Consider the following 72,089-nt stretch of genomic DNA (forward strand, 5'->3'; position numbering starts at 1 on the left):
ATGATTTTTAAGGAAAATTATACAGATAAAATGGTAGAGATAAAAAAACATTTCTAAATTAATTGAAAAAGAAAGTAGAAAAATTTTATGATAAAATTAAAAGTTTTCATGAAAAATTATGCAGATGAAATTATAGAAATAAAAAACATTAATACATTAATTGATAGTGGGAATAATGAAAATTTTATGTCAAAATTCAAGATTTTCACATTAAATATTTCTGATAAAACTCAAGAAATATATAGAAATACGTGTTAAAATTGAGCATTTTTATGGAAAATTATACAGAAGAAATTGTATACATTAAAATATTACTATTTAACTGAAAGTGAAATTATAAACATTTTACAGTCTGGAACACAGAGAAGTTAATAATCAGTCATTAAAAAAAAAAAAAGGAGGAGACATCAGGAATTATCAAATTTCATTCCCACAGCAATGACCTCACCTGCTGACCAAGTCCTTCCCTGAGACTTTCCCTCATTGATATATATGGCTGCTGTTGACCCTGCCCCTTGCTACAGGGCAAGCCCACAGTGCTGGCTAAGCCCAGTTCCAGGCATTGCTGTGGGCCACTCCCCTTATCTGACAAAGCCCTGAGGCACCCATGATGTGGAGTGAGTCTGTTGTCACTGGACCATGCCCCCTGTGACCATACCCTCTAAGGGACACTGCATGGTTGGGGCCACATCCCTCCTGGCCACACCCCTCTGTCCATGGTTTACTTTTTAGGTCTTGTTCATTGTGTTCAGGAAGTAGCTGAGGCCCTGCCCACCTGCAGGAAGTTGCTCTGCCCCTGCTCCTTGCACACGACCCCTCCCTACCAAGACTGGTTCACCTTGTGAAAAATCACTGGATGACCTGGACGTAGCTGTGTGGGCCACAGGGTCAGCGTTGGGTCATGGGGGTCACAACGTCAGTACAGGGGATTCTAGGTCGGTTCACAGAGTCACATGGTCCAGCTCTGAAGACATGGAGAACCTTAGAAAAAGGCTATGGGGAGTTTGCATGTTAAGTGTCAGTGTGGGCGTAGCCTCAGGTGGTATGGCCCTGGCTAAAGGCATGCTCAGTGAATGCAGGAGTGCGGCTGTGGGCAGGTCCTTGGCCATTGGTCTGGCAACTACTGTGTGCTTGGCTGTGGGTATGCCCGTAGGCCTGGCTATGGGCGTGTCTGCACGATGGGCGTGTCCATGGGGTGAGCAAGTCAGTCACCATGGCTGTGCTCTAGCAGGAGTAGAACTCCGATGCCTTCTTTAAGAACAGGCTGGGGTGTGAGTTCACCACATCCTCGGACGTGGTCGGAGGGTGGGCAGCAATGGACACGGAGCCCCTGGCTACAAGACTGGGGCGGGGACTATATGCAGGGGGACACACTGAACAAGACCTGGTGGAGTAGGGGATGAGTGATTGAAAGGACAGGAGCAGGACCTAGGCTCGGGGACGTGACCTAGAGATGGTGCGTGGCCTAGAGATGAGGTCATGTCCTAGAAGTTTGGCAGAAATTACAGACGGGCAGCTATATAGAGACTTGGACAGAGAAGCATGGAGTTGGGCAGAGACTAGATGTGAGTAACAGGGTGGGTGGAGCCCAGAGACAAGGTGTGTGGTAGAGACTAGGGGAGGGACCCACAGGGCACAAGAAATACACAGGCTTGGAGCGACAGGTGCATCAGGCCTGGACAGGATGCGAATGACAGGGTGCTCCTACCTAGGCATAGGACAGGAGGCAGGGCCACCGCCACCAGAGAGAGCGCAGAGAAGCATGGAGAGACTGAGGCAGGGCAGGGTGAAGAAAGGATGGGACTGACAGTGTAGGGGTGATTGACAGAGTAGGGGTGATTGACTGAGAACAAGGAAGTGGGCATGGCCTGAAGAGGGCGTGGTGTCTGCGCTGGGGCGTGGCCTTGACTGACATGGTGATTAGGGAACTTGGGACGTCATTGTGACTCAACAGCCGACCTGGGGGCAGGGCCATGACATTATCACAGGAGAACCCACCCCCTACCCCTTATCTGTCTCCCAAGGCATCAATCACAACAGGCTGTCCAGTCCTGCCCTCCATTCAGTGACATCACTTGGGTCCATTCCTCTAGAAGGCGGGGTTCAGGTGAAGTTACTGCCCCAGCCCCGCTCACCACCGCATGCAAGCTCTGATGACTATGTAGATCCATGTGCTCCTCACCCGTAGCATAGAATAGCAGGCCTTGTGGTAGGCCTTGGGGCCAGGACCATGTGAGGGGGCGGGGTCGGCGGGTGAGGAACAGACAGAGGGGAGGAATGGGCAGGGCCAGCGGTGACTGGCAGGCAGGAGGGGCCGGGTTCTCTGGGCAGATAGGTGGACACAGGCTGGAGAGCTTTAAGTAATGGTCTTCACTTTTGGCCCCGCCCACACGGTCAAGGTCCCGACCTCAGGTCCCCGACACCCCTCCTACCCGGGCCACCGTGTCCACGTCGCCCAGCCCCTCCCTCGTCGCCCAGCCTGGCCCTCTCCTGCGTTAAGCATCGTGCAAGACTTCACGTTGGTGATGGTGTCATCCACATCATGGAGGCGCCCCGTGGGGGAAGTAGAAGGCGGAAACGCTGCAGGCTCGGGCGGGGCTGGTGGTGAGGTGGTTCCAGACTGATCCTGCGAGGGCGGAGTCACAGGGTCTTGGGGTCAGGGGAGAGAGGAAGGGGAGTGAGTCATGGAATTAAAGGAAAGGCAGAGGATGGCACTGTCACACCATGAGGCGGGGTAACAGGGCCATGTCACTGGATCATTTTGAGAGGTAAAGCATTAGAGGGTCAGGGGGTGAGGGGGTCAGAGGCAGACTCAGGTCACTCTTGAGTCTTACCCCAGGCCCAGCCTTCACCCTACAACACCTTAGGCCTTGCCTCAGGCTGTCGTTCTCACCCACAGCTCTGTGTCTCTGGATAAAAGACAGTGCAGGAGCAGATGCTCTTCCTTCAGCCACAGCGGCTTAAAAAGTATGATCACTTTTTAAATCTCAGTGTGCCTCTTTAGTCATAGAAGGTACAAGAGTCCTCAAAACTTATTTTGATCGTGTGAGATGTTATTTAGAAAATAAATTCTCACTCCTGATTCTCATTGTCAAATACAGAAGTGTCTCAGAGTCCCGGATGGAAGAACAGACCTTGGCTTACCTCAGCACGGCAGGGTTTATATACACCCGAAGAAAACTGAACAATCTTGTTAAATACTGAGGCCCAATATGAAAGCTATATTCACCAAATGTAGAACACCATCCCGTTATCAAAAGAGCACTTCTCACTAATAGATTGTGTCCTCCATTACACTAATCACGCGTGCTCCTGGATTTAATGTGATGCAGGAACTTCTGTCATCAAAGTCACAGATTTGTGGAATTATTCAGGTATCCTATCTCATGTCCTTGGACTTCAACTGGCTTCTTTTATGACTCAACAGGTACATGTTCTTCATACAGGGGTGTGAAGAGACAAACAGCTGGTTCATATTATACCCTTTTGTGAAGGGGTGTGGAATATAGTCCCACTCATAATAGAAGCTCATTTCACCTTAATAATAAGCATGTGTTAATAATGATGATAAGAATATTTCCTCAAAATTTAGTAGTTCATATATTACAGGAAGTTGTAATAGACTAGATACAGAGGTTGAGGATTAACTTATCCTGGTTAGTGCAAAATTCTTCAGTTGTTTCCACCAAACTACTAGCCAAAAATCAGTTTTCTAACACCCAACACAAAATGTGGCATTCATTTGTAGATTGCACACTTGACTGTTTTCTTCTTATAATAAGCGTAACACTGCCCTAAATATGTTCTTAACTACATCATGAATAGAAATTATAATACTCCTAACTCTCTGACTTTTGCGTGTTGTGATTGTTACCCCACTCACATAAGAGACTCCTTCCATGCAAGCTGTTTTTAATGACTGTCTTTTTATCAGAATCTTTGTCATTTCCACAATGAAGACAACAGGACACACCCTGGGAGACAGCCACACCCCTCATAGCTGGACACACTAGAAGGGCTGACCTTGTGAAGTCTGGAACATGCTATCACTGCTGGTCTAGCCCTCCCCTCCTGACCATGCCCCTTTGCTGACCACACCCCTCAACACAGGAAACTCCCTCAGTGGTAACAGCAAGCTGTGTGGGGCAGGCTTATCACAGGCCACATCCCTGTCCTGACTCAGCCTGAGAGACACATTCCCACAGTGTGGGCCATACCCCTCTGCTGGCACTGCCTCTGTAAACTGTTCACTTTTTTATTCAATATATTCTTTATTTACATTTCAAATGATTTCCACTTTCCTGGATTCCCCCCTTCCCAAAAGTCTCATAAGTCCTCTTCCCTTCCCTGTTCCCCAATCCATCCCTTCTCACTTCCCTGTCCTGGTATTCCCCTACACTGTTGCACTGAGCCTTTCCAGGACCAGGGGCCCCTCCTTCCTTCTTCTTGGGCATTAGTTGATATGTGAATTGTGTCTTGGGTTTTGCAAGCTTCTAGGCTAATATCTGTGAGTGCATGCCATGAGTGTTCTTTTGAGACTTTGTTACCTCACTTAGGATGTTCTCCAGTTCCATCCATTTGTCTAAGAATTTCATGAATTCATTGTATTTAATGGCTGAATAGAAAGCAAATCTTCTGCATGTTGACCTCCAGTTGAACCAGCACCATTTGTTGAAAAGGCTATCTTTTTTTCCACTGGGTGGTTGTAGCTCCTTTGTCAAAGGTCAAGTTACCATACCTGTGTAGGTTCATTCCTGGGTCTTCAGTTCTGTTCTATTGATCTACCTGCCTGTCACTGTACCAATACCATGCAGATTTTAACACTATTGCTCTGTAGTACTGCTTGAGGTTGGAGATACTGATTCCCCCAGAAGTTCTTTTACTGTTGAGGATAGTTTTAGCTATCCTGGGTTTTTTGTTGTTCCAGATGAATTTGAAAATTGGTCTTTTTAATGTTGTGAAGGGTGTCATTTTGCTAAATTCTTTCTCAGCCTCTATATCCTTTGTGTATAGGAAGGCTAATGATTTGCTTGAGTTGATTTTATATACAGCCACTTTGCTGAAGCTGTTTATCAGCTGCAGGAGTTTTCTGGTGGAGTTTTTTGGGTGTCTTAAGTATACTAAAATATCATCTGCAAATAGAGATAATTTGACTCCTACCTTTCCAATTTGTATCCCTTTGACCTCCTTATGTTGTCTAATTGTTCTAGATATATTGAATAAATATGGAGAGAGAGAGCAGCCTTGTATAGTCCCTGATTTTAGTGGGACTGCTTCACGTTTCTGTCAATTTAGATTGATGTTGGCTACAGGTTTGCTGTATATTGCTTTTATTATGTTTAGGTATGGGCCTTGAATTCCGGTTCTTTCCAAGACCTTTAACCTAAAAGCATGCTGAAATTTTTTAAAATGCTTTTTCAGCATCTAATGAAATGTCCATGTGGTTTTTTTCTTTGAGTTTCTTTATGTACTGGATTACATCAATTGATTTCCTCATATTGAACCATCCCTACATCCCTGGGATGAAGACTCCTTGATCATAGTGAATGACCATTTTGATGTGATCTTGGATTCAGTTGGCAAGAGTTTTATTGACTATTTTTGTATCGATATTCATAAGGGAAATTGGTCTAAAGTTCTCCTTTTTGTTGTATCTTTGTGTGGTTTTGGTATCAGCAAAATTGTGGTTTCATAGAACGAGTTTGGTAGTGCTCCTTCTGTTTCTATTTTGTGGGATAGTTTGAAGAACATTGGTATTAGGTCTCTTTTGAAGGTCTGATAAAATTCTGTATTAAAAAAATCTGGTCCTGTGCTTTTTTTTTTTTTTTTGGTTGGGAGTGTGTCAATGACCAGTTCTATTTATTTAGGGGATATGGGACCATTTAGATGGTCTATCTGATTCTGATTAAAGTTTGGTAGTCGGTGTCTGTTTAGTAAATTGTCCATTTCCTCCATATTTTCCAGTTGTGTTGACTATAGGCTTTTGTAGTAGGATCTGATAATGTATGAATTTCCTCAGTTTCTCTTGAAATTTCTCCTTTTTGTTTCTAATTTTTTTTTTTATTTCATACTGTCTCTGTGCCCTCTGGTTAGTCTGGCTAAAGGTTTATCTATCTTGTTGATATGCTCAAAGAACCAGTTCCTGGTTTTCTTGATTTGTTGTATAGTTCTTTTTGTTTCAACTTGGTTGATTTCAGCACTGAGTTTGATGATTTCCTGCATTCTTCTCCTCTTGGGAGTATTAGGTTCTTTCTGTTCAAAAGCTTTCAGGTGTGCTGTCAAGCTGCTAGTGTATGCTCTCCTGCTTTTTTTTTTGTTTGTTTGTTTTTGTTTTTGTTTTGTTTTTGGAGGCACTCAGAGCTATCAGTTTATCTCTTAGCATTGCTTTCATTGTGTCCCATAAATTTGGGTTGTGCCTCCATTTTCATTAAATAATAAAAAGATTTTGATTTCTTTCCTTATTTCTTCATTGACCAAGGTATCTTAGAGTAGACCATTGTTCAGCTTCCATGCATATGTGGGCATTTTGTTGTTTTTGTTGCTATTGAAGACCACTCTTATTCCATAGTGATCTGATAAGAGGCATGGAATTAGTTTGATCTTCTTATATCTCTTGAGGTCTGATTTGTGACCAATTATATGGTCAGCTTTGGAGAAGGTGCCATGAGGTGCTGAGCAGAAGGTATATTCTTTTGATTTAGGATAAATTTTTCTGTAGATATCTATTTAATTCATTTGGTCCAAAACTTCTGTTAGTTTCACTGTGTCTCTGTTTTCTATTAGTTTGTTTTTCTCTGATCTGTCCATTGAAGAGAGTGGGGTGTTTAAGTCACCCAAAATGATTGTGTGGGGTGTGATGTGCAATTTAAGCTTTAGTAAGGTTTCTTTATGAATGTGGATGCCCTTGTGTTTGGGGCATAGATGTTCAAAACTGAGCATTCTTCCTGGTAGGTTTTTCCTTTGATGAGTATAAAAAGTCCTTCTTGTGTGTTTTTTTGATGACTTTTGTTTGAAAATCTATTTTATTGGATATTAGAATGGCTACTCCAGCTTGTTTCCTGGGACCATTTGCTTAGAAAACTGTTTTCCAACCTTTTACTCTGAGGTACTGTTTGTCTTTGTCACTGAGATGTGTTTCCTGTATGCAGCAAAATGTTGGATCTTGTTTATGAATCCAGTCTGTTAGTCTATGTCTTTTTATTGGGGAATTGAATCCACTGATGTTAAATATTAAGGAATAGTGAGTGATACTTCCTGCTAATTTGGATGTAATTTTTATGTTTGTGTGGTTATCTTCTTTTGGGTTTGTTGAAAGAAAATTACTTTCTTGCTTTTCTTGTGTGTAGTTTCCCTTCTTTTGTTGGTGTTTTCCATTCATTATCTTTTGAAAGGCTAGATTTGTGGGAAGATACTGTGTAAATTTGCTTTTGTAATGAAATACCTTAGTTTCTCTATCTATGGTAATTGAGATATTTGCTGGATATAACAGTCTGGGTTGGCATTTGTATTCCCTTAGGGTCTGCATGACATCTGCCCAGGCTCTTCTTGCTTTCATAGACTCTGGTGAAAAATCCAGTGTAATTCTGATAGGTCTACCTTTATATGTTACTTGACCATTTTCCCTTACTGCTCTTAATATTCTTTCTTTGTTTAGATGTGACAGGAGGAATTTATTTTCTGGTGAAATCTATTTGGAGTTCTGTAGGCTTCTTGTATGTTCATGGGCATCTCTTTCTTTAGGTTAGGGAAGCTTTCTTATATAATATTGTTGAAGACATTTACTGGCTCTTTCAGTTGGAGATCTTTGCTGTCTTCTATACCAATAATCCTTAGGTTTGGTCTTCTCATTTTGTCCTGGATTTCCTGGATATTTTTGGTCAGGAGCTTTTTGCATTTTGCATTTTCTTTGACTGTTGTATCAATGCTTTTTATTGTATCTTCTGCATCTGAGAGTCTCTCTTCTATCTCTTGTATTCTGTTGTTGATGCTTGGATCCATGATTCCTGACTTCTTTCCTAGGTTTTCATGTTCCAAGTAGTCTCCCTTTGTGATTTCATTATTGTTTCTACCTCTTTCTTTAGATCCTGGATGGCTTTGTTTAATTCCTTCTCCTGTTTTGTTGTATTTTCTCTTCGTTCTTCAAGGACTTCTACCTGTTTACTTATGTTCTCCGGTATTTCTTTAAGTGAGTTATTTATATCTTTCTTGAAGTACTCCATGAAGCCCTCCATTAGCATCATGACCTGTGATTTTAAATCCAAATCTTGCTTTCCTGGAGTGTTGGGGTATCCAGAACTTGCTGTTGTGGGAGAATTGGGTTTGGATGGTGCATATTGTCTTGATTTCTGTTAGCAACGTTCCTATGTTTGCCTTTTGCCATCTTGTTATCTGGTGTTAATTGGTCTTGCTGTCACTGGCTGGTGCTTGCCCTTTCTGTATGCCTGCAGGCCTATCTCAGCAACCCTGGGTGACCTGCTTTCCTCTAGCACAAATTACTATGGTGCTTCCGAGTTCCTTTGTGTAGGTGGAGTCCTGGTGGGATGTGTCCCAAGTGATCCTCTATTCTGATGATCCCTGCCTACCAATCCATTACATAGTTACATAGTTACAAGAGCAAAGATGTTAGCCAAGACCCACTCTTCTGTAGTTGTGATTGGTTATGTAGTTCTGTGGCCCAGATCATCTCTGGATGCAGGCTGTGCTGGCTGTCTCCTCTGTGCTGGCTGCTGGGTATATAGCTGGCTTCCTGCGCCACTTGGAGATGGTGTGCTGTGGCTGGGAATGTTCCAATCGAAGGCAAAAATCAGAAGGTTCTTGCCAGAGGCCTCTAGACAGGATCCTCCAATCTGTATGGGCTGGTCTTACCTGTGTAGGCTGCCTCCTCTGCACTGGCTGCTTCTGAACTATTTATGTGATTGACCTCTTTCACTGTGTGCAGGAAGCTCCTGGAGGCCCTGCCCCCATCAGCAAGAACCCCTCAAAAGCCCTGCCCCACCAGCAGGAAGTCTCCAAGACCACACTCTATGCTTTCAAGAAGTCCCTGTGGCCCCGCCCACCTGCAGGAGATTGGTCCCCTGCAGCTCCTCCCAGGTGATCCTGACAGACTAGTTCAAGGAGTAATTGACTCTCTGGATTACCTGGGGTGTTGCAGAGTCACAGGGTCAGGGCAGGGGTTTAAGTTGGGTTGAGGGAGATGTCATGAGTGAAGTGTGAGTGGTGTGGTCAGCATGCTGGGGCATGACCAGAACAGTGCTCTACCTGCCCACTGTGTAGAACTGGGGTGTCTTCCAGTACAGCAAGCTTAAGCAGGCCTTGGGGAGTTGCAGGGTGGAAAGCCACACCCCATTTGTCACTCTAACCCCAGAGCCCCTCCCCGCAGCAGTGGATGCTCTGCAAACTCATGTCATTCTTACCCCCTATCTTTGATCCCTCCTTTCATTCACACTCTGCCACACAGCACCTGTGGTCACGCCCCCTTTGTCACTGTAACTCCCCCCCAGCCCCACCCTGCAGCATCTGTGACCCCGCCCCCTCCCAGCACTCTCACCACCTAGACCCACCTCCTTCTGTAACTCTCTCCAACTCTACCATTCAGCAGCTGTGGCCAAGCACTCTTCCTCACTATAACCCTTTTAACCCTGCCCCACAGGCTGTAGGTTGTATCATATGTACTGTGAGCTCTGGGGTTAGTGTGCACTTATTAGTGAGTACATACCATGTGTGTTCTTTCGTGTCTGGATTACCTCACTCAGGATGTATGTTCTTCCATCCACTTGCCTGCAAATTTCATGATTCATTATTTTTAATAGCTGAATAGTGTAAATGTACTGAATGTACAACATTTTCAGTATTCATTCCTCAGTGGAGGGACATCTGGATTCTTCCCAGCTTCTGGCTATTGTAAATAAGGCTTCTATGTGTCCTAGTTATATGTTGGGATATCTTTTTGGTATATCCCCCAAGAGTGGTATAACTGGGTCCTTAGTACTATGTCCAATATTTTGAGGAAATGCCAACCTGATTTCAAGAGTGGTTGCACCAGCTTCTAATTCTACCATCAGTAAAAGAATGTTCCTCTTTCTTCACATCTTTGTCAATATTTGCTGTCACATGCAGTTTATTTTAGCCATTCTGACTGGTGTGAGGTAGAATCTCATGGTCATTTTGATTTGAATTTTCAAGATGACTAAGGATGTTGATAATTTCCTTAAGTGTTTTTCAGCCATTCAAGATTCCTCACTTGAGAATTCACACATTGGCTCTTTCCTCCAATTTAAATAGGGTTATTGGGTTCTCTGTAGTCTGCCTTCTTGAATTCTTTGGATATTTTGGACAATAACCATCTATTGGATGAAAGTTTGATAAAAATCTTTTCCCATCTATTGGCTACCATTTTGTACTACTGGAAGTGTCCCTTGCTTTACAGAAGCTTTTCAATTTTATGAGGTCCCATTTGTCATTTATTGCTCTTAAAGCATTAGCCAGTGGTGTTCTGTTAAGGAAGATTTCCCTGTGCCCAAGTATTCGAGGCTCTTCCTAATTTTCTCCTCTATTAGATTCACTGTATCTGGTTTTATGTGGAGGTTTTTGATCCACTTGGTCTTGAGCTTTGTACTGGGAGATAAGAATGGATCAATTTGCATTTTTCTACATGCTGACTGCTAGTTGAACCAATACCATTTGTTTAAAATGCTGTTTTTTCCCATGGATTGTTTTAGCTCTTTTCTCACAGATCAAGTGACCATGGTGTGTGGGTTCATTTATGGGTCTTCAACTCCATTGATCTGCCTGCAGGTCTTTGTACCTGTAACATTCAGTTTTATCACCATTATTCTGTAGTACAGATGGAAATGACCACTAAATATCAGAATAAACAATGTATCATCTTATATTCCTTTGCTTCTGCTGCTTGAGGCATCTGGGGATATTAATAAGGGTTACTTGTATCAATCAAGGAAATCAGAAGAAAAAAATAAATCTTCAATTAATCATGGTATTTTACAATAACCCCTTAGGAAAAAAGAACCCAGTTAATGAAAAAAATGTCAGTGGAAAAGTGAAGAAAAATAAGTTGCATTAGTACAGGATATCTAGATAAACATATCTCAAATCATAGAGAGAATGAATCTATGTATATAGGAAGGGAATGTAGTAGAATGTCTCACAGACAATGAGCCCAATAAAGGATATTGACCAAGGGAAAAATCAAGGACTGGTTGATTTCACATTGCAGTTTGTTACAGCTGATCTTCAGTATATTCCAGAATTTTGAAGAGATAAGTACATACCTATGCCAGTTTTAAAAAAACAAACAAATCATCTTTGTTTTTTTTTTTTAAAAAAAAAAAGTATGGCAAGTACAAAAAATCAAAAGGTCTGTCCAGTTCAATGTCCTTTATATATGTAGAATGGCAAAAGTTTCTATAGCTTAAGTTAAAGGTGGATCTAAACATCTCAAAAGATCATGATTAAGAAAGGGTTTCTTATTTTAAAAGGTATAATTAAGAAATATTCCCAACAGTAAGCAGGATTAGAATTAGGGTTGGGCAATTACAGGGTAATAGTTAGGATTAGAATAAGGGTTATTAGGGCTAGGGTGAATGGGACATTAAGGGGTTAACATAAGTTTAGAGCTTTAGCTTAGGTCCCAGGGTTATGGTCTGGGTTCAGCTTAAATTAGCCACAATTATTTTTCATGGCCCCACTGAATTAACAGTATCCCTATTACACAAAGAGGAAATATCAGGATTAGGGTAAGGCTCAGGATTAGTGCAAAGGATTTGTTGTGCTATGCTAACTCAGGTTCTATCACTTCTCTCATCTGCCTTCCTTTTCCTCCTGTTAATAATACCAACATCTATTTTCCTGCCCCAAGGAAAGTGGAAATTAGGTTATTCAAGAATATGGGATTTTGTAATGGGAAATGTCTTTACTATCATGTGTCCCAGGTCACAAAGAACAGTAAACCACTATTGCTTTGATTATTCTAAATTTCACTCGGGGATCCTGATGAGATGGAAGCAACCATGGGACTTAGTGCACTTATTTGACAATGATATCATTAATGTAGCATGGACCATGTGTCTTCACAAAGATTTATTTAATATAACCACATGGTACAAGACAAAATGATGGCTAACATGATTCTCGATGGTGCAACTGAGTCAACAGTATTCCTGTTACACAAAGAAGTATCAGGCCTACAACCTATTCATTTAATAACTGAATGTTTTGTTTTATTTGTTTTGTTCTTTTTCTTATAGATTTTACCTTGCATATTTAATAGCTTCTCAAAAGAATCTAAAGTTTTTCCAGCCATATAATTCTAAAACTAGCATTCTAGAAACAAAACAACGATTTTGATATTCACAGAACCCAACAGACAATCAAAGGATAACTTGCCAAGAGCCAGACAGACTGCTACCAGCAAAGAACATTTATGCTGCCTATGCTGGGCCTCACAGTCATTATTGCAGCTAATTTTCCTTTGAGATAAAATGCCTGTCAGTACTCTTCTGCTCTAGACATCTCTAGTTTTCATTCTGCCTATATTAAAAATATGTGTACTGAAGATCTCTATGAGAAATTTGCATTTGACAACAAAAATTATGTACATAGATCCCAACAAGGGATAAACAAAAATTCATGGCTCATTAAAATTCACCTTTTTATTACTTACGTATAAACTCTGTACACATGGAATCATGGTTTGATATTCAGGTCATGTACTTAACAGCAAATGGATTACAAGTAAATTAAATGTGTTCATTGGCTCTAGTTCATTTTGTTCTTTATTAAATTAAACTTAAAAAATGATATGAAAAGACAAAAATATATTTATTCAATATATTCACACAGGTGAAATAAATATAGCATGATAATATGGGTCAGATTCTTTCTTTGGAATAGGTAACGTGAGGATATATATTTAAGTATTAAGGTCTATTTTTAAAGACATGATTAATGTAATCATTCAATTATGATCAAAATGATATCTTATTGAACCATATCCCAATACTAGTCCTCAATATGGTCTCTATTCATTAAGGTTGTGAATTACTTTTAAAAAGTTTACTACTCCTAGACCAGGAGATGTTATTTATAATGGAAATGTTCCTCACTCATAAAAGAACAACATATCTGCATTTTTGATTATGATACACACACACACACACACACACAAACAAACAAACACATTTGAACTTTTATACAGATGTAAGCATATTTGTAATTTAAAACTATTTATGATGAGTAAAACCTTTATAAACAAATAAATATACAAAGATTGAAAGATCTAGCTCAGGTCTTCTCTCTTCTAAATTAAATGACAAACATTTTCATACCTTCAACTCTGTTAGATTAAAATAATCACAGTAGGGCTTTCTTTTTTTTAAATTTTCTATATTCTTTGTTTAAATTCAAAATGCTTTCCCATTTCCAGCTTCTCCCCTACCCATAATTCCCATAAGCCCTCTTCCCTCCGCCCATTCCCCAATCACCCTTTCCGTGTCTCTGTCCTGGTACTCGCCTACAATGCTGGATCAAGCCTTTCCAGGACCAGGGACCTTTCCTTCCTTCCTTCTTGGGAATCATTTCATATGTTAATTGTGTCTTAGGTATTCAGAGCTTCTGGCTAATTAATATCCACTTATCAGTGACTGCATTCCATGTGTATTTTTTGGTGATTGTGTTACCTCACTTAGGATGATATTTTCCAGTTCCAACCACTTGCCTAAATATTTCATGAATTCATTGTTTTTAATTGCTGAGTAGTAAGGCTTTTTAAATGTTACTAAAACTCTACAAAAAAAAGAGAACATGGCTGGCCAGTATATGTACAGTTTGAAAGGGGTATAACTATTTAGGTAATGTGAATTTGTCTCCAGACAGAATGTGTAAAGTCGTTTTAATGTGCTGATTGTAGGATATCTACAGTATCATATGGAACATGTGACAATTTTCTGTAAGAAAAGACCAATAATTTATTGTTATCCTAGTGTAAACTATTATAATTTTGAAATGAGGTGCCATGGAGAACTTAGAGAGAGGTGTGATACATTGCTTATTCCCCACCTCTGAGTAAATATTTTCATAATATCTCATGGTATTAACAAATACAAAATGTTAGAATGATCTAAAATTGGAAAGAGTTTTTAAAGATTTATTTATTTACTATATATAAGTATGCTGTAGCTGTCTTCAGATACTCCAGAAAAGGTTATTATGATAGCTGTGAGCCACCATGTAGTTGAGGGACTTGAACTCAAGACCTCTGTAAGAGCACTCAGTGCTCTTAACTGCTGAGAAATCTCTTCAGACTCTGGAAATGATTTTAATAAAGAAGGTTTTACATTGCTTTTGGCTTTCTTTTTTAATAATTATGGAATACCCAGCATCAAAGCATCACCTGGACACAAGCTTAAGGCAATGTGGGCATTTGGATATGTAACTGAGCTGAGATGGTTGTAAGCTTCAAACTGCTCTAAAAGCATTCTGTACTTGTCTAGTATATCAGCCATAGTACAACAGAATAACAAACTAATAGAATGAATTTCTCTGTATATCAAGGGTATTGTTTAGAATGACTTAGAGGCTGTAGTTGTACAGATAATTCAACATAAGTAGCTCTGAAGGCAAAATCCACAGATCCAGCGGTTGCTCAGTCCACAATGCAGGTTGTCTCAGCTTATCTCTAGAACAAGCTGGAATTCTAAAGAGACTGTCTCTAATTCCAGTGAAGGAATGGGCTTGCTATCAAGGTGATAGCAAGCAGCTAAAGGGAAAAATACAGAAAAAGTGATGAAATATTGATTCAAAAGAGAAAACCTAAAAGCTAAAGTAAACTTTAATTCCCACAAAAAAATTTATTTTAATATATTATTATTGATTCTACTTGTTTTCCTAATACTTTATATACATATAAAAACATTAAGCATTTCTTGGCATCCACAATAGTGGTTTGGTGACTGTATTTGGTATAGATCCATGTATGGGGCAGTCTCTGGATGTACTTTCCTTCAGTCTCTGCCCCACACTTTGTCTCTGTATCTCCTCCCATGGGTATTTTGTTCTTCATTTTAAGAAGGACAAAATTATCCACACTTTGGTCTTCTTTCTTCTTGAGCTTCATGTGGTCTGTGAATTTTATCTTGGGCATTCCATGCTTCTGGGCTAATATCCACTTATCATTGAGTGCATACTATATGTTTTTTTTACTAGGTTACCTCACTGAGGATGGTATTTTCTAGTTCCATCCATTTTCCTAAGAATTTGATGAATTCATTGTTTTAATAGCTGAGTAGTACTCTATTGTGTAATTGTACCATATTTTCTGTATCCATTCCACTGTTGGGGAACATCTGGGTTCTTTCCAGCTTCCAGCTATTATAAATAAGGCTGCTATGAACATAGTGGAGCATGTGTCCTTATCTAATAAGGACACATATTGGAGAATCTTCTGGGTATATGCCCATGAGTAGTATAGCTGGGTCCTCAGGTAGTAGGATAGTTTATCACAGAACCAGCCATCATAAATATGGAAAACATTTAGGTTCAATTGTGCAAATTAAATTAAATTAAATTAAATTACAGTGCAAAACACTAAACTTGGTCTTGTCGTTAAAACTCATAATAGGGCATATCATCGACCAAACCAATTTGTTGCCTACATATGCTGTTTCTTTCAGTACAAATCCACTGAAAGAGGTTCATTAGTATACATTCTTCAGTGAACTCTCCGATACAGTCAGTGTTTCTTCTAGAAGGCAACCAAGAATAGATGGGAAGAAAGATTTTATAAGAAATGTTTACACATTAGAGCACAGTGTTGCTTCACAGTCACTATTTGCTTCTAAGATACTAAGATGTTTCTAAACAAAACTTGTTAATGGTCACTACTCCAAAGTGTAAAATGAGCAAAAGCAATGTAGTAAAAGAAAGATAATATAGAATGGATGTATAAGTACAAGTTATTAAATTGAAAAAAAACCTGAGGATCAGGAACATCTTGATTTGAAATTCAAAGAATGATTGCTTACTCATTAGTATTGATTGTTTTTAAGGTAGAGTCCCAAGAACTAAACCACCAACCAATGAGTACACAAGACAGGACCCATGCCTCCAGCTGGATATGTTGCAGAGGACTGTCTTATCTTGGAATGGAAGAAGGGCTCCTTGGTCCTGTGGAGGATAGATGGCCCAGGGTAGGGGAATGAAAGGGTGCTGAGCAGGAGTTGGTGAGTGGCTAGGGGAGCACCATCATAGAGGCAAGGGAGGAAGAAGTGCTGGGGAGGTTGTGGAGGAGAAACTTGGCAAGCAGATAAAATTTAAAATGTAAATAAATAAAAAGAACCAATAAAGAGAAAGAAAAGAAAGAAAGCACACAGCATGGCATTTTCTCTGGATATTGTTGAACCTATAGAATTCAATATTTCATAGTGTAAATTAACAGTGGATCCTTGAAGAAGTGTATAATTGTGGATAGAACATGATTAAATATATTTCTGATTTGGTCTGTTTATTGATTCTAAAGACAATAGAAGTGCAGGCCTTGTTTAGATAATCTGTTTAAGTCACTACTGTGACGTTGTCCATACTGTACTTGGTCTGCGGATCTCAGTGACCATAAGCATGAGACTGGCTCTTCCAGACTTGGACTTTGTAATACAATATCCCATGTGTCCCCAGTAGCTCTGATTGTACTATTACTGAATCTCTCACTGTGAATCATCTGATACATTCCACTGACACCATTTCTATATGTGTTCACATAAGTCACATTATTGAAACTTTCCAAGAATCATATTTGAACAAAAGGCTTCCTTCCAGGCATTCACGAAAATGAGTGATATCATTGAACCTGAGACTGAATTATCCTTTTTACCTACTTATGTTTATTATATAGGCTATGGACATCAGTTGCAGAGCCCCAGGGAAGAGAGTATTTAAGAAGTCTCCATGGCTCAGGAGCAATCTGGATAAAAAATGAATCATGAATATGCAACAAACTTCTCTTTTGCCAAGAGAAATAAAAGCAGGTAGAAATTTGATGTGTTAATATGCATGGAACTTAACAATACATACTGTGCAGGTTTAGGGCAGTACAAATATGTTCATCTTGATGGTAGTCTTTTTCTTCTTTAACATTCCACTTCTCATGGCAAATTACATTGATCCCAGGTGCTTTTGCATAATAAATCTGAATGAAGTCAAGGATAAATATTTGGGTTTAACTTGTTCCTTCATCCTTGGGGTGGTCCAGACACCTATGGAGAAAGTTTATTTCACCCAGCCTCTGGATGTCCTATAAGGGCATTTGTATTTTCCATGTAAATTACATTTAGAATATTTCTTGTATGGTATAAGGATGAGGATTAGGCAAATTTTTGAGTTTTGTGTCCTACTGCTAAGACAGAACACCAAGAAACACCATTAATTCTTTTACAGATTCAATCATATTTTCACCTTTTACTTAATCCAGGGAAGGTTTGTTTTTCTTTTAATCTGACAGCCTTTGACTTAAAGGCTAGAAGGTTAGGAATAAAAGAATATCTACATGCATACTTTACATAAAGCCCTCCTAACAGTTTATGTTGCACTCAAGACAATGATGACTTATTGAAATTGTACCATAATATTTCATTGTGTTTTACCTGAAGTGCTCGTAAAATAAAGGGTCATAAACCTTGCTGAAACTCTTTCCATCATGTGTTGCTCCCAGAGCATATGCTGGTTTCTGTAATATTCATGGCACACATAGTTTTCAATATACAAACTCACTCTCTCAAATAAATTGCCTTTAAAAGCTTAATCAAGTTTAGAACACACAGAAATTCATACTTCATCTGAATGCCTACATGGTTATCTTTGTATGTATATGAGCAAGGAATATTTAGGTCATTAGTGGGCAAGTGTTTAAAAAGATTAAATCCGAAAGCACTGTAGCTTTGTGCTTCATACTGGTCATGTAATATCACTGGCTTCCATGTTTTATAAACTTCAGTTTAGCATTCACTGTTAAGAGTAAAATATATTTGGAACATAAAGATCCAATGATATATTTACATTCTTTGAAAAGTAAGACTATCAATAACAGTGGTGATTGATTATGTCCCTTGTCCCTGCTATGGTGACAGTCGTCTTGTGGGAAAGTTGGAACATTTAAGAACAGTGATACAGGAATTGTGTATTAGATTTTTGTCATTATTTAAGAAATATATCTTCTGTTTTCATGCCTAAGATGGTTGGTATCTGATCCTTTTTTTCTATTTATCTGTTGTGGGACTTTTTTCAGTAATTTTGTTGAATATAGGTACACATGTTACCAATGTGATATCAATACACATTTTCTGGATTGCTGAGAGCTGTTTTAAAACACAGTCATTTAGACTATTAGGTTACACAGACAACTTAAATAACTGGTGCTTCATAAAGTTTAGTTGTAGGACCAGGTTTGAGCATTGCACAAGGTCAGTTTTCAAAGCTATGTATTGGCAAATTTTGTGATTGAGATATATTTGTTTGTGGTAATAAATAATATTCTAAAATTGCATACTTTATACAGAATGAATACACAGAGGTACAATTTTTGGTGAAATCAGATTGTATTTACTTCAAATTTAATCAATAAATATATTGTTGCCAGTTTAGTTTTCATTGATCAGATTATATGAAATGACAAGAATAAGGCAGGAAATATTATTCTTTACATAGTCATAAATACATTATGATATTATTCCATTCCCACTGTCTTGCAGCCCACCTGTATTACAAAAAATTAGCATATTCTATTCAAATTAATGAATATCTCTTCTGTTTTATAGACATACTATTGGCACATACAAATATCACTCTAGCTTTCTTATTTTCCTAATTTTCAGTATGATGCTGTTGTTGTTTCAATGTTATCAAACATTGAAACAATGAAAGGTTATCAGAGATGATTCCTCGAAATTAAGTTATTATGATGAGACTTGCCCAGAGTGAATATATCACATTCATTTGTAATTAGACTGTAGTTGAATGATATTTGGGTTGTCTGGAAAGCCCTTAGCCTATACACTAAATACCTGACATTAGCAGTTCATATTAGTGTGTATGAAGTGAAGACAGACTACAGCAAAGTATCTTATAAAACAATTGGATGTATTGCCCTCTCAATACTTAAATAATCTGTGCTAAAATACATACAAAGACATGCATAGACATGTATCATTTACCAAATGCATGTTTGATATCTGAATTTATTTAAAAATAAATCTTTAGAAAATATTTTTTAGCAAAAGATTTAAAGAATAAATTAAAAAGATGAGGATAACTCTATAGCCCATTTTTAATAGGGTTATTTGGTTTTCTGAGGTCTAACTTCTTGAGTTCTTTGTATATATTGGATATTAGCAATCTATCTGATATAGCATTGGTGACAATCTTTTCCCAATTTGTTGGTTGTTGATTTGTCCTTTTGATGGTGTCCTTTGCTTTACAGAAACTTTGTAATTTTATGAGGTCCCATTTGTCAATTCTTGATCTTAGAGCATACGCTATTGGTCTTCTCTTCAGGAACTTTCCTCCTGTACCGATGTCCTCAAGGGTCTTCCCCAGTTTCTTTTCTATTAGCTTCAGACACCTGAAGAACTTCGGATGGTGGAGAAACATCTTAAAAAATGCTCAACTTCATTAGTCATCAGGGAAATGCAAATCAAAACAACGCTGAGATTTCACCTTACACCAGTCAGAATGGCTAAGATAAAAACTCAGAAGACAGCAGGTGTTGGCGAGGATGTGGAGAAAAAGGAACACTCCTCCACTGCTGGTGGGGTTGCAAATTGGTACAACCACTCTGGAAATCAGTCTGGCGGTTCCTCAGAAAACTGGGCACGTCACTTCTGAAAGATCCTGCTATACCACTCCTGGGCATATACCCAGAGGATTCCCCAGAATGTAATAAGGATACATGTTCCACTATGTTCATAACAGCCCTATTTATAATAGCCAGAAGCTGGAAAGAACCCAGGTATCCCTCAACAGAAAAAATGGATGCAAAAAATGTGGTATATATACACAATGGAGTGCTATTCAGCCATTAGAAACAATAAATTTGTGAAATTCTTAGGCAAATGGATGTAACTGGAGAACATCAAACTAAGTGAGGTAACCAGTCTCAAAAGAGCAATCATGGTATGCACTCACTAATAAATGGATATTATCCTGGAAAACTGGAATATCCAAAACATAATCCACACATCAAATGAGGTACAAGAAGAACAGAGGAGTGACCCCTGGTTCTGGAAAGACTCAGTGTAGCAGTATACAGCAAATCCAGAACATGGAAGTGGGAAGGGGTGGGTGGGAGAATAGGGGGAGGGAAGGGGGCGTATGTGACTTTCAGGGAGTGGGGAGCCAGAAAAGGGGGAATCATTTGAAATGTAAATAAAAAATAGATCGAATAAAAAAAGATGAGGATAATATGAGGGGACATAATAAGAACACTGGCCACTAATTATAACTGATTGTAAGTACAGGAACAAAATGTTGCTGCAGAAAGACTATTCTGCACTGATAAATCATGTTTTCACATCCTTAACCAATTTAGTTGATTTCCCAAGAAAATATCATAAACTCAATGGCTCTCATGACACATGTATTTTTATCTTGATAAGTAATATCAAAATAAAGACATGATCAGAATTATTGTTTGGTCAAAATCTGTGGTTTTCTCTTTACCTTCTGATCAAGCACTCAAAAAAGGAGATGGAGATGTTCTCTATGGATGACATCAATACTATATCTTATTTATGGGAGCCACACTGTCACGAACTTTTAAAGTATCTGCTATTTCCAGGTTCTGTCATTCCATTCTCACAACAAAAGCTATTTGTTTTCATCTTTAGAAGTCAGATGCAGAAACTTCTCATACAGAGGCTATGGAGAATTTAATCTGGCATGGTGGAAGAAAGAATCTTGCCGACTTGACTAACTGGCAGACAGAGTATTTATTTACACAAATCTCAGTAATCTCAGATATTTATGTTGTTCCAAAATATAGAACATATTATTTCTGTGTCCAGATATGTATTATTACCATCTTGGTCATAAGTATAGATTATCATTATTAAACTGTGAAATAACATTATTTACAATCATGGTGGTGTTACAGCTTTAGTTATCAGTGATAAACTCTGATGGAACAGAAATGTATTTTACAAACATTTACTCTATAATCCAACTTTTAAGTATCTGGAGTATTTTCTGCAAAGGCATGTCAGACCACTCTTATCCTGGCTGCTCGTGATATTTCAGTGGCACTAGGCAGAATAAAAACCTCCAATCAAGTCCATGGAATTAGCCATTTTACTACCAGTTAGTGTGTGACCAATCAGTAAGGGTCAGAGTGCTAATTAGGTTAGACCCTCTGGCAAAAATTTCAAAAAATACTGCTTTAATAAATATAAGTAATTTTCTTTACTTATATAATGGCTATGTCATATCTTTGTAGAACTTATTGCTAGGTCTTGTCTTGTTTCCTTTTTGTTTTCTTGTCATATGTTACAAGAGTATAACTTCTTTCTTTTTTCTATTTTTCCTTTCTTTTTTTTTCATTTTCTATATTCTTTGTTTATATTTCAAATGATTTTCCATTTCCTGGTTCCTCCCTCCCCATAAGTCCCATAAGCCCTCTACCCTCTGCCCATTCCACAACCAACCCCGCTCTCACTCCTCTGTCCTGGTAATCCCCTACAATGCTGCATCAAGCCTTTCCATGGCCCTCTCCTTCCATCTTCTTGGGAATGATTTAATATGTGAGTTGTGTCTTGGGTATTCAGAGCTTCTGGGCTAATATCCACTTATCAATAACTGCATTCCATGTGTGTTCTTTTGTGAATGAGTTACCTCACTTAGGATGTTATTTTCCAGTTCCAACTACTGGCTTAAGAATTTCATGAATTCATTGTTTTTAATTGCTGAGTAATATTCCATTATGTAAATATGCCACATTTTCTGTATCCATTCTTCATTGAGGGGCATCTGGGTTCTTTCCAGCTTCTGGCTATTATAAATAAGGCTGCTATGAACATAGTGGAGCATGTGTCCTAATTGCATAAATCCTCTGGGTTTATGCCCAAGAGTGATATAGGAGGGTCCTCTGGAAGTGTCATGCCCAGTTTTCTGAGGAACCACAAGATTAATTTCCAGAGTGGTTGTACCAGCTTGCAATCTCACCAGCAGTGAAGGAGTGTTCCTCTTTCTCTGCATCCTTGTCAACACCTGCTGTCTCCTGAATTTTTAGTCTTAGCCATTTTGACTGGTGTGAGGTGAAATAACAGGGTTGTTTTGATTTGCATTGCCCTAATGACTAATGATGTTGAACATTTCTTAAGGTGCTTCTCAGCCATTCGAAGTTCTTCATGTGAAAATTCTTTGTTTAGCTCTGTACCACATTATTTAATAGGGTTATTTGGCTCTCTGGAGTATAACTTCTTAAGTTCTTTGTTTATATTGGATATTAGCCCTCTGTTGGATGTAAGGTTGGTGAAGATTTTTTCCGAATTTGTTGGTTGCCGTTTTGTCCTTTTAACAGAGTCCTTTTCCTTATAGAAACTTTGTAATTTTATGAGGTCCCATTTGTCAATTCTTGTTCTTAGAGCATAAGCTATTGGTGTTTGTTCAGAAAACTTTCCCCTGTGCACATGTGCTCAATGCCCTTCCATAGTTTCTTTTCTATTCATCTCAGTGTGTCTGGTTTTATGTGGAGGTCTCTGATCCATTTGGAGTTGAGCTTAATATAAGGATATAAGAATGGATTGATTTTCACTCTTCTGCATGTGGACCTCCAGTTGAACCAGCACCATTTATAGAAAAGGTTATCTTTTTTCCACTGGATGGTTTTAGCAAATTTGTCGAAGATTAAGTAACCATAGGTGTGCGGGTTCATTCCTCGGTCTTTAATTCTATTCCAAAGATCTACTTGCCCGTCCCTGTGCCAATACCATGCAGTTTTTATCACTATTGTTCTGTAGTACTGCTTGGGGTCCAGGGCACTGATTCCCCCCAGAAATTATTTTACTGTTGAGACTAGTTTTAGCTATGCTTGGTGAATTTGACAATTTCTCTTTCTAACTCTATAAAGAATTGAGTTGGGATTTTGATAGGGATGGCATTGAATCTGTATATTGCTTTTGGCAAGATGACAATTTTTTGTATAATAATCCTGCCAATACATGAGCATGGAATTTTTTTTTCCATTTTCTGAGGTCTTCTTTGATTTCCTTCTTCAGAGATCTGAAGTTGTCATATAGGTCTTTCACTTGTTTGGTTAGAGTCACCCCAAGATACTTTATGCTGCTTGTGGCTATTGTGAAGGGTGTCATTTCCCTAATTTCTTCCTCAGTCTGCTTATCCTTTGAGTATAGGAAGGCTACTGATTTGCTTGAGTTGATTTTATAACCAGCCACTTTGCTGAAGTTTATCAGCTGTAGGAGTTCTCTGGTAGAGTGTTTTTGGGTTACTTAAGGATACTATCATATCATCTGCAAATAGTGATAGTTTGACTTCTTCCTTTCCAATTTGTATCCCTTGACCTCCTTATGTTGTCTGGTTGCTCTAGCTAGAATTTCAAGTACTATATTGAAAAGATATGGAGAGAGGGGGCAGCCTTGTCTAGTCCCGTGTTTTAGTGGGATTGCTTTAAGTTTCTATCCATTTAATTTGATGTTGGCTACCGATTTGCTCTATATAGCTTTTACTATGTTTAGGTATGGGCCTTGAATTCCTGTTCTTTCCAAGACTTTTAGCATAAAAGGATGCTGAATTTTGTCAAATGCTTTGTGTTTTTTTTCTTTGAGTTTGTTTATGTACTGGATTGCATTGATGGATTTCCATATATTGAACCATCACTGCTTCACTGAGATCATAGTGAATGATCGTTTTGATGTGTTCTTGGATTCGGTTGGCAAGAATTTTATTTAGTATTTTTGCATCAATATTCATAAGGGTAATTGGTCTGAAGTTCTCTTTCTTTGTTGGATCTTTGTGTGGTTTTGGTATCAGCATAATTGTGGCTTCATAGAACAGTAGTGTAGTGTTCCTTCTGTTTCTATTTTGTGGAATAGTTTGAAGCATATTGGTGTTAGGTCTTCTTTGAAGGTCTGATAGAGTTCTCCACTAAAACTATCTGGTCCTTTGCTTTTTTTTTTTTTTTTTTTTTTTTTTTTTTTTTTTTTTTTGGAAGACTTTCAATGAGCACTTCTATTTCTTTAGGGGTTATGTGATTGTTTAGATGATCTATTTGATCCTGATTTAATTTTGGTAGTTGGTATCTGTCTAGGAAATTGTCCATTTCCTCCAGATATTCCAGTTGTGTTGAATATAGGCTTTTGTAGTAGGATCTGATGATTTTTGAATTTCCTCAGTTTCTGCTGTTATATCTCCCTTTTCATTTCTAATTTTGTTAATTTGGACACTGTCTCTGTTTCCTCTGGTTAGTCTGGCTAAGAATTTATCTATCTGTTGATTTTCTCAAAGAACCAGCTCCTGGTTTTATTCTTTTTATGGTTATCTTTGTTTCTACTTGATTGATTTCAGCCCTGAGTTTGATAATATCCTGTCTTCTACTCCTCTTGTGTGAATTAGCTTCTTTTTGTTTCAGGGATTTCAGGTGTGCCATTAAGCTGCTAGTATATGCTCTCTCCAGCTTCTTTTTGGAGGCACTCAGAGCTATTAGTTTTCTTCTTAGCACTGTTTTCATTGTATTCCATAAATTTGGGTATGTTATGCCATCATTTTCATTAAATTCTAAAAAGTCTTTGATTTGTTTCTTTATTTATTCCTTGACCAAACTATCCCTGAGTAGAGTATTGTTCATCTTCCAAGTATATGTGGGAATTCTCTTGTTTTTGTTGCTATTGAAGGCAACTCTTACTCCACAGTGCTCTAATAGGAGGCATTAGAGTAATTAGGAATAGTTCGATCTCCTTATATCTATTGAGGTCTGTCTTGTTACTAATTACATGGTTGATTTTGGAGAAGGTACCATGAGGTGCTGAGAAAAGTTATATTCATTTGCTTTAGGATGAAATGTTCTCTATATATGCTAAATCCAATTGGTCCAAAGCTTCACTGTGTCCCTGTTTAGATTCTGTTTTCCTGATTAGTCCATTGAGGAGAGTGGAGTGTTAAAGTTGCCCACAATTATTGTGTTAGGTGCAGTGTGTGCTTTAAGCTTTAATAAAGTTTCTCTTATGAATGAGGGTGCCCTTTCACTTGAAGCATAGATGTTCAGAATTGAGAGTTCTTCTTGGTGGATTTTTCCTTTGACCAGTAAGATGTGTCCCTCCGTGTCTCTTTTGATGACTTTAGGTTGAAAGTCAATTTTAACTGATATTAGAATGGCTACTCTGGCTTGTTTCCTGTGACCATTTGCTTGAAAAATTGATTTAAAGCCTTTTACTCTGAGGTAGTGTTTTTCTTTGATACTGACGTCTGTTTCCTGTATGTAGCAAAATGTAGAGTCCTGTTTATATATCCAGTCTGTTAGTCTCTGTATTTTAATTGGGGAATTGAGTCCATTGATGTTAAGAGATATTAAGGAATAATGATTATGTCTTCTTGTCATTTTTTATGTTAATTTTATATTTGAGTTATTGTCTTCTTTTGGGTTTGATGAAAGAAGGTAGTTTCCCTCCTTGTATTGGTGTTTTCCACCCATTACCCTTTGTAGGGCTAGGTTTCTAGAAAGATAATGTGTAAATTTGGTTTTATCATGGAATATCGTGGTTGCTTCATCTATGGTGATTGAGAGTTTGCTGGGCATAGGTAGTAGTCTTGGCTGGCATTTGTGTTCTCTTGGAGTTTGTATGAGATCTGCCTAGGATCTTCTAGCTTTCATGGTCTCTGGTGAGGAGCCTGGTGTAATTCTGATAGGTTTGTGTTTATATGTTACTTGGCCTTTTTCTCTTACTGCTTTTAATATTCTTTCTTTGTTTAGTACATCTGGGATTTTGATTATATGTGACGGGGGCAGGGGGGGGGGGCTAGTTCTGGTCCAGTCTGTTTGGAATTCTGTAGGCTTTATATTCATGAACAACTCTCTCTTTAGGTTAGGGAAGTTTTCTTCTATAAATTTGTTGAAGATATTTGCTGGCCCTTTAAATTGTAAATCTTCACTCTCATCTATACCTATAATCCTTAGGTTTGGTCTTCTCATTGTGTCCTGGATTTCCTGGATGTTTTGGGTTAAAAGCTTTTTGCATTTTGCATTTTATTTGACTGTTGAGTCAATGGTTTCTATGGTATCTTTGGCAGCTGAGATTCTTTCTTCTGTCTCTTGTATTCTGTTTTTGATATTTGCATTTATTACCCTGGATTTTTTCCCAAGGTTTTCTATCTCCAAAGTTGTCTCCCTTTGTGATTTCTTAGTCGTTTCTTCTTCTGGTTTTAGATCCTGGATGGTTTTGCTCAGTTCTTCACTTGTTTGTGTTTTCCTGTAGTTCTTTTAAGAGATTTTTTTGTGTTTCCTCTTTCATGACTTCTGCCTGTTGACCCAATTTCTCCTGCATTTCTTTAAGTGATTTTTCATTTCCTCTTTATTGGCTTCTATCTGTTGACCCATATTCTCCTTAATTTCTTTAGGTGATTTTTTTGTTTCCTTTGTAAGGTCTTCTACCTTATTGATCTTCTGCATTTCTTTAAGAGATTTATTTATGTCCTACTTGTAATCCTCTAATAGTATCATGATAAGTAATTTAAATCCAAATCATGTTTTTCTGGTGTGTTGGGGTAACCAGGACTTTCTATTGTTGGATAATTGGGTTCAGATGATGCCATATTATCTTGATTTCTGTTAGTAACATTCCTACTTTTGCCATTTGCCATCATCTGGTTATCTCTGGCATTAATTGGTCCTGTTGTCACAGACTGATGCTTGAAACACCTGTGAGCCTGTAAGGCTATTTCCACACCACTGGATGACTGGGTTTCTCCTGGCACGGGTTGCTGATGGGCTGCTCTACTCTTGGGTGTCATTGGAGCCCTGGTGTGTCCTGCCCCAAGCAATGTTATACAAGGGTTGTCTCTGTGTTCCTGGTGTTGCCTGTATGGTACGCCTGGGAACAAAGATGGTGGATGCTACAGAGACCCTTTCCAAGTGCTGCTCACTTTGCAGGGCAAATGGCCCAGGACAGGGCTTGCACACAGAGAGCCAGGAGAGCTGCCCAGGCCTTGGGCACAGGCAGAAGCCTGGCGGGCTGTGTTCTGAGCTATGTTAAACTTGGGATAACTCTGTGTACCGGGTCTGTCTGGTCTGTCCAGGAGTGAAGATCAAGAGTAGAACATCTAAAAATAAGCTTTTATAAGAAAGAGTGGTTATGGGGTTCTGATACCTTGTTCTTTCATATTTTCCCATGTGATTATTTTTGCATCATTATAAGACATTTTTTATGGAGAAGATAATTCCATTTAATCTAACTTTGTTTCTGTATATTTTCCTCAAGAGACATAACTTAAGAATCATATATATTTTGCCACATACTTGCCTAGGTATTTAATAACATAAGGCTTTTTAATCTGATTTGCTGCTAAAAATTTTAGGCTGCCAAATTTTGCTTACATTTTTCAATTCACTTTTCTCTAATTGTGTGTTTCCTGAGGAGACACAGAGGCAGATATTCACAGAGTATTCGAACCCTTGCCTTAAAAAGGGGATCTCTTCCATTTTTATGTGAGTCATAACCTCTAGTGTACAAGGAATACCTTCAAGCTTGGCAAGAGAATAATATATTTTCCTGAAAGCTAAAGCAGTATTATGCATAGGACTTTCCAGTTAAATCTTAGAAGGAGTATTTCTGGATAAAGGTATAAATCTCTTTTTAAAAAAAATTAGTAAAATATCCTTAAGTTATAAATATACTAAAATACCTCCAAACAATTAAAACACAGATATCAAATCTAAAACTGAAAGACAGCAAAGCAGTTATTATAACATGTGAATCTGTTTTGTTACATCTTTGTTAAATAGCTATGCTTGCTGTGCCCATTAGAATTAGAAGTGCCAGGCTTCCTCATTTATTCATTTGGATCAGAGATTAGAGGGAAAATCACAGGGAATCAACTGTTTGCAGAAAAATATGATTACAAGATTTTTAAAGTGCACTACACCTCATGCTGCCCTCTGTGTTGTAGTTCCTTCAGCTTACTTATGGACCTTTACATTCCATTTTTTGTGATAAGGAACAATTCCCATATTTCTATCAGATGGCCCCAAAGGACACATTTCTAGCTTTGGCAATGGTCTTCTTCATACTTTGCTTCAACTTGAACTGGGTCGGCCTTGTCATCTCAGATTATGTTCAAGGCCACCAATTTCTCTCAGAGATGAGAAAAGAGAGTGAAAACAAGGAACTTTTCTTTACCTTTGTGAACATGATGTCAGTCTATGAAAAGACATTTCATCAAAAACTGAAATGTACTACAAATTGTGATGTCATCCACAAATATTATTATCATCTATGGGGAACCATACAGTAAAATTGAATTGAGCTTTAGAATGTGGGCATTTCCAGTTATATAGAGAATATGGGTCATCACAAAACAATTGAATTTCCCTACCAATAAGAGAGACTTACCCCCATGGCTCAGTCTATGAAACTCTTATTTTCATACACCACCATGGTGCGATTTCTGGCTTTAAAATTTTTATACAGACATGGTACCATCTCAGAAGCACAGATTTATATTTAACAATGCCAGAGTGGAAGTACTTTAAGTATGAAGCCTCAGCATCTAACTGTAAAACACTGAAGAACTATTCATTTAATGTCTCATTGGAATGGTTAATGAAACAGACATTGGACATGGTCTTTAGTGAAAGTAGTCATAACATATACAATGCTGTGTATGCCATGGCCCACGCACTCCAAGAGATTAATCTGCAACAGGTTGATAATCAGGCAATAGCAATGAAAAAGGTGCCAGTTCTCGCTGTTTGAAGGTAGAGTTTCTTCTATTGGATGATATATATTTTCTTCAAGTTTGTAGATGTTTAGGGTCTCTCAAATGCCATACTTAAGGAAATAGAAAATATTTTCCAAAATAGATATGTTTCTGAACATTTTTCCTAAAGAAAAAGGAAATATAGTGATGGTTGTAAATTTGAATGAAAAAAGAAGGTACAGTTTATCAATGAAAATTTGTGGTTTCATATACAGCATCCAATAATGCATCAGCATACTCCTTCCAATAGTGGGTATAAACAGTCCTTCCCCATATATTTTCTCCAGGAAGAGAAGATGAGTTTTTATTTATATTTGTCAATGATATAGAAATCATTTTATCTGAGCAACATTTTTTCTACATATGAATTTCTTTCACTATGTGTATTTATATATGAGTTTATGTTTGTGTTTTTGTCAGAGTATGTGTCTTTGTGTACCATTGTATGTATTTTGTGTATGTTCTTTTATGTATTTGTATCTGTTTTACTTTTCTGTGTCTGCCTATTACTTTGGATTGGCCTTTGCCTGCCTTTTTGCATTAGTTGTGAATATAAATTTCTCTGTATGTCAGAATCATTCTGTCCTGGTGCTTATATATTTATGCCTTTCCCTGTGTGTGTTTGTATGTGTGCCAGTGCATGTATTTTTTGTGATTTCATATCTGTGTTTGAAGTTGTGCCTGAATGTTTACATATATTTTTGAGCATATATGTATATTTGTGTGTAAATAAGTGTATGGCTGTATTATATGTGTGATGCAGAAAAGATGTGAGTCGCTCGCTATGTTTATATGTGTGTATTGCATATCTGTATATTTCTGCATTTTTTTTTCTGTATGTGTTTGGTAGTCTTCACTGAGAGAACTGAAATTGCTAAATATTTCACTAATCCTCTTGGAGGCAAAGTGATTATGAAACAGAGAAAAATACTGAAAGAAGACTGTGACATTTTTCACTTTTGGAATCTCTGTCAAAACCTTGGGATTTTGACAGATTGGGTGACGATTGCAAACTTCACCCCATATTTTTCACATGGTCAAAACATACACTTAGATATAGACATGATTGACTTGGCCACAGGAAGTAGAAAGGTGGGTATATTCTAACTTGCTGATTTATAATATACAGCAGTAAACACTGTCATGTGGATATTCTGCAAGATATTGAAATGAAATATTTTGTTACATCAGGAAACAATTTTTAGGCTTCTGTAGTATTTATTTTTTCATTTTGACATGTTTTTACTAATTCTTTGAAGATTTCTTATATGCACAAACTATAATTTTTTCTTTTTTAATAAAAAATTAATAATTTTTAAACACTCCACATTTCATTCCCCACCCCACCAAACCCTGTTTGCCCTCTGACTGTTCCACATCCCATACCTCCTCTGCTCCAGCTATCTCCACGTGTATGACTCCACCTCCCACCCCACCTGACCTCTAAACACCCTGGGATCTCCAGTCTCTTGAGGGTTAGGTGCATCATCTATGAATTACCACAGACCGGGCAGTTCTCTACTATATGTTTGCTAGGGGCATCATATCAGCTAGTGTATGCTGCCTGTTTTATGGTCCAGTTTTGGAGAGATACTGGGGTTTCAGATTGAGACTGCTGGTCCTCCTAAAGGGTTGCCCTGAGCTTCAATGAGCCTTTCCTAATTCAACAGAAGGGGTTGTCTACTTCTGTCAATTAGTTGGGTTCAAATATCTGCATCTGATTCTTTCAGCTGCTTATTGGGTCATCTGGACTACTGTCATGCTAGGTCTCTTTTTGTGAGTTCTCTATATCCTCAGTGTAAGACGTTGGCACCTCCCCTTTAGCTGGCTCCCACCTTGTCTGTTACTGGACATTCTTTTTCTCAGGCCCCTCTCCATTTCCATCCTTGTAATTCTTTCAGACAGGTACAAATATGGATCATAGTTGTGACTGTGGGATGGTCCCCCTCTCCCTCATTTGATGCCCTGTCTTCCTGCTGGAAATGGGCTCTGCAATTTCCCTCTCCTTACTGTCAGGCATTTCATCTAAGGTCCTTTGATCCCTGACAGTCTCATCTCCTAGTTCTCTGGTGCATTCTGGAGGGTCCTCCAAACCTCCTATATCCTGAGGTTGCATGTTTCCCTTCCTTCTGCTGGCCCTCGGGGCTTCAGTCCTTTTCCCTCCCCCAATGTCAGATCAGGTTCCCTACCTCCCTTTCTCCCCCATCTCTCCAGCCCAGTCTACTTTCCCTCCAAGGTTCCTCCATTCCTCCTCCCATGTGATTGCTTTCTTCTTCCTCACAAATGGGACTGGGGCATCCTCACTTGGGCACTTCAGTTTGTTGACCTGTTTGATATCTGGGGACTCTATCTCGGATATTCTGTAGTTTGTTTCTTATTACATCAATTTATTAGTGAGAACATACCATGCTCTTGTCATTTTGGATATGAGTTATCTCACTCAGGATATTTTTGAATTCTATCAATTTGTCTGCAAAGCTCAGAATTTCCTCCTTCTTGATAGCTGATTAGTATTCCACTGTGTAAGTGAACCACATTTTGTATATCCATTCTTCTGTTGTGTGGCATCTGGGTTGTTTCCAGCTTCTGGCAATCATGAATAAAGCTGCTATGAACATAGTTGAACTCATACCCCTGTGACATGGTGGAGCATCTTTTAGATATATTCCCAAGAGTGGTATAGCTGGGCTTTCAGGAAGATCTATTTTCATTTTTCTGAGGAACCTCCAGATTGATTTCTAGTGTATTTGTACCAGTTTGCAATCCCACTAGCAATGGTGGAGTGCTCCTCTTTCTCCACATCCAGACAAACCTGTGTTGTAACCTGAGGTTTAGATTTTAGTCATTCTCATTGGTGTGAGGAAGAATCTTAGGGTCGTTTTTGATTTGCATTTCCCTGATGACTAAGGACTTTGAACATTTCTTTAGGTGCTTCTCAGCCATTTGAGATTCCTCAGTTGTGAAATCTGTTCACACCTATACCCCATTTTTTTTATTGGGATGTTTAGTTTTTTGGTAATTAGCTTCTTGATTTGTTTATAAATTTTGGATATTAGCCCTCTATAGGATGTGGGGTTAGTGAAGATATTTTACCATTCTTTAATTTGTTGATTTGTCTTATTAACTATGTCCTTGCTAACAGACGCTTTCCAGATTATAAGATCCCATTTATTAATTCTTGATCATAGAACAAGAGCCATTGGAGTTCTGTTTAGGAAATGCCACCCCCCCCCCCCTGTGCCAATGAGTCAAGGCTCTTTCCCACTGTTTCTTCCATTAGATTCAGTGTATCTGGTTTTAGGTTGAGGTCCTTGATTCACTTGGACTTGATCTTTAGACAAGGTGACAAATATGGGACTATTTTCATTTTTCTACATAAAGACAGCCATTCAGACCAGAACCATTTATTGAAGCTGCTTTCTTTTTTTCTATTGTATATTTTTGTCTTTTTCAAAGATCAAGTGTCTGTAAATGTGTGGTTTTATTTCTGGGTCTTCAAATCTATTTCATTGATCTATGTGTCTGTACCAATACCATGTAATTTTTATCACTATTGCTCCATAGTAAAGCTTGAGGTCAGGGATGGTGAGTCCCCCCTGAAGTTCTTTTATTGTTAAGAATTGTTTTTGCTATTCTGTTTTTGTTTGTTTGTTTCTTTCTTTTTTTGCTTTCCCAGATGAATTTAAGAATTGTTCTTTCCATGTCTTTGAAGAATTGTGTTGCGATTTTGATGGGGATTACATTGAATCTGTAGTTTGATTTGGTAAGATGGCTATTTTTACTATGTTCATTCTGCCAATCCACGAACAGTGGAGATCTCTCCATTTTCTGAGATCTTTGATTTCTTTCTTGAGAGGCTTGAAGTTATTGTCATACAGATCTTTCACTTGTTAGAGTTACCCCAAGATTGTTATCTTCTTTTACCAGTGATTAACCATAAAATAATCCCCAAATGCAAATGACAGTGGGCAAATTTTTGGGACCCATAAATGACCTGTTGCCCTAGCTGGAAATAAATCTTAAGTAAACTGAATCTCACAGGCCTTTGGAGCATAAGTGTGAAAATAAAATCACATTGACATTTGTGCTCAAATTCAACCAAGTCATTGCTTGTACTTGACAATTCCACCTATTGTAGACATGATTTCTTGAGGTTCCTGGGATTGAGCCAATTAACAATGTTGCCTGCAAATACATCAGAGTAAATACACCTCCACAACTGCTGATCCCCCTAGATTTTTTATTCTTTTTCCTACTTTTGATTTTTGTCAGCTTTCCATTCAGTCCTGAAAAATAGTTTTTTTTGGAGTTGTGCTACTTATAGCATTTTTAACAAAGCGCGACTCGACCATAAATGTTAGTTACATACTCCTCATATGTGTCCATGTGGCCCATTTCATGGACATGTATTGCACCATTTATCACAGTGCACTTTAATATTTTATATGAAGAAACAGTAAATAAATAACAAGATTTTATATACATAAATTTATTATTTTTACCTTTGTGCCTAGAATATGGTCTGATATGTAGTAAGACTTTTATAGAAAAATTTGCAATCATCACCTAACATTCAATTGGTATATTCCTTGAAGGAGGCTAGAGACAAAGAAAACTAGTATTTATTATCGGTTTTCATTTTCTAGTTGTAGGTCCTACTTCTTTCCTTATTTCTCACATTTAAAACATCAGTGCATAACCTACTTAAGGCAATATAGTAAGGAGAATTATCTGTTGACATACATTCTTACTCCAGGCATTCAGAGCTCTTATTCTGAGCTTCTGCTGCTTGAAACATCCCACAGTGTGTAATCAAGGCATCTTAAGCAGTGCATTGTTCTTGGATTTTCCTTCCCTAACAAATTTTCTTCTTTCAACTCATATTTTATTAGAGTTGTGCTCCAAGAAAAGGTGACCTTGAGTTTTGTTGCAAACCTCTATCTTAATTGTGAGCAAATGAATACATTAAGATTCATGTTTAAATATGATAGCTCAACATTTAATATTTTTAGCTGTATTAATGATGTAAAATGAGGGTAACAATTTCGAATAAGCATGGCAGTGGTCTGAATATAGCCTATAAGGTAAAAAGTCTATAAGAAGTATAGACCACCATTTGGCTCTTAAAAAACATTAATACCTTTAGCTTAAAACAAGCAAGACACATATAGCCTTGCTCCAAAACATGGCCTTATATTACTGTTGTTTATTACTTTTGTATAGTTAAAGGTTGATCCTACTATGTGTTAGGCTAGAGGCTTTACATGAGCTTTCGTCCCATTTTCATTGTGATTTTTTTATTAGTGTATTTTTTTTTACATTTTTAATTGGATATTTATTTATTTATATTTCAAATGTAATCCTCTTTCCAGGTTTCCCCTCTGCAAACTCCTTATCCCACCCCCTTAACCTGCTTCTGTGAGGGTGCTTTCCCATCCACTCACCCAATTCTGTCTTACTGCTAGCATTTCTTTACACTGGAGCATCAAGCCTTCACAGGACCAAGGTACTCCTCTCCCACTCATTCCAGATAAGGCCCTTTCAGCTCCTTCAGTCCTTCCCCTAACTCCTCTATTGGTGTCCATCTACTCACTCCAATGTTTGGTTGTGAGCACCTGCATCTGTATTGGTCAGAAACTGTCAGAGCCTCTCAGGTGACAGCCATGTCAGGCTCCTGCCAGCAAGCACTTCTTGGCATTCACAATAGTGTCTGGATTTGGAGATTGTATATGGGATGGATCCACTGGTGGGGCAGTCTCTGAATGGTGTTTCCTTCAGCATCTGCTCCACTGTTTGTCCCTGTATTTCCATTAGACAGGAACAATTGTGAATTTTAATTTTGAAAATCGATGAGTAGCCCCATTGCTTAATTGGGGACCATGTCTAACCTCTGGATATGGACTCAATAGGTTCTCCCTCTACTTTGGTATTTAAGCTAATGTTTTACCCATGGTGTCCTGGGATGCTCTTGCTTTCTTGACATATGGGACTTTCTGGTTTTTATGCTCAGTGCCCCATCTCCTATGCTATACAACTCTGTTCAATTTACTGAACCTCTGCTCCATCTCCTTCCATACTTCATTTTTCTGATCTTCTCCTGTCCCCTTTTACTCCTCCTCGTGGGGAGAATTTATTCCAGGGACACAAGCATTGTTTGACATATACAGATCCATTAAGTGTAATATACCACAAAATATAGAATTGCATTTTTTCCAAAAACATCAGAAATAGCTCTTAATCAAGCCCAACATTCATTTAGAGTTAAAGAAAGAAAGCAAGTGACAGACCAGCAGAAACACATATTAATATTAGAACATTTTCTTTCATGAACCTTTTGAGAGTACAATAATACATGCAGAGAAAATTAATTCCATGAAAGTCAGGAATAATGTCAGGCAGGTTTTTTTTGTTGTTTTTTTTTTTTTTGTTTATGTTTTTATCCAAGCACTTTAGAGGCAGTGGTTTAAAAAAATCTCTGTCTGGGTTTTGCCAGTCTGCCCTATATTCTAAGTCCAAACCAGCTATGTGTGATATGGAGACACTACCTTAAAATAAATTTACATAAAGTATAAAAGCATGCCCATTTTCCTTACTCTAACTCCAAATATTCTTTAAAGAATTACAAAGCGTTAACATACATTTAAAGAAAATGATGGGAGAAAACAAGAAAATGTACCCTGATCTTCATTGGGAGTATTAATATACTGATACTTCATGGTAAGACCTTGTTTCAACAATATGAAGAACATAGGAAGAATTCTTCAAATCTTTAATTAATTTTATACAATTTTTACCCAGCTTTTCCCAGTATTAGCAGCCAGTCTAGAGTATTCTGACCTCATGAAACACTTCATATTCAAGGTTACTACATATTAATTTCTCATTTCTGACCTTATTAAACCAGTGCTGCATAGTCTGCTGTTTTTTTTAAATAGTTTCTCATTATTTGCAAGGCTAATTTATTCAAGGTCATATTTGTAATCTGCGAATTAAAGACACAATTTTCCTATTTTAAATTTCTTTAAATAATAACTTGCTTATTTTTTGTTTTAATTAAACTTTGATCATAAGCAAAGTGAGGAGGAAGAGGTGACTTGACATATGGCTTATAGTCATTGAAAGACAAGTGTGAATATCTGGAAACTGGAATTAAAGCATAGATCTTAATCAAACACTACTTACTGGCTCAACTGCCCACAATGGGATGAGCAATCCTATATGGATTAAAATTAAGAAAATGCTTCAAAGGTAGGAGGACAGGTTAGTTATGGCTGAGAAAATATCTCAACAAAAGTTCCCTTTGTCTGTTCTTAGTACACAGTGCCAAATAATCGACAATAATTGACTAAAAAACATCAGGTTTAATTCTCTGTAATTTTTGCACATGATTCACTATCAGCTTTATTTAGTCAGTTATTAGACATTCAGAAACTATCCAATATTTCTTCAATATTTTTCCAGTATTGACAACTGGTCATTAAACAATGGACAGAGTGGAATGTCAATATTCATTCATAAAATAATGTACATATTGGGTGTACGTAAAATAAGCTTATTGAAAACAGTATATGTCTAATTTCTTTTCATATTCTATCCTCTGTGTGCACTGCAGATTGTGGTCCTGGATTTAGAAGATTCTGGAAAGAGGGAATGACAGCCTGCTGTTTTGCTTGCTGCCCCTGCCCTGAAAATGTAATTTCTAATGACATAAGTGAGTGTTTGCTGTACCACACTGTGATAATGACTTCAACTAAAATCCCACTGCAAATATAAAATGTATCACATATCTAATTTACTAGTTGTGGATATAAAAGTCATTAACAAATTCCTGCCAAAAATAAACAAACACACACACATACCTTGTGTCATGACTCGCATGCTGACTCATTGCAAATTCATTGCAGATTATACTTTGACAAAAAAATACTTTCCAAAATATAAGTGCAATTTGAATTTGAAGGAATTCTCCATAAGATTTTCCCAATAATCTATTGTAAAACAATATGTACATTACATTATAGTCACAATTTTTAAGAGTATTAATTTACTGTTATTTCATGAATATATCTAACCTACCTATCATTATGCACACCATGTAATATAATATCAAATATACTGGACTAGGTCATGAAAATGCTAGATACACAATCCATGTTCTCTGTAAGATTAATATAGAGGACTGAAATATTTGCAAATTTATGAGAAACTGCTAAGTATGTAACATTCAGAAGTTCATGTTCAAAGCCAGATATAATATGAATCCAGAAACTAGGGCATGTGTTGATCCAAAATCTAGAATATATGACAAGACTCTTACTCAGTATATTACATACCATAGCCATTATTAAAATAATTATTTATGGTTGAGAAATGCAAAATGTTTATGGTTAGCTTTTCAGCTATTTTACCTTTCATTCTGTAAAATGAATTAACGTTCTTGAAAGACATATCATGCCTGTGAGATGGTTCAACAGTTAAATCATTTGTAGCCAAGGCTTAGAATCTCAGTTTATTCCTATGAAGCATTGTAGAACCAAACAACCTACTCAGAAGTTGCCTTTTCATGTTTTGTATTCAAACATGCACTATACTTGAAAATAAATTTTTAAATATTGTTTTTAAACAATTTAAATACTGAAATTGTTTTAGATATAAAAACAAAGAATAAATACTTGAAAAATTGCATCCACACAAATTCAAAAAAAAATATTTGTATTATATTAATAGCTTATGTGTGTGAGATGGGTAACATATGTACAGGTACACATATGAGTAAAGACATATCACCGTATTTACACTTATATGCACTTATGAGACAGCTGTCATGGGTGTTGGTATCTGAACCAGGTTCCTTGTTAGAGCCAAATATTCTATTTATAGCTAATTCAACTTCTAAGCCTTTTAGGCAAATTGTCAAATAATAGCTCTCCACAAAAACATTCTTCTAGATAAGAATTCTGAAAACCAAGGAAGTGCATCAACATTCTCTGAAATGACATGAAAATAAAATGCAGTTACAACCACAGTTCATATTGTTGCCATGATGGGAATTGCAACTTATGAATGGGGTACTATTGATGAAGAAAAATAATCTGGCTTACCACTCTTACTTGAGGATTCCTCTCATATTGATCATAATGCTTCTCAATACTAATTTCATAGTTGAGTACATTCATAGACACTGAGTCCCATTGGGAAAGGTGAGACAAGGATGAAAGGGTTCAGCATTCCAGATGAAGAAGGAATCAAGGTGAAGGACTTCTCAGTACAAAGTAACTAAAGATATTTTGTTTCTTCAGAGCTAATTTTAGTGTATCTCATGAATAATACTTAAAATTTTTCTTTACTTATTGCCAGATGAGGATAAACCTGAGGGATAATTTTTAAATGTTTTTTGCCTTTTAAATATTAATATTTTATTACCTCTCATTTTCAAACTTATGTCTTATGGCAAGAATCTCTTAAATTTGATAATGCAATTGTTACCTTTACATGAACACACACACAACCACACACACATACATGCATACGTACGTACATACATACATACATACATACATACATACATACAGTCTACCTGTTCAATAATTGAGGGATGTTTTTATGTCAATGAGTTTGAGCTAGTGAATTCTCGAGTACCAATTAAAAGTCTTGTCCTAGTATAAGTCAGAGTCTCAATGTATCATAGGGAATACATTCATAAAACAGTCAATGATCTCAGGAAACAGTGAGTGTAGGGTTTTTTTATTTATAAAATATGCCCAAACACATTTTGGTTTATAAATATATCATCTCTGAATTCAATGCTCAACTTAATACCAACATAGAACTAAAACATGGTTTAGGAAATATTTGTTTTCTGATAAAATTATAAATGATATGATCAACAAAGTCACACATACAAAGAAAAAATTGCTAGGTTTTATTTTCCCTGAAATCTTTAGGAATATTGTGAACTGAAAGCAATGCTGTTCAGCAATCTCCTTCAAATTACATTCTTAGCATCAAAGGCATAATTGAAAGGCTTCTGTCAACACCCTTATTTAAAATACCTTATTAATAAATCTCTATTGCAGCACTAACTAGACTGTCCTTTAGACATCAGATATGAATCAGTGTGTTATTTGTCCAGAATACCAGTATGCCAGCACAGAACACAACAAATGCATTAAGAAAGGTGTGATCTTTCTATGCTTTGAAGACCCGCTGCGGATGGCTCTTGCCTTAATAGCCTTATGTTTCTCTGTATTCACAGCTGTGGTGCTTTGGGTCTTTATCAAGCACCATGACACTACTATTGTGAAGGCCAATAAAAGAATCCTTAGCTACTTGTTAATAGTGTCACTCATGTTCTGTTATCTGTGCTCCTCTTTCTTCATTGGCCATCCAAACACTGGAACCTATATCTTACAGCAAATCACATTTGGAATTGTATTTACTGTGGTTGTTTCCATAGTTCTGGCCAAAACAATAACTGTGGCTCTTGCTTTCAAAGTCATAGACACAGGAAGAAGGTTGAGAAACTTCCTAGTATCAGAGACAACAAACTACATTATCCCCATATATTCCCTGTTCCAATGTATTCTGTGTGGAATCTGGCTAGCATTTTCTCCTCCCTTTGTTAATATTGATGTACCCTCTGAGCATGGCCACATCATCCTTTTTTGCAACAAGGGCTCAGTTTCTGCATTCTACTGTGTCCTGGGATACTTGGACTGCCTGACCTATGGAAGCTTCATAGTGGTTTTCTTGGCAAAGAATCTGCCTGGCACATTCAACAGAGCCAAGTTCTTGACCTTCAGCATGCTAATGTTCTGGAGTGTCTGGGTCACCTTCCTTCCTGTCTACCATAGCACCAAGTGCAAGGTCACGTTTGCTGTGGAGATCTTCTCCATCTTGGCATCCAGTTCAGGGATGCTTGGAGGCATCTTTGCCCCCAAGATCTACATCATTTCAATGACACCAGACAGAAATACAATCTAAAAGCTCAGAGAGAAATCATATTTCTGGACAAATATTTCTGAAATTCTGTCAAATGTAAAGTTGTTACATACCCAACAAATACTGGATTCCAGTACGTGTATCTAGTTTTAGAATCACTCTCATTGATTCCTCTAGTGATATCGAAAAGTATCATCTACTGATCTTGCATACATTGTGCACCAAACCTTGTACTCTTTCACTTGCTTTGTTTCCTCTGGAAGAACAAAAATTCTCAAATTATTATTACAATTTTATTCATCATTTTTGCATTCATGGAGATTTCTCCCCTGGTATCTTCCAGTAGAATTTGATTTGGCAGTTGAATATGTGGCCTTGTGTATAAAGTGATTTCCAGGTCAGACAGGGCTACAAAGATAAACCATCTATCAAATCAAACAATCAGACAAACAAAAAAATGAAGTATCAAGAAATAAAAAATCAAAACACATTATCTGATTTCCAGTAGGAGCATATTCATGACAGATACTGCCTTTTTTCAGCTGCCCTTCAAGCTATTTGCCAATAACCTAGGGTGAAATGTTCTTTGTCTGTTCTTAAATACAAAAGTATAATATACAACAATGCACAGAAGCCAGGGCCCCTGTCATTAAATAGGGAATAATTAGAAGACAAGGAGGAGGGCGACCCATAGGAAATTCAGCATTCTCATTTAACCTGGAAAATCAAGATCTTTCAGACATTGGGCTATTAACCAGGCAGCATAGACCAGCTTATATGAGGCTCCTGATACATATGCAGGACAGGACTGACTGGTCTGATCTCAGTGAGAGAAGACAAACCTAATCCCTTCAGAGACTTGAGGCCTGAGGGATTGGAAAAGTCTGGGGGATTCGGGAGGTGGGATATCCACTAGGAGATGGGGGAGGTGATATAGGATGAGGAAGAGTTGAGGCAGACTGAGAAAGGAAGAATGACTGGATTGCAAAAAAGATTAAAGATTAAAAAAAGGAAATAAAATAAAATAAATTAAGCTTGTAGATATGCCAACATGCTATTATTTCATAGTTATGGAATACTGATATTGATATGTACCTATCTTTTCTTGGAGACAGCCCTCACTGTGCCCTTCTGATTGATATCATGGTCTCAGAAAATTTGGGAAGGGTAAAATGGAAGCCAGATGCTTTGATTATGCTACTCCATAGAAAATCACATTTCCAAAAAGAAAATTGAATGTTTGCTGCTGCACTAAATCCTTTACATTTGTCAATTCTCCTCCCACAATGGGATGCTGAATGGATGGGTCTAAAATGCAACAGCATTAACAAAAACTATCATTTTACATATTTCATAGAAACATGATCTTTAACAGTGTCACATTGAGGAACACATTCTGCATTCACATCTGCATTTCACTCATTGAAAATTCAAGGAAGATGTCATTTACACAAAGATATATTAAAATTGCACTTTAAGGGAATTCTACACAATTTATTATAATAATTGATCTCCTCTAATACTATATTTATATTATATTCCAGTCTTGAAATTATACGATTTACTTATTCTTTTTTACATTTAAATATGTGTCCCTATATATTTTCTGGTCACCTGAAATACTGGGGGTACTGGTTGGTTCATATTGCTGTGCCTCCTATAGGGCTGCAAACTCCTTCAACCCCTTGCTCCTTTCTATAACTCCTCCATTGCAGACCCTGTTCTTAGCCCAATGGTTGGACTGAGAGTGTCCCCCACTGTATTTGTCAGGCAATGGCTGGGCCTCTCAGGAGATAGCTATATCAGATTCCTGTCAGAAAGTGCTTGTTGGCATCCATTATACTATTTGGTTTTGGTGACAGTATATGGGGTGGATCTCAGGATTCATCCAGTTTCTGGATGACATTTCCTTCAGTCTCTGTATTTTCTTCCATGCATATTTTGTTCCCCCTTCTAAAAAGGACTGAAATAACCACACTTTGCGCTTCCTTTTGCTTAAGCTTGTGTGTGTGTGGATTACATCTTGGATATTCTGAGTTTCTGGGCTAATATCCACCTATGAGTGAGTATATTTTATGATTGGGATACCTCACTCAGGATGATATTTTCTAATTTAATACATTTGCCTGAGAATTTCATTAATTCATTGTTTTTAATAGCGGAGTAGTACTCCACTGTGTCAATGAACCACATTTTCTGCATCCATTCCTCTGTTGAGAGACATCTGGGTTCTTTCCTGATTCTGGCTACGATAAATAAGGCTGCTAATAACACAGTGGAGCATGTGTCCTTTTTGCATGTTGGAGTATCTTCTGGGTATAATCCTAGTAGTGATATAGCTGGGTCTTCAGGTAATATTATATCCAATTTTCTGATTTTATTAGGAACATGCAAATCAAAATAACCCTGAGATTCCACCTCACCCAAGTTAGGATGACTAAGATCAAAAACTCAGGTTTCAGCAGATGCCAGTGAGTATATGTAGAAAGAACTCTCTCAATTGCTGGTGGGATTGCAAGCTGATACAACCACTCTGGAAATCAGTTAGTTGGCTCCTCAGAAAATAAGACTCAATGATAAGTGGATATTATCCCAGAAGTTCAGAATACCTAAGATATAATTCACAGACCACATAAAGCTCAAGAAGAAAGAATACAAAAGTGTGAGTGCTTCAGTTCTTCTGAGAAGGAGAACTAAATATAGGAGCAAATATGGACAAAATGTGTACACCAGAGACTGAGGAAGGGCCATCTGGAGACTACCCCACCTGGGGAATCCATCCCATATACAGTCTATACAGTCACCATCCCAGAAACTATTGTGGATGCCAGGAAATGCTTGCTGACAGGAGCCTGATATAGCTGTCTACTGAGAGTCCCTGAGAGGCAGCCTATCTTTGGGTTGAAAATAGGGTACCCAGTAAAGGAGATAGAGAAAGGACTAAAGTTGCAGGAGTGGTTTGCAACTCTATAAGAACAATATCAACCACCCAGACCACCCCCCCCAAAAGTTCCTAGGGACTAGGCCATCAGCCAAGGGGAATAAATGGGTACAGAAACATATGTAGCAGAGGATTACCTTGTCAGGCATCAATGGGAGGAGATGTCCTTGGTCCTATGATGGGTTGATAGATACACCAGTGTAGAGGAATCAAGTGCAGGGAGGTGGGAGTGGGATGGGTGGAGGAACACCCTCATAGAAGTAGGGGGAAGGAGGGTGGTATAGGGGCTATCCTGGAGGAGGGGAAACTGGGAAGAAGGATAACATTTGAAATGTAAATAATAAATATATCCAATAAAAAATCTAAAAAATAAATGAAATTGAACAATCTACCATGTTTAGGAATATATAGACTTAACATAATAAAATGGCAACCTACTATAACCATCCCTCAAAATTCCAGCTCAAATTGTTTATAGACATTGAATGGACAATACTCAAATTCATAGGGAAATACACATAGAAAACCAGGATATCTAACACAATCATGGACAATAATAGAATTCCTGGAAACAGGGTCTTCTTTTATTTTAAGCTGTCATACATACCAGAATGGATCTTTACAAATTGGTGTAGGTCAGTTTGTATCAGAAGGATTCAAACAGATCCATGTGTATGATGCTGAACTAATCTCAAATCTATGTGGATCAAAGACTCACCACAAAACCAGATACATTGAACAAGATAGAATTAAAAGTGGAGAATAATCTTCAACTTACTGGCACAGGGGACCATTTTCTGAAAAGAACACCAAGACTGCAGGTACTAAGAATGTAAATAAGCTAGTCCCCCTATTCTGTTCTGAAGGGAGAAGCAATATTGCACAGACAAATTCTTCTATGACCAGAATAGAAAGTTGGCTATGTGTCTCAATGGGTAAATGAGTGCTGATACAGCCATTTAGTTTAAGAATTTATTTGGTTTAATTAAGCGGACAGTGAGTTCATGACGTATGGAGCCACATGAGCCAGCAAAATATTGGACTGTTTGTCTCAGATTCATTTTTTTAGAAGACTTCAGATATAGCTGTTATAGAATTAATATCCCTTCCCAAGTAGAAATCACTCCACACAATTAAGACAGTAATAAAGAAAAAAAATCACTTTAATGATAGCATGCATTTAGCTCTGGCTAACACTCAAAGAAGACCCAGCCTAGAAGAAAATTTTCTTTTCACAAATGTTGTTGACCTTAAGTCTCTTTTAGGTTCAGGCCCTGTGATATACTTGAGACAATTTGAATAGGTTCGAGAGAGTACAATTCTACTCAGTAAGGCAGATAGAGATTTACAAAGGAATTCTCTCTTCTAAATCATAATGTATGATCTAAACTATGGACTTAAAACAAGTACCAATGCGAAATTCTCACTCATGCAAAGACAGGGAAAACATCAAGGAAAAGTGATCTAATGGCATTCTGGTTAGAAATCTCAGATGAACAGGTATGCTGTTGTGCTATTCTATCCTTAGAACATGGAGGTATTTGTCTTTGAGAAGATTGGCTCCAAGGATGTCCACAGTTGCACCTAAATCCAGACCAAATGGGCTTCCTTTTAATTACCCATGACCACTCTCTGTCTCAGAACTAAGTCAGCAATAAAGAGAATTCTTTTAACTTTCATTTTATTTCATGTGCATGGATGTGCTGCCTGAATATATCTGTGTGCAGTAACTGAAAGGCCAGAGTAGTATCAGATCCTTTGTGACTGGAGCTAAAGGAGATGATTACCTACCAAATGATCTGGGGATGAAAATCTCTAACATACCTCAATGCTCTTGACTAATATGCTGCCTCTCCTGCTGTGTTCTTATTGAAAATATTTGACCTTTTAAAGTATATTTTGTCATTTCTTGTCATCCCGCTATGCTTTCCCTACTTCTTACCTTCCAAGTCATTCATTTTAAGTATGGTTCAAAAATGTGTACAAAAATATGAAGAAAACATGCTGAGTGGATTCCTGTTAGTTGTGTGAATATGCTCCTGTGATGAACAATTAGATAAACACTTTTATTGGATAAGCAATTAGAGCTCTTTCTGCCTCAGGCTAATTTTCTCACTTGCAAGTCACTTGCTGTGTTTCCACTTTCATGGTGATCCCATATCCCTCTGGAACCATAAACCAAATTAAACTTTCTTAAGTCACCTCAGACATTGTATTTTATCATTGCCCCAGTAAAGGCCCTAATACACAGCCATAAAGTTTTACACCTTCAAGAGTTATTTCAGGTAACTGACAAGATTTTTTGAAATCTAAAAAGGTTTTCTTACAGTTTTCTTCATGTGACATTTGTCCATATGAGTTTCCAAGTTCAAACAAAATAGAGGGGCATCATAAAGTTTGAACTGATTATTGATGCTTGTCACAGTTTTTCTACATATTAAATAATCTTGAAGGCTGGAGAGATGGCTCAGTGGTTAAGAGCACTGACTGCTCTTCTCAAGGTCCTGAGTTCAAATCCCAGTATCCACATGGTAGCTCACAACCATCTGTAATGAGATCTAATGTTCTCTTCTGGAGTGTCTGAAGACAGCTACAGTGTACTTATATATAATAATAAATAAATCTTTGAAAAAATAATCTTGAGTAATTCAAAGTAAGTGTTTTAGGTAAGATCTTACCAAATTCTTTCTGATTGTAGATTAGTTTTTAAGGTTCTGAAAGACTATTGTGATATGCAAAGCCTTTAACAGTGTAGTTACACACTAAAGAGTTTACTCTTGTATAAACATAGCAAAAAGTACAAAACATTAACACATTGACTATGTTTATGGGGTTTCTCTGAATTATGACTTTTCTCATGCTTTCTCAGACTACGGCTACATTCAAAGCTTTTACCACATTGCTTATTCATAACATTTCTCTCAAGAATGTTTTCTTTTATGTATTCAAAGAAAACTGTGTTGTGAAATGGTTTAATTACATTTGTAACATTTTTCCTCAATATGTTTTGCTATATATTCAAAGATGACTATGCTATAAAAATGTTGGGAACATGAAAAAGAAACTGGTCCTAAGAAATCGCTTTTGGTTACTAACCTCCATTTAACCATAAGTTGAAACTAAATTTAAGTTCCAGGTCATAGGCGACCTGCATCCTTACCAATATCTGGCCATCTTTCTTTATTCATGTTTTGTTCCCCAAAACATAAGGACTATTCCTAACCATAATTTCTGTCACTCTTGTTTTATTCCTCAAAATATAATACCTACTCCTAACCACAAAAGAACAAATGACTATCATAGGTTAGAGCATAAAAACTACATTCTGTAGCATTTGACAGAGATTAAGAACAGACAATATTGTGATTGAGAAAAAAATTGAAGCTATAACTTGGCACATGACTTTGTGGTTTTCACATTTTGGAGCTATGTAATTTTTGGTTCAGGGTTGGAGTATGATAATTCCACTAAGCATCTTCATATATTTCTGTGGCCCTGATTTATTAGTATTGACTTGATTATAATAAAATATCATTTACATTATTCTGTGTATGAGTTGTGTTGGACTGATGTCAACCAAAAACAGTCAGCCAAAAACATAAAGGCTTTACAACAGTGTTGACATTCAGAGAATTTCTCTCCAGTATGAATAGTTTCACAATGATGAAGATGATAGAGGTGTTCAAAAGCTTCATTATACTAAAATACATTCACAAGTTTTCTCCTCGGTACACATTTTTTCATGATGAAGACTAAAGTATTGTGCAAAGGCTTCACCATATTAAATACCTGCACAAGGTTTCTGTCTTAGTGTTTCCATTGTTAGGAATAGATTTCAAGATCAAAGCAACTCTTATAAAAGCAAATATTTAATTAGTGCTTACAGGTTCAGAAGATTAGACCATTTTCATTATAGCAGGAAGCATGGTAGGCAGGCAGGTAAACATAATGCTCACGAAAGAGCTGAGAGTTCTGTGTCATGATCCAAAGGCAGCCAGGTAGAGATTGACTTTCAGGGAGTTAATAAGAGGGTCTCTTCAACACTGTGTTGAACTTCAACGCCGACCACGACAATTTTGCACTTCCTCCAATAAGGTCACACTTCTAATAATGTCACTCCCTGAGCCAAGAATAATCAAATTATAACATTCCAATGCATGGACAGATATGAGTGTATGGGGATAATATTTAAATATCGCATAATGCAAAATATATGAGCTCCAGCTTCAAATGTCCCCATCATCTATAGCAGTCACAAAATAGTAAAAGTCCAAAGTCCTTTCTGAGATTCATTAAGTCATGTAACTCTAATCCCCTATATTTTCAAAAACAAATAGCATATCATATACTTCCAAATATACAGGATATATTTCACAGCCCTGGCATCTCAAAATCTTGGGGTTTCTAAGATAAATTCAATATTACAGCTTCTTGGTCCAGTATCTAGTGTTGTGATTTGTAAAAAGATATTCAGGTATGTTCTATGGGGTGTGATGAGGTGTGTGGGAGTGGGAACATTGAGGGGCCAATGCCAAGGCATCCTTTCCTCCTGAGAGGCCAGCCACACAATGGCTGAATAGGGTCTATTTTAAGCATGAGGAGGAGAGTTAAGATGGTGGCAGGGGCAGAGAAAGGCAGAGAGGGAGAGATTAGAAAAGTAGAGGCTGACCATATCCAAGTGGGGAGAGGAGGGAAGGGAAGCAGAAAGAAGCAGAAAGGGAAGAGCTAACGGGGAAGAGAGAAGCAAGTGGGAAGCAAGAGTAAGAGATGGGATGGGGCAAGCAGCCCCCTTTATAGTGGGCCAAGCCTATCTGGCTGGTGCCAGATAACTGTGTGGTGGAACTGAGAAAGTATGGTAACTTCTGGGATCCACACAAGATAATCTGCACTCCTCAAGAGATTGGGTCACTTCTACAGCTCTTACCTCCACAGAACTCTAGGATCTGGTCAACTCCACTCTACAACTGCTGCTCTTCTTGCTGCTCATCCCATGTGACTGGCATCTTCAATATTCTGTGTTCTTCTGTGGCAACTCAGCTTAACTGTTTTCTTCTCAATGTTCCCTTCATGCTGTCAAGACATAGCTACTCTGTATGCAAACTTCATGCCTTCAAAACCAGTAACACCAGGGTGATTCTTACTGTAGTGTCTATTCCTGGTTGTCAACTTGTAGTTCTGGAAGGAACTACAGTCTAGAATTGGAAGGCTCGCCTATGATCTTAATTTGGAGGCTCAGAGATATAAGTTTCTGACCTGGATCTTGGCATGGAGACCTTGAAGCATTGTGGCTAAGACAAGGAGATCCCCGAGTTCAAGATCATTTGGGATTAAAGGCATGGATGCACACACCTTTAATCTGGGCTACACCCTCTGCTGGAGATATATAAGCACATTGGAAGAAGGAAGATTCTCTCACTCTTCCTTGCCTGCTTGCTTCGTGGGACTGAGAAACTGCTAGATCCTTGGACTTCCATCCACAGCTGCTGCTGAACATTGTTGGGGAGTTGGACTATAGACTGTAAGTCACTGACAAATTCCCTAACTATATAAAGACTATCCATACATTCTGTGACTCTAGAGAACGCAAACTAATACAGAAGTTGGTACCAGAAGTGGGGTGGTTCTAGAGGAGCAGAAGTATAAGGATGAATGTTTCAAAATTTTGGAGTTGGTTGGTTGATCCAATAGCACCTTCAACTACTGAAACTTCTCCAGATTCTCTCCCTCCTGGGAGCTCAGAGAATATTGAAGACCCATGGATGAAACTACATCTCATGCTTAAAGAAGCTAATGCCTTTGATTATCTTGATGAATTAGGTGATTTAGTTGTATACAATACTTTCTCCAAGTTGGGGAAAAAAATCAGAAAATGATTTTGCTGGCTGGTTGCTCTTAGCATCTCGGGGGGGGGGGGAAGACAATGAAGGAAAGGAAGGTGTTGTGTGATAAAATCGAAGAGCTCCAGACTCAAGTAAACAATTTAAAAGCTGCTAAGTGTACCCTTGAAGAGAATCTACTCTCTAGCAGCCATAGAGCTCAAGTAGCAGAAAATCAAACTGAAGCCCTCATTATAAGGTTGGCTGAATTACAGCGAAAATATAAGTCTCAATGTCAGAAGGTGTCAGCAGTTAAAGTAAGGGCATTAATTGGCAAAGAATGGGATCCTATAACTTGGGATGGGTATGTGTGGGAAGGCCCTGTTGAAATTGAGAATTTTGAATCTTCAGATTTTCAAGAATTTGCTCCACCTAAAGAAGTAGTACCCTCAGCCCCACCCCTTGAAATAATGCCTTCTCCACCTGAGGAAATTAATCCCTCACAGCCTGATAATCCAGCAGTGACTTTGGCTGACAATACTGATGTTTCTCAGGGCCCACCAGTAGTTTCTTCTAGACCTATAACCAGACTCAAGGCAAAGCAGGCCCCTAAAGGGAGGTAGAAAGTGTAGTCCATGAGGAAATACACTATACTAATAAGGAGCTTAATGAGTTTGCTAATTCATTCAAGCAGAAGTCTGGGGAATATGCGTGGGAATGGATTTTAAGGGTGTGGGATAATGGTGGAAGGAACATAAAACTAGAGCAGGCTGAGTTTATTGGCATGGTCCCTCTGAGTGGAGATTCTAGGTTTAATATGGAAGCTCACACAGTTTAAAAAGGTGTCAAAAGTTTGTTTGATTGGTTGACTGAAGTATTTATCAAAAGATGGCCTACTGAAAAGGAGTTGGAGATGCCTGGTATCCCTTGGCTTAGTGTTGATGAAGGGATTTTATGGCTTAGGGAAATTGCAATGCTAGTGTGGATACGTTGTGTAAAACCTAATCCTCCACAGTGGGAAGGTCCAGAAGATATGCCCTTCACCAGTCCTATAAGACGCAAACTGGTGAGAGGGGCACCAGCACATTTAAAGAGTTTTGTTCTTGCCCTTTTCCTTGTGCCAGACCTTAGGGTTGGAGATGCTGCTGCTCAATTAGATGAATTAAATTCAATGGGTTTAATTGAGTCCCGAGTTAACAAAGGCCAGGTGGCAGCACTGAATTGCCAGAGACAAGGTGATCGTAGTTATTATAATGGACAGCGTAGACAAAACAATGTTTATAATGACATACCATGTAATGGGCAGAGAGGTGGAATTTATAATGGTATGACTCGTTTGGACCTTTGGTGCTGGCTAATCGATCATGGTGTTTCCATAGGAAACCTACTGCATATCTGTTTGATCTGTATAAGCAGAAAAATCCTCAAAAAAGTGATAGAAAGGCTGCATTGGATCGTGGCAAAAGGCAATCTCGGCCAGTGAATCAATTTCCAGACTTGAGCCAGTTTACAGATCCAGAACCCCTTGGATGAAGGGGTGGCCGGGTTCCCCTGAGGAAGGATCTTGATAAGGCACCTAAAAGTTTTGCTGTTAGTCTTTCTCCAATTCTTCCCCCAGAGGGACCTACGGCCTTTTACAAGGGTAACTGTACACTGGGGGAAAGGAAATAATCAGACTTTCCGGGGGCTATTGGATACTGGTTCTGAATTGACACTGATCCCAGGAGATCCCAAGAAACATTGTGGCCCTCCAGTTAGAATAGGGGCTTATGGAGGACAGGTGATTAAAGGAGTTTTGACTGATGTGCGACTCACAGTAGGTCCAGTGGGTCCCCGAACACATCCTGTGCTCACTTCCACAGTTCCAGAATGTATAATTGAGATAGATATACTCAGAAATTGGCAGAATTCTCATATTGGTTCTCTGACCTGTGGAGTAAGAGCTATTATGGTTGGAAAGGCAAAATGGAAGTCTTTAGAGTTGCCTCTGCCAAAGAAAATAGTGAATAAAAAACAATATTGTATTCCTGGAGGAATTGCAGAAATTACTGCCACAATCAAGGACTTGAAAGATGCAGGGGTGGTGGTTCCCACCACATCTCCTTTTAACTCTCCCATCTGGCCAGTGCAGAGGACAGATGGATCATGGAGGATGACAGTTGACTATCAAAAATTAAATCAGGTAGTAACTCCAATTGCAGCTGCTGTACCAGATGTAGTTTCGTTACTTGAGCAAATTAACACATCTCCTTGAACCTGGTATGCAGCTATTGACCTGGCAAATGCCTTCTTCTCAGTAACTGTACATAAGGACCACCAGAAGCAATTTGCTTTCAGTTGGCAAGGCCAGCAGTATACCTTTACAGTTTTGCCTCAAGGATATAGTAACTCTCCTGTCCTGTGTCATAACTTAGTTAGAAGGGACCTTGATCATTTGTCTCTTCCACAAAATATCACATTGGTGCACTATATTGATGATATTATGCTGATTGGACCAAGTGAGCAGGAAGTAGCAACCACTTTGGATTCATTGGTAACACATATGCATATCAGAGGATGGGAAATAAATCCAACCAGGATTCAAGGACCATCTACTTCAGTGAAATTCTTAGGACTACAGTGGTGTGGAGCATGCAGAGATATTCCTTCTAAGGTGAAAGATAAGTTATTGCACCTGGCCCCTCCCACCACCAAGAAAGAAGCACTACGTTTACTGGGTGTTGGTGAACCGGGTTACCTGGAAGAGAATTCTGAGGTAAACGGGAAGGGGGCGAAAGAGAAATGAGTCAAGAGGACAGTTACCCATAGAGACCGACTTTACTATCATTAAGCCAATATTTATAATCTTAGGAAAAACCACCCTGCCCCCCAAATGGCCGAGAGTTCATAGATCTTCTTCTCAGCGGGTTGTCTGCTTTCAGTCATGCAGTTTTCTGTTGGTCTCCGGGTGGAGCTGTGCTGAGGTGAAATCGGCTGTATTGTTATCTTGAATAGGCCGGAGATAATGCCTGGGGAGGGGTGGAGGCTGTAGGCCAGGAATGCCGCAGCTTGAATAGGCATTCCCCAGATAGAAGCCTGGGGAAGGGTGGGGGTGGCCAGCCAGGAAGGTCACACCTAAATGCTGTGGGGGGAAGGGACAACTGGGTCTATTTGGATTCTGGAGACAGCACATTCCTCACTTAGGTGTGTTACTCAGGCCTATTTATGGAGTGACTCGAAAAGCTGCTAGCTTTGTGTGGGGCCCAGAACAGAAGGCTCTTCAACAGGTCCAGGCAGCTGTGCAGGCTGCACTACCACTTGGACCATATGATCCAGCAGACCCAATGGTACTGTGTCAGTGGCAGATAGAGATGATGTTTGGAGCCTCTGGCAGGCTCCTGTAGGTGAATCACAGAAGAGACCTTTGGGATTTTGGAGCAAAGCTCCAAATCCCAAAGTTGTCTGCAGACAACTACTCTCCCTTTGAAAAACAGCTCTTGGCCTGCTATTGGGCCTTAGTGGAAACTGAACGTTTGACAATAGGACACCAAGTTACTATGTGACCTGAACTGCCCATCATGAGCTGTGTGTTATCAGACCCTCCAAGTCATAAAGTAGGACGTGCACAACAGCAGTCTATTATCAAATGGAAGTGGTATATACGTGATCAGGCCAGAGCAGGTCCTCAAGGCACAAGCAAGTTACATGAAGAAGTTGCTCAGATGCCTATGGTTTCTACTCCTGTTATAATGCCGTCTGCTGCCAAGCATGCGCCCATAGCCTCATGGGGTGTTCCCTATGACCTGCTGACTGAAGAAGTGAAGACTAGGACCTGGTTTACTGATGGCTCTGCACGTTATGCAGGCACCACCCAGAAGTGGACAGCTGCAGCATTACAACCCCTTTCTGGGACAAGCCTGAAAGATACAGGTGAAAGAAAATCTTCACAATGGGCAGAACACATGGTATTACAGTTTGTTTGGAAGAAGAAATGGCCAGATGTATGATTGTTCACTGACTCATGGGCTGTAGTCAATGGATTGGCTGGATCGTCAGGGACATGGAAAGATCACAATTGGAAAATTGGTGAGAAAGACATCTGGGGAAGAAGTATGTGGACAGATCTCTCCAAATGGGCAAAGGATGTGAAGATACTTGTGTCCCATGTAAATGCTCACCAAAAGGTGACTTCAGCTGAGGAGGAGTTCAATAATCAAGTGGATAAGATGACCCATTTTGTGGACAGTCAGCCTCTTTCCCCAGCCATCCCAGTTATTGCCCAGTGGGCACATGAACAAAGTGGCCATTGTGGCCGAGATGGAGGTTATGCTTGGGCTCAGCAACACGGACTTCCACTCACCAAGGCTGACCTGGCTACAGCTGCTGCTGAATGCCAGATCTGCCAACAGCAGAAACCAACACTGAGCCCCAGATATGGCACCATTCCTCGAGGTGACCAGCCAGCAACCTGGTGGCAGGTGGACTATATTGGACCACTTCCCCCGTGGAAAGGACAGCGTTTTGTTCTTACTGGAGTAGATACTTATTCTGGTTATCGATTTGCCTTTCCTGCACGTAATGCTTCTGCCAAAACCACCATCTGTGGACTCACAGAATGCCTTATCTATCATCACGGTATTCCACACAGTATTGCTTCTGATCAAGGAACTCATTTCACAGCCAGAGAAGTGTGACAGTGGGCCCACGATTATGGAATTCACTGGTCTTACCATGTTCCCCATCATCCTGAAGCAGCTGGTCTGATAGAAAGATGGAATGGCCTTTTGAAGACACAGTTACGGCGCCAATTAGGTGCCAACAGCATGGAGGGTTGGGGCAGAGTTCTTCAGAAGGCAGTATATGCTTTGAATCAGCGTTCAATATATGGTACAGTTTCTCCCATAGCCAGGATCCATGGGTCCAGGAATCAAGGGGTGGAAAAGGGAATAGTTCCACTCACTATCACTCCTAGTGACCCTCTAGGAAAATTTTTGCTTCCTGTCCCCACAAATTTAGGTTCTGCTGGCCTAGAAGGTTTGGTTCCAGAGGGGGGGAGTGCTCCTACCAGGAGCCACAATAAACATTCCATTGAACTGGAAGCTCAGACTTCCCCTTGGCCATTTTGGGCTTCTAATGCCCTTAAACCAACAGGCTAAGAAAGGAATAACAGTGTTAGGAGGGGTAATAGCTCCAGATTACCATGGGGAAATTGGATTGCCTCTCCACAATGGATGTAAGCAGGATTATATCTGGAGTGCAGGAGATTCCCTAGGGTGTCTCTTAGTACTACCGTGTCCTGTGATTAAAGTCAATGGGAAACTACAACAGCCTAATCCAAGCAGGATGACAAAGGACACAGACCCATCAGGAATGAAGGTATGGATCAATCCTCCAGGAAAAGAGCCAAGACCTGCTGAGGTGCTTGCCGAAGGTGAAGGAAATACAGAATGGGTAGCAGAGGAAGGTAGTTATATATACCAGCTAAGGCCATGTAACCAGCTGTAGAAACAAGGATTATAAGTAATATGAATGCTTCTATCTTATTTTGTTGAAGATACTTTGTCTTTCTTCTAATCCCTTTAACATCAATTGGTATTGAAACACTAAAAGAATGTTCCCAAGGGACATTTCCCCATTTTAAATTTACAAATGTGTTTGCGATTGTACGAGGAATAGTTATATCATGTTAGGCATATTCACAATCTTGTTATTGTTTCATGTGGACATGAGCTATTATTTGTGTCAAGTTGACAAGGGGTGGATTGTAGTGGCTATATCTGGAATGAACTACAGTCTAGAATTGGAAGGCTTGCCTATGATCCTAATTTGGAGGCTCAGAGATATGTTTCTGACCTGGATCTTGGCATGGAGACCTTAAAGCATAGTGGCTAAGACAAGGAGATCTCTGAGTTCAAGATCATTTGGGATTAAAGGTATGGATGCACACACCTTTATTCTGGGCCACACCCTTTGCTGGAGACCCACATGCCTTTAATCTGGGCTACACCCTCTGCTGGAGATATATAAGCACATTGGAAGAAGGAAGATTCTCTCTCACTCTTCCTTGCCTGCTTGCTTCATGGGACTGAGAAATTGCTAGATCCTTAGACTTCCATCCACAGCTGCTGCTGATCATTGTTGGGGAGTTGGACTATAGACTGTAAGTCACTGACGAATTCCCTAACTATATAAAGACTATCCACACATTCTATGACACTAGAGAATGCAAACTAATACACTTACACATGACAAAATCCAGTGGTACTGGATTTTGGTGGTACTCCACATGGTACTACCTTGGCTATCTCTGTAATAGCTTCTCTGTCCTCTCAGAAGATTTCACCCCAGTGATGCTGGTTTCTTCTTCGTCATCTCTAATTTCCTCATTTCAGCTAAGTATCATCAATTGTCTCAGTATTCCCTTCTATTCTTGACTCTAAAGCCAGAGAAACATGGACAAACCTGGTGAGTTCTGCGGTTAGCTGGGGCTGGAACATGGATGGCCCCTTCTATTCCATTCTCACAAGATTTCTATTTTTCTTTTTCTCTTTTTTAAAAAACTTTATTTATTATATGTAAATAAACTGTAGCTGTCTTCAGACACACCAGAAGAAGGCATCAGATCTCATTACAGATAGTTGTGAGCCACCATGTGGTTGCTCAGGACCTTCGGAAGAGCAGTCAGTACTCTTAACTGCTAGCCATCTCACCAGCCTGATTTTTATGTTTCAACAACTTCACTGCCTAAGCTTGGCTGTCCTGGAACATCCTCGGTAGACTTGCCTTCAACACAGAGATTTGCATGTCACTGTATCCTGAATGCTGGATAAAATGTGTGTAACACTTCACCAGTACCTAAGCCTTTCTTTACCTGTAGCTGCCCGCAGCCACATGTAAACCGGGTTACCTGTTGAGAGAATTTTGGGGTCATAGGGAAGAGCGGCGAAAAGAACGTACGGCCAAGTCAATGTTCACTGATCAAAGCCGTAAACTTTAATGGCGCCGGACCTTTTAACAGTTCGGGCAAACCCTCCCCCCAGACTCCAGGCTGAGTTCCGGTGGAAGTTGTCTAGCTTCTCTTGGAGGTCTTCGTCTTGACTGCTCCGGCAGCTGGGTGGGTCACCTGTTTAATTCAGGAATCCCTATACCTGGAGGAACAATGAACTTAACCTTTACTACGTGCGCTCCACCCTAGGTGGAGCAGGATCCTGGCTAACTGGGAGAAGTTAACCTTGACCAAAGTCAAACTCTGACCAAGTGCAAGACTGCCCCAATATGGCTCTGTACATTTACCTAAAACTTGTTCTCTACCTGGAGTACTTAGACTGGAAACCTGCTTGACTCTCCTGGGATATAAGGCATGTACCAATTTTCTTGAACCTAAGCACTTCCTTTTAGATCACAAACTGAAATGCAGAAATATAATCACAATCCATGTCTTGTTAATTTGACATATACTTATATTTCTATATTATAACCAGGTGATAATAACGCCTAACGTGATAAAGTTCACATTTTTTCCACTGCAAATCCATTAAGTCACCATTCCTTTAATATAATACTGTTTAATAACTTGGTCACATGATTAAGCTTCATTCAACTTCCTGGTGACTCTTTTTTCTTTGAATATTACATTTTACCTATCTCCTTAAGATTATTTGCTTGATCAAAACAATAATCATAAACACAGGGTAAAATCTATATGGGGCATTTCAGAAACTTCTTTTGCCACTGCACGTAATATAAATCTCTTTATCTAAGCTTCAAGGTCACTCTTCAGGCCAGGACAAACAGCAACAACATTCTTAAGCAAACATCATAAAACACATATACAAATCACCTCTCAGTCCCTATGTGATCTGTAATCCTCTGAAGGTGGCCAATTAATTTCCAATTAATGCATGTACAAGTCCAAAGTTTAAAAATCCACATTGCTCCAAAGAGAAACACGGCCAGGCTTATAGTAGCGATAATTAAATCTGGGGAACTGTCATCTATTTCAGATGGGATTTCCAGGCACTGTGATGCTATGAGCAAGGCAACTCCTACAACGGCAAACACTTCCTCTGGCCTGGCGTGAAGGTTCAGACGTTCACTCCACTCCCATCATAGCAGGAAGCATGCAGCAAGCAGGTAGGAACAACACTGGAGAACAGGCTGAGTTCACTTCGGCTTCTGGTCTCACAGAAAGCCCCGCCCCCAGGGTTCCAGGTCCTCATCCCCATCATTCCTGCCTTCCCTTGCCCCGCCCTCCAGGTCGCAGGCGCATGCATTTCCGCAGCAAGGCTGCAGCCATGGGCGCCACAGGTCGAGGGCCCCGCCCACTTCCCTTGGCCTAGGCCCCAGTGTCTCAAGGTGGCGGGCAATCCCTTGCCTCAGTGCCTGCAATATGGTATTGAAGGCCGGCTCCTTGTGCAGCGTCAGTGGCCTCGCCTCTCCTGGGTCAGAGGTCAGCTCGAAGAGCAGTGGGGGATCATGTGCTGTGACCCCACCTCCCGCGCACGCGCACACCATGGCGTCCTGAGACTCAGGCGACCCTGCACAAGACCCTGAGCCTGGCGGGTCCTCGACCGGGGTCACGAAGTGCACCTTCCACAGCTTCCCTCCTAGGACCGGAAGTGGGGGTGTCAGAGGCAGAAGTGAGCCCAGAAGTGGCTCTGTGAAAGGCTAATCCAATTAACCCAGGTGACCACTGACCAGGACACAACCCCGGTTTTCCTCACAGGAAGGGGCCCCAGGGCCGGGCCCTGGTCATCTCCCCTGTGACCCCTGAACAGGAAGTGAACCCGGGAAAACTGGTCTTTCACAGGAAATGACCACAAGGGGCAGGACTTGTCCCTGTGACTCTGGTAAACTCACAGAAAGTAAACCCCTGACCCGGAAGTGACCCTGGGAGGCAGGACCCAGCAATGATCCTGTGTGCTCCCAGAGGAAGTCAGCTCCAGGGGCAGGGATTGTCCATCTCACTCATGACACCTAGATAGGAAGTGAACCCGTAACTCGGGAGTGACCCTTGTTCTCCCACAAGAAGTGACCCCGGGCTGTACTGGTCCACCCCTCTGACCTGACAAGTGAACCGGAAGCTCTGCCCCTGCCACCTCCCACACATACTCACTCTCACGATGTGCCCAACGGGCGGCATGCAGGACATCCCCGCAGTAGTGGAACAGGAAGTTGTGGGCAGAGCGTGGGGTCTCACCACGCAGCAGGGGCAGGAGGTCACGGCCATCGATCACCCTGTGGGAAGTGGGGGGAGGCAGGGCCAGAGAGGGTTTGGTGTGAGAAGCCATGCCCAATGCCATGCAGTCACTTCCTGTGACATAATGGCACCGCCCACTTCCTGTCTCATTTGAGGCCCTGCCCACATCTGGTCAAGCTTCATAGACCTGCCCACGTCCTGTTTAAACCTAACTTCCTGTATGACATCATAGCCCTGCTCACTCACTTTCTGTCTTACCCCACTTCAGGTCTGCCTTCAAGCCCTGCCCACTTCTGATCTGACACCACAGCCCCCCAGTTACTTATGCTGGGCGGGCCATCCCTCACTCACCGGTCCTCAGGCAACGCCCCGCCCCCCAGGCGCACCACGGTGGGGAAAATGTCCATGAGGCTCGTGGGCTCGGCGAGGACACGCCCCCGCGGCAGAATGCCCGGGAACCGGAAGATGCCAGGCACGCGGACCCCGCCTTCCCAGCCGCCTGCGCCCTTCCCACCTGTGGGGTCAGCCTATGGTAAGTGGGTGGGCGGGAGAGGAAGTGGGTGGGGCTGGTGGGGGGAAACAAGAAATGGAGGGAAAATATTGAAAGTGAAGACCCGAAATGCTCCAACGAGGTACAGGAAGTAAGGTTGAGAACAGGAAGTGGCAGGAGGCAGAACAGGAAGTCGCATTTCAGTCCAGAAACTGGAAATGTGAGAACAGCAGGGCGGCAAGCAATGGGGGGCGGGGCACAGCTTTCACTCAGGGGAACCAGAAATTGGAGTTCAAGGCTCAAGGCAGGGACCGGACTGCAGACTGCGGGACAGGAAGTGATTTGTGAGAACTGGATGTAGGGGGGCGGGGCTTCCTTCCAATTCCTTCTGCCCCTTTCCTGGTTATGCAGGCCCTGCCCTTGCCACCCCCAATGCTTACCCCGGAAGCCACCATTCCAGCCGCCAAGCTGCTCTCCACCTGCGCGAGCTTCTAGCCAGCCGCCATTGTCAGAAGTGAAGTAGACGAGCGTGCGGTCAGCCACACCCCCGCGGTCCAGTGCGGACAGGAGACGCCCTAGGGGAGGGGCGGGGCCAGGGTGAGGGGACTTGAGGGCCACGCCCATCACAGAAATCACTCAGCTGTCACTCAGCTTATCTCCGCCCATCACCATCCCGCACAATCATCCTGGAAAGCCCCGCCCATCAGCTACCCCACCCTGTCCATTAACCCAGGGCCTTACCAGCTGCCCTGAGTCCCTGCCTGTCACTAATGTCAGCCCCGCCCCTCATGAAGATGGCCCACCCAGTTTCCCCAACCATCCCCATTGTTATCATAAGACCCACCCATACCATGCTCAGCTCCTCACACAAGCCCTGCCTGTCACTCAGTTTACCTGTCCATCACCTCACTGGCCCCGCCCACTCACCTACCACCCAGTCCATCTCCTCCACATTGTCGCCATAGCGCCTGTGGGCGCTGCGGCCCTGGAAGGCGGGCGATGTCACAAGCGGTGTATGCACATGTGGCAGGGACACGAACAGCAGGAAGGGGGCGTGGGCGTGCCTAGAGGCGGGGCCCAGGTACCATCACGTCAAGTCACTCACAGCCCGACCCAGCCCCTTGCTATGCACCCCGCCCTGGCCATAAAACTTAAGTGGTTAGTGCAGGACAGCCCAACAGCACAGGAAAATCTCAGCACTGAACGTGGGCAACCCCATTAGGCCTGTCGCTCCCAGTTAGCTTGGGATATCCCTGACTCCCAGGGCCCATAGTGGTTATCGTGGGGCATCCCATGACGCCAGGAAGTGGATTATCTCAGTCTCCACAGTGCGGATTCGCCTTTGGGATGGAAGAACTCAGCCTTTTGCTGAGGATATCCCATTCATCCGAGGTTAGTGTGGGAATTCCTGTCATCAGAGGACGGTGAACAGCTCAGGATGTTCCAGCGTGTCAAGGAGGCCTGAGTGGTTAGTGCAGGGAAGCCTGAGGGGGGAAGGCTATCCCCATCACTACAGGAAAACACAAGATCAGCCCAGGCCCTCTCCTTCCACCAGGACGCACCATAGTTGGCACAGGATACCCCACCATCCTGAGTTCGGTGTTGCTTTGTTAGCACAGGTTAGCCCAGTGGGCAGCTGAAGTGTGTGTGCGGTTGGCCCTGGAGCCCAGTGGTCAGCACATAACATCTGACCCTCTGAATGCACCCGGAGGCCCCGCCCTCACCGTTGCAGGAAGTCCTCTGCCTCCCGGAGCAGCAGCGGGGTGAGGCGACTGAGGCTCAGGGGTTGCTGGGTGACATTGGCGCCGCGCATCAGGAAGCAGTCCAGGCGCGCCACGGCCCCGCCCACCACACGCGACCCCACCTCCAGGGTGGCCGAGGTCGCGCCCAGAGCCAGCACCGCCCACAAGGCCCAACTCCGACCAGCCAGGGTGATGGAGGCCATGATGGCTGCCATGGCCGCCAGGCCCCGCCCGACCCAGCGCAGGCCCTGCTCCAGCCGAGTGCGCTTCTCAGATGGCTCCGCTCTGGCGCAGTCTCCCATCATGCCGAGCGGCAGTCCCAGGAAGTGCGCAAAGCCGTGGCGCAGTGGGTGGTGGCACAGGTCAGACCTTGAGCTGCAGCTCAGACCCAGGTGCCACTTCCCTGGCGGGGGGAGGGAAGAGGGGCAGGGGATGACATCACTGACTGAATCCACGCCTACCGTGCAACATCATAGTCAGAGGCCATGCCCACAGGAGCAATATCATTTGAAGTTCCACCCACCCATGTGACGTCATCAGCCCCAGCTCCGCCCCCGAACCTTTACTTACCCACAAGCCCTGTGGTGTATCCACGCTCCTGCAGGACCCGGGCAAAGGTGACCTCCTCAGGGGGAAGCCCAGCAGCACCCGCTGCCCACTGCAGCACACGGGGCCCCCATGTGGACGCCATGCCTGCAGAGGGGTGGCAGAGGGGCGGCGTGGAGTGACCTCACACATGAGGGAGTCAGGGCCTGGTTGGTGGGCGGGCGTTGTAAAGGTGGAGATTTGTGACAATGTCATGAATATTAATGGAGTGTCATAGAAACGGGTCAAGTCTTATGCAAATCGACATCATTAGTACCCGTCATTAATTAGCACACCCCCCTCCACAGGGTTGGTCTTTTTGCAAATCATAACTTGCATATTCATGAGCAGAAGTAGCTGGATTCGTATGCAAATCAATATGAATATTCACGACCTCATAAGCATGCATGCATAGTGGGCTGCCTGGCTTTATGCTAATGAGGCTAATGACTATGCAGGAGCAGTTTAGCATATCAGTGAGCCCAGAACTTCCCTGTTGTGGGGGAAGCCTCCTGACAGGAGGAGGCAGGGTTGGTGGGCGTGGTCTGTGTGGTGGGCTGGGTCCGGGTGGGCAGGGTGTCACCTGAGCGCACAGGGTATCTCCCTGTAAGGAAAGCTGCACGGCTGGGTGTGCACATGGAGGCAGCGGCTAGGTGCTGAGTGAGGCGGACACCATCCTCCGCCAGGCGGTCGATGTTGGGCGTCCTGTGGGGTAGGTGGGGGTGAATTGGGTGGCCAGCGTTGTGGTGGACTATCCTGGGCTATCCTGTAACCTTTATGTTCTAACCTGGACCTGTGATGTACAACAGTAACTGCGATGCCTTAATCTGAGCTAACCTGAGACTGGGGCAGAGGCTCAGCTGTGACCACTGTGGTCTAACCTTGCGGGACAACATGGGCTAGGCTGCGCCATTCCTATGAACCTGAAAACGACAGGCTAACCTGGGCTCACCTGGCCTGACCCGCAGTGGCTGGATGACAAGCCACTACAAAGAGGTAACCTGCCCACCTCATGCCCCGCCCCACTTCACCCTCACCGTGTGTGCACCTGAGTGTGGTGTTGCCATAGCAGCCGAGGTCCCCAAAGCCAAGGTCGTCCGCCATGATGATGAGGAAGTTGGGGCGGGACGGGGGCGGTAGCAGCAAGGCAGTGAGGAGCTGCAGGTCTTGGAGCACACAGAGTATGGCCACAGGGCCTAGGCTGGGGAGGGTTGTGGAGGGGAGGACACAGGTGGGTTGGGGCAGAACCCTTTGTGATGTCACCACTTCCCCAGGATTCACTGGGTCAGTGCAATTTCACCTCACGACTATTAATGAGCAGATTAGTACACACTGCAAAAAAACCGAGTTTATGCAAATCAAAATCATGTTTGTTAATCAGCCAATGACCTCACCCATCATACAAGCAGGTTAAGCTTTATGGCAATCACGGTTATGACTATGCAGGAGCTTATTTGCATGTCCAAAACACAAGCTGGTGGAACCTTATTCAAATTAAAATCATGCATATACATGAGCTCATTAGTATAGGAATCACGCAAAGGCCTAGGGCCATAATGCAAATTAAGGGCGGGACTATGCTTTAGGTGATTAGCGTGTTGATTATATAAACTGGTCAGGGTTTATGAAAAGTAAGGTTGCGTTTTATGCAAATTAGGTTCATGACTATTAATGATCAGATTAGCACAGCGATCACAGAAGCAAGTCAGCGTTTATGCAAATTGTTCTCGTGATTATTAATGAGGCACTGAGCTCACCTATTATTCAAGGGGAAAAGGTGGAGTTTTACGTAAATCAGGGTCATGATTATGCAAGTACTGTTTAGCATGCAATAAGTATGTCCATCTTTATTCAAACCACGTCATGCATAAACATGAGTTCATTTGCACACACTATACTGTGTATGCAAATCGACTCTATTCATAACCTCATTAGGTCACAAGACCTGCCCAACTTTTTGCAACAGTCAATTATCACACCTCTGATTGGAGAAACCCCTGCTGTGGGCGGTCCCGGCTGACAGGGGGAGGGGCGGGTGGGTAGGGGTCAGAGCTCACCCGAGGCTCTGGTGGCTGGGAGAAGTCATTGCGCCTGCAGGACCGGACTTCCTGTGTTAGGATAGAAAGACTTGCCAGGGGCGTCCCATCACTCATGTGCGGAGATACGCCCGCCCCCTGCCCCATTCTGTCCTGCAAGGACACAAGCCAACGTCCCCGCCCAGGATGAATATTAATGAGGCATGGGTGCGATATGGTGAATAGCCATGAGCGGCCCGGCCCGGCACTTCTGGTCGGCGCAGTTACGCTTGCTCAGCGGCCTTGCCCACACCGGAGGCCCCGCCCAGCCTCCCCACGGCCTCACCTCCGACCCCTGGGGGTCACAGCACATTCCCTGCGGTCTCAGCTGCTCAGTGGGTGGGGCCACGAGCGGACGAATTAGTCTGTGCCAGAACCGTGCAGTAGCTTTGCGACAGCGCCGCAAAGAGGGCAGGGCAGAAGGGGAACGCACGCGCATTCGGCTCAGGTTTGACCTTGTCAGCGCAGGCGCGAAGTTGGTCGCTGACCCGGTCCCCGCCCCCGTCCTGACATCACAAGCAAGGACGCACATGCACTCTGCCAGCCCCAGGGTTCACAGAGCCAAAAAAACTGAAATGAGAAGAATGCAGGACCGGGTGGGCAGGAGGCAGGGCTGAGGGCGGAGTATAAACGGCAATCCCTAACAGGGAGTGAAGCCGAGGATAGGAAATGTCTGGCGGAAACCGGAAGTGGGGGTGGGGCTTCTCGTTCAAGGATGTTTGTCATCACGGAACTGGGCCGAAAGGGCGTGGCTTCACAGCCAGACTTCCCATTCTCTCCAAGGATCTGGAAGTTTGAGGAAAGGATTCACTTGACTGGGGAAGAGGGCGGGGCCGTGGGCGTGTCCTCGGGGTGACTGACTGGGGTAGGGCCATGGACATGCCCTGACCCTGCCCTGACCTGGGTCATGAACCTGTCATTATCTCTGTGTCTCTGCTAGACAGCGAATCACTAACCATCAGCAGTTATGCTAATTTGTGCGCGTGGCCTGTCGGCAAAATGTCTTTATACTGTCTTATCCCAATGAGGGGGCGTGGATCCTGGATGACTCCCTAATAGACCCCAGTAATGTTAATGAGAGGGCGTGGCTTGATGACAAATCCAATTTTCCAAACAATATGCTAATGAAGAGGCAAGGATGCTGGAGGACTCTCAAATCGATGGCGGTTATGCTAATGAGTAGGCGGGGTTTGATAAAGTCCAACTCATACCAGAACCTCACTTCCCCTTACTGAACATAATAAGCATGTGGCTCTTTTTTTTTCTTTTTTTTTTTATTGATATATTTTTTATTTACATTTCAAATGATTTCCCCTTTTCTGGGTCCCCACTCCCTGCAAGTCCCATAAGCCCTCTTCCCTCCCCCTCTTCCCCCATCCACCCCTTACCGCTTCACTGTTCCGGAATTGGAATTCCCCTATACTCTTGCACTGAGTCTTTCCAGAACCAGGGGCCACTCCTCCATTCTTTTTGGACATCATTTAATATGTGGATTATGTCTTGGGTACTCAAAGTTTCTAGGTTAATATCCACTTATTAGTGAGTGCATACCATGATTGATCCTTTGAGACTGGGTTACCTCACTGAGTTTGATGTTCTTTAGTTCCATCCATTTGTCTAAGAATTTCATGAATTCAATTCATTGTTTCTTATGGTTGAATAGTACTCCACTGTTTATATATATCACATTTTTTGCATCCACTCTTCTGTTGAGGGATACCTGGGTTCTTTCCAGCTCCAAGCTATTATAAATAAGGCTGCTATGAACATAGTGGAGCATGCATCCTTATTGCATGCTGAAGAATCCTCTGGGTATATGCCCAGGAGTGGTATAACAAGATCCTCAGGAAATGTCATGTCCAGTTTTCTGAGGAACCGCTAGACTGATTTCCAAAGTGGTTGCACCATCTTGCAATCCCACCAGCAGTGGAGGAGTGTTCCTCTTTCTCCACATCCTCGCCAACACCTGCTGTCTCCTGAGTTTTTGACCTTAGCCATTCTGACTGGTGTGAGGTGAAATCTCAGGGTTGTTTTGATTTGCATTTCCCTAATGATTAACAATGTTGAACATTTCTTAAGGTGTTTCTCAGCCCTCTGAAGTTCTTCATGTGAAAATTCTTTGTTTAGCTCCGTACCCCACTTTTTAATGGGGTTATTTGGTTCTCTGGGTTCTACCTTCTTGAGTTCTTTGTATATATTAGATATTAGCCCTCTGTCAGATTTAGGGTTGGTGAAGTTTTTTTCCCAATCTGTTGGTTGACATTTTGTCCTTTTAACAGTGTCCTTTGCCTTACAGAAACTTTGTAGTTTTATGAGGTCCCATTTGTCAATTCTTGATCTTAGAGCATAAGCTATTGGTGTTCCATTCAGGAACTTATCCCCTGTGCCCATGTCCTCAAGGTTCTTCCCCAGTTTCTTTTCTATTAGTTTCAGTGTGTCAGGTTTTATGTGGAGGTCCTTGATCCATTTGGAGTTGAGCTTAGTACAAGGAGATAAGAATGGGTCGATGCGCATTCTTCTGCATGCTGACCTCCAGTTGAACCAGCACCATTTGTTGAAAAGGCTATCTTTTTTCCACTGGATGCTTTCAGCTCCTTTGTCGAAGACCAAGTGACCATAGGTGTGTGCGTTCATTTCTGGGTCTTCAATCCTATTCCATTGATCCGCTTGCCTAACATTGTACCAATACCATGCAGTTTTTTATCACTATTGCTCTGTAGTAAAGTTTAAAGTCTGGGGTACTGAATCCACCTGAAGTTCTTTTACTGTTGAGAATAGTTTTAACTATCCTGGGTTTTTTGTTGTTCCAGATGAATTTGAGAATTGCTCTTTCTAGGTCTATGAAGAACTGGGTTGGGATTTTTATGGGGATAGCATTGAATCTGTAGATTGCCTTTGGCAAGATGGCCATTTTAACTATATTAATCCTGCCAATCCACGAGCATGGAAGATTTTTTCCATTTTCTGAGATCTTCGATTTCCTTCTTCAGAGATCTGAAGTTCTTGTCATATAGTTCTTTCACTTGTTTGGTTAGAGTCACACCAAGATACGTTATGCTGTTTGTAGCTATTGTGAAGAGAGTCATTTCCCTAATTTCTTTCTCAGTCTGCTTTTCCTTTGAGTATATGAAGGCTACTGAATTGCTTGCATTGATTTTGTAGCCAGCCACTCTGCTGAAGTTGTTTATCAACTGTAGGAGTTCTCTAGTAGAGTTTTTTAGGATCACTTAAGTATACGATCGTATCATCTGCAAATAGTGATAGTTTGACTTCTTCCTTTCCAATTTGTATCCCTTTGACTTCCTTATGTTGTCTAATTGCTCTAGCTAGGACTTCAAGAACTCTATTGAAAAAATATGGAGAGAGGGGGCAGCCTTGTCTAGTCCCTGATTTTAGTGGGATTGCTTCAAGTTTCTCTCCATTTAGTTTGACGTTGGCTACCGGTTTGCTGTATATTGCTTTTACTATGTTTAGATATGGGTCTTGAATTCCTGTCCTTTCCAAGACCTTTAACATGAAAGGGTGCTGAATTTTGTCAAATGCTTTTTCAGCATCAAATGAAATGATCATGTGGTTTTTTTCTTTGAGTTTGTTTATAGTGGATAGCATTTATAGATTTCCTTATATTGAACCATCCCTGCATCCCTGGGATGAAGCCTACTTGATCATGGTAGATGATCGTTTTGATGTGTTCTTGGATTCGGTGGGCAAGAATTTTATTGAGTATTTTTGCATTGATATTCATAAGGGAAATTGGCCTGAAATTCTCTTTCTTAGTTGGATCTTTGTGTGGTTTTGGTATCAGTGTAATAGTGGCTTCGTAGAAGGAGTTGGGTAGTGTTCCTTCTGTTTCTATTTGGTGGAATAGTTTGAAGAGTATTGGTGTTAAGTCTTCTTTGAAGGTCTGATAGAATTCTGCACTGAAACCATCTGGTCCTGTGCTTTTTTTGGTCGGAAGGCTATCTATGACCCCTTCTATTTCTTTAGGGGTTATGGGTCTGTTTAGATGGTCAGTTTGATCCTGGTTTAATTTTGGTAATTGGTATCTGTCTAAGAAAATGTCCATTTCCTCCAGATTCTCCAGTTGTGTTGAGTACAGGTTTTTGTAGTAGGATCTGATGATTTTTTGAATTTCCTCAGTTTCTGTTGTAGAATCTCCCTTTTCATTTCTAATTTGGTTAATTTGGATACTTTCTCTGTGCCCTTTGGTTAGTCTGGCTAAGGGTTTATCTATCTTGTTGATTTTTTCAAAGAACCAGCTTTTGGTTTTGTTGATTCTTTGTATGGTTCTTTTGGTTTCTACTTGATTGATTTCAGCCCTGAGTTTGATGATTTCCTGTCTTCTTCTCCTCCTTCTCCTCCTCCCCCTGGGTGAATTAGCTTCTTTTTGTTCCAGGGCTTTCAGTTGTTCTGCTAATCTTCTAGTGTATGCTCTCTCGAATTCCTTTTTGGAGGCACTCAAAGCTATGAGTTTTCCTCTTAGCACTGCTTTCATTGTGTCCCATAGTGTTGTGCCTTCATTTTTGTTAAATTCTAAGAAATCTTTAATTTCTTTCTTTATTTCTTCCTTGACCAAGGTATCATTGAGTAGAGTATTGTTCAGTTTCCATGTGTATGTGGGCTTTCTGTTGTTTTTATTGTTATTAAAGACCACTTTTACTCCATAGTGATCTGATAGGAGGCATGGGATTATTTCAATCTTCTTATAGTCCAATTCGTACCAGAAGCTCACTTCCCCATACTGAACATAATAAACATGTGACTCTTAATGCTAAGAATATTTTCTCAAAATTTAATTGTTCACATATAACACAAAGTTGTTGTGTAGGCAACATGGCGGTTGTAGAGAAACTTATCCTGGTTAGTGCAAAATTCTTCAGTTCTTTCCACCAAACTATTGGCCTTGCAATAAGGCCAAAAATTAGTTTTCTAACACCCGACACAAACCATGGCATTCATTTTTAGATTGTCCTCTTGACTGTTTTCTTCCTATAATAAGTGCAAGAACTGCCCTAGTCATCTTGACTGCATCCTGAATAGAAATAACAGTCTTCACTGCCCGACTTTTGTGTATTGTGGTTCTTACCCCACTCGCATCACAGACTCCTTCCATGCATACTGCCTTTGACGACTGTCTTTTTAGCAGGATCTTTGTCCTCTCTTTAGTTTCATTTTGACTCCTAAGAAGGACTATTCTCTGAGGCACCATAATCGCAGCTCTTTCGATATCACCCCTTTGGGCAGTTTAAAAGTGTAGGAGGATCCACTGTACAAACACCAAAATGTACAGATGTCCTTTCACACGTGACTACAGTGCCGGCCCACTCACACCCTTCTTGCCATGCCAGCCCCAGTGCTGCATTCATAGAAATGCAGCCGAATTTGTGAGGAACCTGAAGAATGGGAAAGGCTAAATACAGGAATGTAGGACACATTGCTATACAACCATTTCTTCAAATCAGTTAAGGAAGGAGGTTCAGGTGTTTGTGGTGGCCGTGCAAACCAGAGTGTCTGCATTCCATGACATGGGCGCTTGAAGAAAACCTAAGATGCTGATTGGAACTAATATTTTGTGTGTGAGTTACGGGGTATATGGAGATCCATTGAGTGTGATGGGGAATGAGAGAATCTGCCATACAGATCATCTTCTGTGGCTCTGATATATTTATCCTTTTAGTATCTCTTGGTCTATCACATCATGTAAAGAAAGACTATAAAATTTCCAAGCACAGGCATACTCAAGTACAGACACACACACGCACACACACCCTGACACACACACACACACAAATACACACTCAAACACACACAGACATACAAAGAGAGACTGAGCATACACTCAGAGAATGAGAGAGAGAGAGAGAGAGAGAGAGAGAGAGAGAGAGAACAGGAACACACTCAACACAGACACACACACAAAGATAAGTTCCTACCACATCAGGAACTTGACTTTATTCAGATGCTATATCTATTTTCTAAAGAAACTGCCCTGAGATGTGCACTAAACCACAATTTCAAAAAAAGTTCTCTCCTTCTTTGTAAGTTAAAGAAGTTTATAAAGTAGAAGCAATTTGGCTCAGGATAGGTATAAAAAGTGTATGTTTATATGACAAAGTTTAGGATATTTGAAAACTACTATCATTATACAATATTCAAAGCAAGTCCAGGCCAAAAAGAAGGAGCAAGGAACATAGAGAAGCCATGTGACAAGGGTTACCATTTCATACCGGGAAAGGCTTACATGCTGTTCTCACTATATGTATTTAGTAATGTACTGTGATCAGGGATGATCTCCACCTCATTGTGCCCTGACTGAAAATATTCTTCAGTGGTTTTCTTTCTGCTCCAGTTCCTGAGTTCTGGGGTTATAAGCATGGGCATTAAGTCTAATTGTACAGTACTTGTAAATCAGACCAGGTCTTTGTACACATTAAACAAAAACTAGACAGGCGGTGGTGGCACATTCCTTTAGTCCCAGCACTTGGCCAGCAGAGGCAGGTGGATTTCTGAATTTGAGGACAGCCTGGTCTACAGATTTAGTTCCAGGACATCCAGGTCTATACAGAGAAACCCTGTCTTGAAAAAACACACAAAAAACCAAACTATCATTCCTATCAATATCTATTAAAATTAAGTAGGAGTGCAAGAGAAGCATCCCCTGAGGAACAGCGCACATGATGAAAATTACACCGGCAAGGTAGACAATAAACACTTATATAAAACATAACATTAGATACATTTTTAATAAGAAAATATTGTAATACATGGGTGTTCTGACTCCTGAATGTCTTTTTACCATATATATACAATTCCCAGAGGCCAGAAGCAGGTGTTAGATTCCACCAGAATTCGAGTTAAAGAGGTTAGTGTCTGTCTCTGAGACTGGAACAAATGTTCATAATGGAGAACACATCTCCTAAGCCCACACTACACTTGACTTTTGTCCTTCCCATCAAATGTGCTGGATCACTCCCAGTCAAAGAGAGAAAATTCTGGAAATCTGTACACGAGGTAGGCATGCTAATTGTCTTAGGCTGCCACACATCCATGTGAGGCTCCGGTGAGTTCAGAAACCAGCCACAGAATCACTGATGGCCACTTTGCAACAGATTTGTCACCTCTCATCTACGATATCAATGCAGATTAGGTCCATCAGATGACAAATACAGTTGAGAAGACCCTCCTGGATGTGAAGGTAGGAGAGAGAATGCTGAACATCTTGGTAAGTAATGTTGGGAGGAACCTAACTTCTAGCAGGAGTGGAAAGAGCCTGACTCAGGGCCCACATGCATGTGGTGGAGTGTGTCTCTGCAAGACTGAGAATGGAAAGGGTTGGTTAGCACTGCTCTTTTACTGCTGGAGATCTCAGAGAATACAGAGGAAGTGTTTATTCTAGGGCTCTGTTCATGTGAAGATCCCTAGAGTCTGATTACTGAGATGGACAGAGAATCAGAGAGTCAAATGACACGCGTCGCCATGGTGATTTTTTCAGATTTGAGTAAAGGTTTGTGCAGAGGGTTGTCATGTGTGTGAGCTCCACCTTCTGGTTGTTTCTTGTTATGGCAGGCTGGATCCTTTCCATTCAGGGCTGAGTGTTACCACATTTGTCTTCTGTGACTACCACCTATTGGTTGGTTGTGCTATTACAAGATGCATTTTTTTTTTAATTTTTATTTATTTATTTTTATGGTTTTGGTTGATTTTTGTTTCTGGTTGTGCCTTTATCTGCTCACTGATTCTACACTGTATCACAGTCTTCTGGGAATGAGGCCTTGATTTTGTATCTTGGCAGGATTCAGTTAGGAAAGACATATCTGGGAGCTGTGGCTATGGCAGGGCCAGGACATCTCATGATGAATAACTGGATAGGAAAAAAGTGTAAAATTTAAAGTTTATGTAAGGACTGAGGGTTCAAAAGTTCTGAGAAAGTTTTTGAGGGTCTAAGAAGGTGTTTTAAGGTTGGTAAATGAAAGTTATGAGTGTTAGAGGATGTAACAAAAAAGTATGGAAAAGAATGAAAAAATCCTTCCAGTTTCTTTCCTTCCAGAGTTGTAATGTTTTTAACTAAAATCATTTTACTGTAGCTTTTGTTGGGATTGGTTCTAATGCTTTGAATTAATCCAGCCCAAAATCAAGAATCCTCTTATCCACACATTGAAGGTCCTTGTCTCCGTTGGTTTTTGATCAACCAATAAAGAGTCAACAGCCAATGGCTAGGCAGGTAGAGTTTCCTTGCGAATAGTACATGTTGTTTAGCAGTGCGGAATTAAGTAAAGGATTAATTGCTAGTGTTCCTTTCTCTGGCAAGCCAGCCAGAAGGACCTCACTGCCCAGGCGAGAGGCTCAGAGCTCGTTAACTCTTATTGAACCAGAGAGAAAAGAAAAGGAAAGAAAGAAGTCACTTACATATACAACACATACTAGATGAAGCTGGAAATGGATACACCACCATTTTTTTTAAAATTACTTTTAGCTTATTATAACTTTTCAACAAAATGATCTCTGTATAAGAAATAATTATCTCACAGATAAAATGTTATAAAGAAAGGAGAAAAATTAAAATCCTTCACACAGGCAAATGTGCACAGATGCACATACATTTATACACACACATTCATACACACACATTTATACACACACATTCATACACACATTCGTGCACACACGTTCATACATACATTCATACACACATTCATACACACATTCATAGACACATTCATACATACATTCATACACACCACACATTCCTACATAAACATTCATACACACACATTCATGCATACACATCATACACAATCACTCACACACACACATTCTGCTTGGGCCTAACCATGTGTTTCATCTCCTCCACAAGTGTTCATGCATACCTACACACAGACAAAGAGACATACATATCTATATTCAATGGATGGACCTGAGCCCCAAATGCCACACACATACATTTGAATGGATGTATAGGACAGAGCCCCCCCAAGCCACCACCTTATTTCTATTTTCTGGCCTTTTTAAAGACAAAAATTCTTAGAAAATCACCTCATAGATAAAGTATTAGATAAAAGGGGAGTTACAAAAGGATACTGATATTAAATTCAAATCAGTGTTCATTATGAGTTCAAAAGTTTCATTGCATTCCTTATAATCCAGCCTTTAGTACTATTTTGTGAGGAGTCTGTACATTCTATTCTTGATTCTAACTTTATTAGATCTTTCTGGCAAAACAACTAAAACCATTTCTTAAAACTTTATTCCTAAAATTATTTGAATCAAGTCAGGAATTCTATAAGATAATTAATTCATCTGAACAGTATAAATTCATGACAGTTCATCTTTATGTTAAT

At 40.5% G+C, this 72,089-nt stretch overlaps 1 protein-coding gene and 1 pseudogene across 3 annotated transcripts; one reads left to right on the forward strand and one right to left on the reverse strand.

Annotated features, from left to right (window-relative positions):
• The first annotated feature begins 2,363 nt into the window (after window positions 1–2,363).
• On the forward strand, window positions 2,364–44,453 carry LOC127690856 (vomeronasal type-2 receptor 116-like; annotated as a pseudogene).
• An 11,171-nt stretch (window positions 44,454–55,624) lies between these two features.
• Arsl (arylsulfatase L) lies at window positions 55,625–63,372 on the reverse strand. 3 transcript variants are annotated; one of them, XM_052190453.1, is made up of 12 exons: window positions 63,038–63,368; window positions 62,734–62,784; window positions 61,725–61,877; window positions 61,260–61,381; window positions 60,662–60,784; window positions 60,074–60,494; window positions 59,277–59,413; window positions 58,790–58,924; window positions 58,211–58,373; window positions 57,776–57,897; window positions 57,035–57,266; window positions 56,210–56,805 (listed from the first exon to the last, which is right to left on the reverse strand). In XM_052190453.1, exons 2-12 carry the CDS (start codon window positions 62,760–62,762, stop codon window positions 56,745–56,747), a joined length of 1,698 nt encoding a protein of 565 aa, XP_052046413.1. In that variant the 5' UTR covers window positions 62,763–62,784; window positions 63,038–63,368; the 3' UTR covers window positions 56,210–56,744. The 3 variants fall into 3 exon arrangements, with proteins under 3 accessions (XP_052046412.1, XP_052046413.1, XP_052046414.1); XM_052190452.1 differs by having other exon boundaries at window positions 55,625–57,266; window positions 63,038–63,369; XM_052190454.1 differs by lacking the exons at window positions 61,260–61,381; window positions 61,725–61,877 and having other exon boundaries at window positions 56,210–57,266; window positions 63,038–63,372.
• Window positions 63,373–72,089: the final 8,717 nt, after the last annotated feature.

Source organism: Apodemus sylvaticus, chromosome 8 (assembly GCF_947179515.1).
Source record: "Apodemus sylvaticus chromosome 8, mApoSyl1.1, whole genome shotgun sequence".
NCBI classification, from domain to species: Eukaryota; Metazoa; Chordata; class Mammalia; order Rodentia; family Muridae; genus Apodemus; species Apodemus sylvaticus.

Excerpts from the sequence above, each read along its gene's own strand:
- Arsl (XM_052190452.1), bottom strand. The coding sequence starts at position 62,762 with ATGACTTCTCCCAGCCACCAGAGCCTCGG. Across the intron at positions 61,382-61,724 it reads TATGGCAACACCACACTCAG|GACGCCCAACATCGACCGCC; the intron begins GTGCACACACGG and ends CCTACCCCACAG. Across the intron at positions 58,925-59,276 it reads GGAGATGGACTGGGTGGTAG|GGCGTCTCCTGTCCGCACTG; the intron begins GTGAGTGGGCGG and ends CCCCTCCCCTAG.